The sequence below is a fragment of the Sesamum indicum genome, linkage group LG11 (genome assembly GCF_026168435.1).
Source record: "Sesamum indicum cultivar Baizhima isolate 11 linkage group LG11, ASM2616843v1, whole genome shotgun sequence".
Taxonomy (NCBI): domain Eukaryota; kingdom Viridiplantae; phylum Streptophyta; class Magnoliopsida; order Lamiales; family Pedaliaceae; genus Sesamum; species Sesamum indicum.
In genome coordinates this window covers 8,199,352-8,270,806 of record NC_142667.1, presented here as the reverse complement: position 1 = coordinate 8,270,806, position 71,455 = coordinate 8,199,352, and the positions used below count along the sequence as shown (strand labels likewise).

Below are 71,455 nucleotides of genomic sequence, written 5' to 3'. Positions count from 1 at the left end.
AAAAAAGTCAGACCAGGTAGATGAAAAAATTTAGGGCAAAATGCAGATACCCCCAACGTATGGGATCATTTGCACTTTTGCCCCCCAACCTTTTTATTTTAACACTTCCCCCTCCCACCTTTTGATTTTGTTGCACTTTATATTTTTCAAAAAATAATAATGGAATATTCCATCCGCATGCGTACACGCATCTGAGGGCGATTTTGGGTTCGATAAACTTGGAACGATTAAATGCAGACAGCCCCCCAACGTATGGAATCATTTGCAATTTGCCCCCAAACTTTTCAATAGAAACAAAATAAATAGAAAAAATGGGGAAAAAATCTGAAAAATGGAGAAAAAATTCAATATGTAATTTGCAAATAAATAATTTCACATTACAATATAAAATCAAACAGAAAAAGCATGAACTTTCTGCAATATCAGGTGTGTGAAACTCCTAAATCGAACAAAAAAACTTTAAATTTCAATTAACAAATAAAAAGCTTCAACACAAACACAAATATATAAGCAGAACATTATAAAGATTGAAAAAATCCAGATGAGAAAATAAGAAAACTCACCGACCCAAATGAAGAAATTGAACTTCAACAACCCAAATGCAAAATCCGAAGGAGTGTAACTTTACAACAAAATAAAATACACTACTATTGTACAAAATGAGGAAATATTAAATCAAATAATAAAGGAAAAAATCATGTATTTCTGTCTACGCCACCATCAAACATATGTTTATATTTTTGTCCGTGCCAATATTACATTTGGCTTGTAATTGAAGTAGTTGATCTGCAGATCAAGCATTAAATTTTCTAAAAGTTTTCTCCTTTTTCTCCATTTTTTAGAAATTTTTCTCTAGATTTTTTCTAACTTATTTTGTTTTTGTTTTTTTTTTGTAAAAAAGTTGGGGCCAAAATGCAAATGATCCCATACGTTGGGAGGTTGTTTGTGTTAAACCTTTATAAACTTTCGAATTCAAAATTGCACTCAGGCTCGCGTACACACATGGATGGAATATTCCATCATTATTCTTTGAAAAATACAAAGTGCAATAAAATCAAAAGGTTGGGTAGGAAAGTGTAAAAAAAGAAAATGATTGATGGACAAAGTGCAAATAACCCCATACGTAGGATGGTATTTGCATTTTACCCAAAAATTTAAAGAATTGTTAAAAAAAATATTCATTTAGTATGTAAAAAATTTCATTTTTTCTAAAAAAAAGTAAATTATTAATATTCATATATAGTTCATAAGGGCATTTTGATCAATCTACTATAAAAATAAACGAAAACTTAACAGAAACTAATGAATTTGGCTAATTATTAGATGACTGTTAAAATTAGTGGCTATTAATAATTTTTTAAATAATAAAAAATATTTATAATTTTAAGAGAGTTTGTTATAATTTATATTAGAAATTAAAAATATGGATGGCTAGCAATAGCGGGAATCAAAAAGTTGATAATGATAAATTAATTGTATCTGAATTTGGATAGGATATTTAAATGACAATAGATTACACTCATAAACGATTAAGGGTGTTCCTGATTACAATAGGCCTTCTTAATTAATACGACTGAGACCTCACAATATTAGGAGAAATTTATTATTATTTATAATTTTATTGATTATAGAGTAAAATTATAATAAATAATTATTATTAATTATGATTAAACAAAAATTAATGAAAAAACTTAGATTATTTACTATGAAAACTATTTTTACCACGGCTATGAGCCATGGCAAATGTTTATGTCATGGCTTCTAGTCATGATAAATATTTTAGCCACACCTACAAAAATCAAGACCAACAAGCATAATGTGATGATGGTCAATGATTATTTAATATTAATTATGTCAACAAATCATGATTAGATAATAAATTTCTTCTAGAACAACGAAAAAATTGTAAATTCGAGTTCCACAAATGTGGATGTACGTTTACAAATATATTGCATCTATTTTTAAATTCAAATGTACGAAATGACGTAATGAATCACATGCTATTAAAAAAAATCCCAATTACGATACAAGAAAACTTTAAGTATATATATGAGAACAAACAATTCAATTGGTCCGCTCTTCTACTGTGAGTACCTTTGTAAGTTTTGTCAACCCTGACCTTTCGTAAGGTCTGTTGGAAATTTATGGCCCATGCCCACTAGACCTAATACCCACCTATTACACCCCTCACTTTGATGGCTAAACCCATCTCTATGTCTCAGCCCACTTGCTCACCCGGCCCACATCCATTACCTGACTCGGCCACTTTTAGTTACATATGAATTTTGTCCTAACCCTAATTTCTCCAGCGTCCATTCCCTTCTCTCTTATTTCGCTCTTTTGTCTCCTTGTCTTCTTCCCTCTTCTCAGATTCTTGCTCCCTCATCTCTCTCTCTCACCAACTTAAATATCTTCCTGTTTGTTTAAGGCTGTTGGTTTTTTCTGGCAGAGAGAAGAATAAACAAAACAGAAATTGTCTTCCTCCTTCTTTCTGAACTAAGTTCTTTGTAAAATTTCCTGAGTGGAAATATCTCAGTATTTTTGAGTGATTCTTTGTGGTACTGAGTGAAAAGCCTAGATTGTTTTAGTGGGCCTTTGTGGTCTAGCCTTGGCCACTATGGGTTTTAGCAACTGTGAGAGGTTGCTGGCCAGTGGTGGTGTTTAAGCCTCCTCCTTGCCGGATCTAGCTCCTGAGCCAAATCCTACTAAAATCTACTGCTTTCATATTTTGTATAATTATATCTATTCATTTAAACTTTATTTATTCGCTAATTTGTAATTATATTTGTATAAGGGTTTTCAAACCCATCATCATATATGTAATAATTTGATATGATTTATTTTAGGTTTACTACTTGTGGTCAACACCCAACAGTGGTAATAGAGCCTTCGGGTTCTATCTCCCACGCTAGTAAGATCTTATTATTATTATTATTATTATTATTATTATTATTATTATTATTATTATTATTATTATTATTATTATTATTATTGCTGCGAAATATTTTTCTGTGCGAAGGAAAAATATAGCTTAGTAAAAATATCTGAACATTCTGATATTTGTTGGGCATTGTGAATACTTCTGTTGTGTGCGATCTGTTTAGTTTAAAGCTTATTTTTGAAAATCTGTGATACTTTTTTGAAATTTCTTTTGCAATATATTTTTTTTTTGGAAATCATTTTATTTTAAAATTATTTTCTGAGATATATATTGAATTTTGCTTTGTGCATGAAAACAACTTTGTGCGAGAATTGCTTTGTGCTATAAATCGTTTAGTGAAAAATAACTTAGTATTGGATATTTGATATTTCTGAGTTCTGTAACTTTTTGTTGTGTGCAATAATTTCCTAACAGTGCTTAGTTCATAAATCCACTGCTTAATAAATCTGCTTTACTGCTTTGAGGGTTGAAATTTTCTTGTTTTGGATTTGTTTTGAACTACTTTGTGGTGTTTGAATCCTTTTGCTTAAGTGCTTTTTGATATTAAAAATTAGATTTGCTAAGTGCTTATTCTATTACTAATTTGAGATTATTTCTAAAACCTAGACCAAACCCCTTGCTAAATCCCTCACTTGGTCGAGCCCCAGAGGCTGGCGGAAATCTGGATTGAGGTTTTACAAATTATTGATAAACTGTTATTAGTATACTCTGTTAGTTTCTATTCTAAATCAACTTATTATTCTATGCTCTGTGATTAATATTCTTCTGATAATATGACTAATTATAACTACAACCTTTTGATCAGTAAGTCTGATTTTGCTATATGGCAATAAAATATGAAAAGTATCTTGATTCAACAGAAAGTTTTTAAAGTAATTGATGGTAGATAACCTCAAATGTTTCTGAAGAAAAAAGATTAGAAAATGATGAGTATACTTATTCCTCTATAATCTTAAATCTTTCTGATACAATCTTAAGAAAACTAGGAAAACAAAATGACAAAATTGCAAAACTGGTCCCATAAGTATGAGGGGTGGCAAAAATAGGACCATAACTACAGGACTGGCAATTTTAGTCCTATAAGTATTTATTTTGTGGCAATTTTTGTCCTTCCAGCCAAAGTTGCCAAAAAAGCAGCGGAGAATTTGGGGCTTAAGGTTCCGACGTCCACGTGGGCGAAATTTAAAGACCTAGCAGCTTGCCTGGCTGATGACGTGGAATGGGCGGAAAAAGAGACTAACTGGGCCAAAGTTACACAATCAGCAGCTCATGTGACCTGCAACGTGATGTAAAATGTTGACGTGGCAAGGCGGGTAAAAATCGACCCAGATAAAAAATCCAACTGTAAAAGTGTCTCCCCCAAATCGCAGTAGATTCCCCCAAATCGAAAAAACCCTAAAAAAAATTCTTTAAACTGAAATTCAAAATTGATTGTCGATTGAAGAGGAAGAAACCCGATTGAAGCAATGCCACTTCGGAATCCTAAGTTTAACGATTTTGCTCCACATTCGTACAGTAAGTTTTGTAAAATATACAAATGGGTTTGTGTTTTAGCGTATAAAATAGGATTATTTATGGTCCTTAAAAATGAAATTTGATTTGGGTATGTGGTCTCTTGTGCTTTGTGAGGAAATTATCTCCAACACTGTGGTCCCATTGTATTGTTCTTGTCTGGAAACCAACAATGGCCGATTTTTTTTTTCTATCTGCATATTATTCTATTTGCCTCATATGCGTGTTTTTTTAGTTGTTGTTCTTGTCTGAAAATATGTGTATATTTATTCATTTTGTACATTTTTTTATATGAAATTTTTTTGTGATTGAAATTTTAAATGTTATTCTCTCTCTTTTTTTTTACAGATAATAATGATAGTTTGTTAAAAACTATTACATTACATTTTTTAGGGAATTAAGGTACAAATTTGATTATGAGGATGTGCATGAAATATCTATTTCAAAACTGAATAAAATAGCTAGTGAGGTTGGTTATTTTGGTAATAGAATATATTTCACAAAGCTTGGAGATGTGTATTACAGAGTAAGTAAGGACAAAGGAGGCAGGTGCATTAATTTATGAAACTTTTGTATTACAGGTTGAAAAGGAGTCCGGTGACAAAGACACCCAAACAGACATATTAGAGGGAGACAAATCTAGGGTAAGAAACTTCAGTAACCATTCCATTTTAATTATACATTCACTAATACTTAATGACTTTTTTTTAGGGGATGCAAGAACAAACATCAATTGACACCCTGACTAAAACTGATGCGTTTGAGGGAGACAAATCTAGGGTAAAAAACTTCAGTAACCATTCCATTTATTTTATTTTAATTACACGTCAATAATACTTAATGACTTTTTCTCAAGGAATGCAAGAACAAATTTCAATTGATGCAGTCCATCATACGAGCCAAGAAACTGCAGTTTCATTAAGTAATTTTCAAGTTTTCGAGAATTTTCATAGAGAGTAATTCACCTTTTTGTTTATAAATCACTTATTCGGTTAATTTCATTCTCCTTATAGGTAATACGTGAGAACCCAGCTTCAACAAAACCAGTACCCAAACCTCAAATCACTAAAGTAACACCATTCAAACCACCCCCATTGTAAACAAAAAGTTGCACACAAGCAATCATGAAGGGCATCATACAAGTTTTCCACATCCCAGCAACAAGATGCAGGTCAAACTTTTAGGCCTTCTCCACCAACTCATCTACAGCCACCAGTCCCAAAGGTGAGTATTAGAGCCCCACCAAGATGGACCAGGAGACAGGAGGTTTTTTCAAAACAGCCTTTACATCCAGAGACCAAATCTCTTCTGTTAACATGCACTTTTTTAGAGATGGATAGCAAGAAGTATGTTACATTATCAAGGTTGAACGATGTGTTATCATAATCAAAAGACAAGGGGTGAAGGCAAAGAACAAAGATTGGAGGAATTCACCTTTTGTTTAAGAACTTTTCTATAGGAATAGAAATATTTTTTGTCTGTAATCTCAAGATACTTTAGAAACTTGAGACTTTCAATTTGAGGCTGAAAATTCATTTACAACACAAAACCATATTCATTAACAACTGCATTTTGAGGCTTTCAATTTCATTATTAAAATTCATTAACAAAATTTGTTAACACAAAATTCATTAACAATAAAATATAGAATTCACAAAAGCTGAAAATTTGAGGCTTTCAATTTCATTACCAAAACTACAAAATACCATTACATAATATGCATATCTAACATACACATTCCTCCATCTTATGTTTAAACAACATAAGGTAAGTCCCTACTAATCTAGCAACCTGGAATGGTTCATCCAGAAACCACCATCTGTTTACCCATCCAAAAATCGACCAACACAAACCATGATTCCACCAAGCAAACTTAAAGCCAAAATATCTTCTTCTTCAACATTTTTTCCTTTGATTTTCATTGCTTGAAGCTTGCGAAACAAACCGAGTATGACACATAGAGCTCTAGTACACATAGGGGGGTCATCCTAGGTAAAAAATCGACACCCTCCACTCTGTCAAATTCTTTTTAAATATTATGGAGCTTAATTGACAAATAAAGTTCCAACAAGATTAAAATTGTCATCCTCCTATAATTACAGGTTGAAATTGCAATTTTTCCTATAATAAAATAATTAAGATCTTAATACCTGAGAAAGCCAGTGAAGACTGTAGGATGAATAAGCAAAATGAAGGCTGTTGCTAGGAAACAATCTATGGTAGAAAGATCCAGGCAAGCCATACAAAAAACACCTTCTCTTCTTATTCTTATCAATCGCCTGACCACGAATCAATTTGAAGAGGTTGTTGAAGTCATTGTCTGGAAGATCATTAAGAAACACCTTGAGATGTCTGATCCAATAAACTTTTTCTTACTGCACAATTGTTCAACTGTATTATCACTATACATGTGTCATTAATTGTATATAGTAATAATTTAATGATAATATTTTATTACTAATTCTTACTAATTATAATTTTTACAAAATAATTATTATTATTAAAACTTTAAAACTTATTATTGTGATTAAGTAATAATTTGTCACCAATTATATATATTTAGTGACAGTACTTAAAATTATCACTAATTTTTTTTGTCACTATTTTTATTTTATTTTTTTTGGTAGTTCCTCCGAAATTTATCGGTTACACATGACCCTCTTTTACTAAAATTTTCATAAAAAATATTATTGTTAACAAAAATATACATCAATTTTTAATTTTACCCTTTATCAATATTTAACTATAATATTTATTTTACTTATAAGGAAGTTAATGTAATATATATAAAGTGAAAAGAGTATAATTGTAATAACTGTTGATGTCAAATTAAAGTCATTTGATAAAAATATTATAGGGGAATGTTAAATTAGAGATAAAATTGAAATTTGATGTAAGCTTTTGCTAATATTAGCATTTTTCATCTAAAACTTAATGTTCTTACGAACTATGAATTATAGTTTTATTTATTTTAAAAAAATATTTTTTTATGAACTAAGAGAATAAATCTTTTCATCCACCTTATCTGATTTTTTTATAATTTTTTAATTTCTTTAAGAAATACAAAAATACAACAACAAAGTTCACAATTTCAGACTCTATCAAAGAATTATATAATTTTATTAAACATTAAAGAGATATTTATAATTTTTTTCAAACAACAAGTAGATAATGTTGCAATTTAGCCTTCCATTAATTCGAGGGATAATTACACTCCCCTCTCCTGAGGATGGTGTAATTACACGTAGATCCCCTTTGTCTTGAAAATTACATTTAGTATCCCTGAGGTTTGCTTCGTCTGACAAATAAATTCTCCATTAGTCAAAATTCATAAAATTTGGTGATATTAACAAAAATATCAAAAAAAAAATAGATTTACCCTCGATTAACATATCACTAAATTATTGCAGATCAAATAAATTTTTTTATGATCAAATTACCTCATACGTCTTCACGCGTTAATGCATGTGAAGAGGTATATCTTCATCGTTATAAAGATAGTTTAGTTTTAAAAAAAATGTTTGACCTACAATAAGTTAGTAATAAGTCAATCTATATTAAATATCAATTTTTCTTTCAGTTTTTTTGTTAGTATCAGCAAATTATAATAAAAGAAACCTACGAGAACTAGATGTAATTTTTCAAATCATAGAAGTGTACGTCTAATTTACCAAATCTCATCAAAGCGGAGTGTAATTATCCCTTAATTCAAATGAAAGTATACAGGCACTCAACAATCAAAAGCAGATGACGATAATTATCCAGAACAAGTAACATACACTATCAAAACCTTAGCCCCTCTTCGAAGATAGCTGCAAAAGCGTCCATTCTTGCCTTTGGCAAAGATATGCCAACCTCCAATCCTCCCTCTGAATCCCTTGACTTGCACAAAGACATGGAATGCTTCTCTCCATCAATGGAAACCACTTCCAGCTTTCTTGCCCTTCCCCATCCAAAATCCGCACTGGACAAGTCGAATTTCGGGGATCCAGACACCCCAAATGCTCGTATCGTTTTCATTTTGTTAATCTCTGATAGCCAATTCTCAGCACCTTTCAACACTTCCTCCTTGTTGTTCACCCTATTTTTGATTTGGTCAGCAATAGCCTCTGCAGCAATCACAAACCCTTCTCCCCCCACAAGCTGTTTATGCTCGATTTTCGCCGCCCCGTAACCCAAGCAGTTGCCGAAGTAACTGGCGGGAACTGGCGGATCAATCCGTGCCCGTATATCCGCTGCGAAAATGAAGAATTCCAGCACATCATCATCATCCACTTGCTCCTCGGATTTGACAAAGCAAGTCCAAACATAAGACGCTGTGACGACGAAAGAAGAGACTTGAAGTAGACCTGGTTTCTTCGCCAAGACGAAATCCTTGAGCTTTTCTATATCTGCCTGACGGAGAATATATGTCGCCCGGACCCGGTTGGTGGGTAATGGAAAAGACGATGATTTCAAAGGAACGTCTCTTATTACTTTCCAGAAGATGGTATCAATTCCAAGCGGGTCGTTAATGACAGATCTGTCTAGAATTGGCAAAGATTCAGCGTGTTTGGTCAGAAACTCCTCCTCATCCCCCCCGAGTTTGCTGATTGAAGCCCATGCTTTAATAAAGCCTACAACCGAACTCGCATCGCCAAGACAGTGAAGATTGGCGAACCCAACACATATACCACGACCCGGAAACAATGTCACTTTCAGGGCCACAACAGGGACCCTTTGGTACTCGGATTCATCTGTTACAGGATCTATCTCGGGCACAAACTCATAGAACTGATCAGCATCTCGCGCATGGTTTCCAGTAAGATGGTGGAAATCACTAGCAGACTCGGCGATTGTCAGTGAAACTGCCGACTCCCCGGCCACGTATTGGATTTCAGGCTTTTTCTCCGAGTTGAGAGGGAAGATCAAATCGCCCGCTAGGGGGAGATAGTGCCTGAGAGTGAGGGATAGAGATTCTTTGAGTTTTGGAGCCACGGTCTCCAAGAAATAAGGCTTAGAACAAGGGTAGTCATAAAAGAGAAGGCGACGGATTGGATGGAAATGCAGCCAAGGGATGTCGAAGAAAGTAAGAGGCAGCGATAGGTCAGCGGCGGCGCCTGGTGGAGCTGGAACTCGGCATATTTCGAGTATGGTGGTAGCCATGGCGTTTTTCAATGTATTATCGAAGTTGTGGTGTTTATGCAGTGGTGTGTGTCTGGAGGAGGTGCACAGAAATCGGCTAATTTGCAATAATTCAAGATGGTAGATGGAGATACAGCCAATTTGGTAAAGATTTTAAAATCAGGATCATGATTTTGGAGATGCTGTGATAGATAAAGTTAAGTGATCTTCTCAAACTTAATATGCGATTTCTAGAATAGACAACCGACCGGAATTAAATGAATATAATGAAGAAAGAGATAATTACACTTTCCTAAGTGAGGATTGATGTGATTATCCATAAATTTTATATGATTTGAGAAATTACATTTAATACCTTGATGTTTGTTTTTATTTAACAAATAAGTCCCTTCAATAATTTGCTAATATTTACAAAAGAAATTGAAAAAAATCTATATTTAACCCCCCGATTGACTTATTATTAACTAATTACAGGTCAAATAAATCTTTTTATGACAAAATTACTCTCATAAGTCTTCATGTTTTAATACATGTGAGGATGTATATTTCACCATTTATAAGGGTAGTGTAATTCGAAAAAAATTATTTGACCTATGATAAATCACTAATAAGCCAATCGAGAGTAAATATGAATTTTCATTCAGTTTTTCTATTAATATCGTCAAATTTAGTGAATTTTGACTAACAGGGGACTTATTTGTTAGACAAAAGCAAACCTTATGAGTGTTACATGTAATTTCCCAAACCACAAGGGATCTACGTATGATTACACCAAACTTTAGGGAAGAAAAGTATAATTATACCGAAATGAAAATCGATGTCAATGCGTCGGAAAGGACCAAAACAAATTAAGCTGCACCGTGTTTGTTGATATTAGAATAATTTATGATATATGAGACTGCTCCACCATCTTCAAGCATCCGGAAACAGCTTTGAGCAGCAGCAAACATGTCTCTGATGGTGTCATCTAAAACAGGCATAATTGCTTCTAATATCACACCTTTCTGCAATAAGATAGTAAAATTAGTTGAAAGGTTTCTTCCACCATCTGTTAAAGTTTAATTAATAACCAACCAAGGGAGATTTCCTGCCTTGTTATGCTTAGCAGTCAGCAGCACTGCATTATGTATATAAGGCCTTGTTCCGCAAGGGTATAATGTAAATAAATCCATAGTCCTAATAATAATAACCCTTAACAAGTAGGTACATTGTATGTGAACATGCATGGAATGTTTATTTATACTAAAAAAGTAACTTTATTTTAATAACATTATTATTATATAGGTCTAATATGTTACCTTCCCCAGAAATATTTTATAAATGTCCTTTCGGTGTTTGTCAAATGGCAAAATTCTAATAATAATAATAATAATAGTAATAGTAATATATAACCAACACTATTAGCATATTGCATCACTAAAATATATATTCTACTGCTAACATTGTTTAATTTTATTAGTTCCAGAATCAATTCAGAAGTGCTTCACCTGATATTTGGTATAGTGGAAATGAAATGAAGATGTCAAGTAAGTATAATTTGAAGAGTTCGAGTTCCATTTGGAGTCCCAAGTATTATAATTACTTGCAAGAAGTGATGGGTCTTGTTGCTCTTTCTAAGCCAAATCCAAGAATGAGGTAACTCTCAGATATCATAGACCCACACTTAGGAAACTGAGTAATGTAAATAGGGAAATTGTACAGGTACACAAGTAAAGAATACACCACACTGAGAAACTCGGCATATCAACTGTAACACTTTCTTTCGTTGCACCAAGACTGTAACACTTTGTTTCGTTGCACCCACGTTCACCGCCTTCCCTCTATTCCACCTTTTGCAGAACTATTTGAGGAGAAAATACAAGCTAAATCTCCATTGGTAGCTCACAGTGTCATCAGATGGTCACAAACAGAGAGCAAGATTGCTCTATGACCGGCCAAAAACACCATCCCAACATTAATGATGAAACAGGAAACCGGTCAGTGAAAACCAACATTGAGGTAAAAGAGAGAAGCTCCTCACATTCTGGGAAATTTTACATTCTATGAGTTATTCTCAGAGTGCATTGGAAGACCATTAAAGTGGAGCTCTTCAGTATTTCAGTCATCCAAGAGCACTATTCCTTCCGAGAATAGGAATTTGTTGGTTACCTCAAACAAGTTGGCTAATTTCAAGACAACTGTTTGGCATGTGGAATTCATTGGCGACATGACTTCTGGAAGACAAGGCATGCATTCTGGTTGGAACTCTATCTTGTTAAAAGATGGAGAATATAGCGATAATACTGCTCGATAGAATATAAATCTGCAACGCCAAAAGAAAATATCATCCTTAACATTCATCTAGTACCAAGCGTGAAAGATGGATTTGAAACATTAAACCAGCAGCTAATATCCAGTCTATCCCCATGATATCTCTCAGGGAGGCCAGAAAAAATTACGTAAAAAATGAGATTTTTATTGTTAGGCCAAGATTATTGCAAAGTCAAAACCTAAACTAAGACCTACCTGAAAGGAATCATTAGGTGCTTTCTGTAAAAGCTTCTGACTAGATTACTCAAACTAGTCTAGTAGGTTTCTATAAGCAATTGAAAGGTGTCATAGCATACATCTTTTTAAGACTCCAAAGTTGACACATTATGCAGACTAGAATGGACAATTGTATGAAAACTACTTTTTGTTAGCACAAAAGAATGAATTACCTCAGAAGGAGTCGCCTCAAGAATGGATCAGGTAAAATTTGAGCCCAGACAGGATCAAGATTGTCAGCTGCAGCCAATGATGATCCCAATTTATTTAATGAAGACTGGAGCAGATTCTCAGCTTTACTGTACAGGTCCTGAAAACCAAAGCATACCCTTGAGGTCATACAGATTAATGGAACTGTCAAGTAACCAGCAGCAGCAACTACAACCACACCTTTTCAATATCAGAGCCAGTAAACCCAAGTAAGAGAATGAACGACTGCAGAGGAGCTGTAAGAAAACTGGTGAACAAGCTTCCGCTTGGTAGACGAGAGGATTCTACGGCTGGCAATGTCAATGATGCGGCTGGAGAAAGTAGAAGGGCAACGGGTTCTCCTTTTTCTGCACCACTCATAGCCTGTTTATGTGTCATGCTTTCATTAGTTTGCACTGTGTATTAAAGAAACTGCCACTCAAGCCTTCATAATTCTTACTACTCATAAAAGCATCCTAATGGCTTTAGTAACACAGTTTCAAAAACTGTACCCATTTTACAGGTCACTGGTAGTTTTTGAACTATGATTTGTAAGCATTAACACCAAATATATTGGAAATGCTAAACGATATTTTTTCCGCAATTGAGTGTAGGGTAGATGAAAACTCTGGTGCATAAAATATTTGAAAGTTCAAGTACTTAAACTATTTTTATTGGAAGATTAACAATCCCAATTAGATATGCCACCTAATTAGCACAGGAAGAAATAAAACTAAGTGAAAAATTCCTGGGTCCAAGCTTTTGCTTTTTTGAGCTATCAGTATCAGTTGCATGATACATGTAAAACAAATAAAATCCACTTCTAGGGATTTCCATACTGATCCCACTAGATAGATACCAAAGCATCCAGTACTAATATAATCAACGAAATGAGATATTCAACCACCATCCAGATCCTATACACAATCTAACTACCTAAGGGGAGAACTGAACTTCAAGATGGTAATATCTACTGGGTCTAGGAGAAACTTAAATCCTATAGACATGATGAGTTTTTTTAAGATCCTCATGAGAATATCAATAACTTCAAGACAGTGATAAAAGCAGTAGCCTCCTCTTTTAATTGAAAAGAACATGACATTTATGTGATTTTTACCACATCCCATCCCATCAACTGATAAAAGTAGATATAGAGTTGACAATGCACTCAACCTGACAGGCTGTTGTATGTACAAACTAGTCATTACACAGCAAAAGGCTGCTCTTACCGTCTTAGTAAGACTTACCTTGAATGCTTTACTACTTTCACTGTCGATGACTACAAAAAGGGGCCTTCTTGTAAAGGGCAGTAAATCAGAAGGATATATGCAATTCATACCTGGAATAAAACATAAATAAATAAAACTCAAAAGAACTAACATTAGTATAAAACTTGAAAGAATAAATCATTAATAAATAAAACTCAAAAGAACTAACATTAGTATAAAACTTGAAAGAATAAATCATTAATAAATAAAACTCAAAAGAACTAACATTAGTATAAAACTTGAAAGAATAAATCATAAATAAATAAAACTCAAAAGAAATAACATTAGTATAAAACTTGAAACAACAGTCACTCTTTCTGGATACAATCTGAAGCTTAAGAATAATGAGTTAATGATTTAGGAGGAGAAAAGGATTTTAAATTATTGCTTTAAACAAGAGATAAAATGAATAATGTTTTCATCGTTTTCCAACCTAATCTTGTATTATTATCAGATTAGAAATCGAAGACTTGTGTAGATGGTCAATTAAGAATAGAACAATATGAAATACTTTCAGCATATCTGCATTACATATTTTATTGGAGAACCACTGACACCAATTCCAGGCCAACTTGGCTCTCCCTTCCATAACTTTTTTCAAAGGCACAGCAACAGCCAACGGTTTTGATTTCTTTAGTATCCCAATACCCTCTCCATCCAGGGCTGAAGATCCGGGATGTTGAAGTAAAAGCGTTTAGAGTAACTCTTCAATGTTATAACAGAAAAATAGAGGAAAGAAACTTAGTTTCGCATCATGTACATCAAGAAATTTTACTCATGGAAAGAGAAAAAAAAACTGTTATATAGGGAAGAGGATATTGTTCTTGGGATGTGGACAACCCAAAAAGAGAAACAAGCTAAATTTATCCCACCACAGAGGCAATACTGTAGTTAAGTCCATGCTCTATTCACCCAAGTCACACTAATAACCACATCCAATATTGTCAACATCCAATGCTAACAGGATCGGTGCTCCTGAATCACCCACTTGTTCCATTCCAGATGCATAGTTCTTATATTACACTTAAGGAAGATGAAAACACCATGTAATACACAATTAATAACAATAAGTGCACAACACTATTCATCTAATACCTCAGTCAATAACAGTAAGTACACAATACTATTCATCTAATACCTCCATCTCCATGAGGTCCAATATGTAAGCAATCAGCGGTACAACCAGAATGGTCTGGACTATCATATCCAGTGGTAATGGGATAAGTAGAGCTGGAGTCAGAGTTTATCGAAGGAAACTGAAAGCCCCTGATAATATGTTCAGAGTAACCAATAGAAGTTCCAGTGCGGGATGGAGATGACATAGGATTTGAGCTGTTTCCTGGAACACATACGAAGGTTTTATCATGTTCGATCCAGAGCATTAAAGACTCTGACAAGGAGAAATAACAATAAATCTGGTTAATGTAGTTAGTACCCACAGCCTAGTTAATTTGTGAACATTACCTTGGAAAACCACTTCTTCCTATATAAATAATTCAAGAGTTAAGCAGAGGTTCGATTACCTGAAGCTGAAAGGTATAATAAGAGAATTCCATCAGAAGGAAGCTCCTCACACACTGTGCCTAGGACCTAAAAAGCAAATATCACATTCTAAAACACATCATAATTATATTAACAATGAATAATTCAACCTCTGGCCCTAAAACACTGGCTGGAAGCTTAATATTTGCATTTTTTTTTCATAACAAAGAAAATATCATCATTATATGAGTTCAAATGAATATCAATTTTTTGGTATAACCGTTTTTTTTTTCTTTATTTTAGCAACAAAATATAACCACTTAAGCGCAGAGGGACAAGCAATAAGCATTGCAATTAAATAAGGACTATGGTGAAGTAGGCCACACGTTGCTTCGGCATAATTTGCGCTAAGGGCTGCGGACAATTTGACATGTTAAACAATTTAAACAATTTTATCAGAGTGTTGTGTCCCTATATGTTGTTCAATCATTGATATCCACAAAAGAGAAAAATTAATGTTCCATTCACTTTGTTCCTTCTCCTGGTACAGTTATATGACGGCATGGAAAAGGAACGACTAAGGAGAACTAATTCATGTGGAATACCTACCGCCATGAAATGGGTAACAGATGGACGAAATAAGATGGCTTTCCGCGGGTTAGGTGGCAAAGTTGGATCAGTTATATCCTGATTGACACGACTAGGCCCTGAAGCCCCATTTTGACTAGCACCAGATCCAGTTCCACTTGAGGGAGCCATGCTTGCCTGGTAAAATGAACCACTGGGTTCCCACTCCAGACTTTGTAGCATCCTAAAATTGTCAAGGCTGAGTTCTGAAAACTTGACCTGGTGAGCAATAAAGAGAAATATATGAAATCTGTAGTTTGTAAACTCCAGCACTGACAGTATCATTATTCAATAAGCAACGGAATATTGCAAGGAGAAAATATAAAACTCAAATATTTTTTCTGTGTTAGCACAATAAAGAACAAACAATGCAAACCTCATTAGGATGGTAACTGCACAATAATGCATCTCTTAGTCTTAGCTTTCTCTTTGCATCCATAACATGTGGGAAACAATCTGGGTGAAGTTCCAGGACGACACTATATCTCAAAGGCCTGATATTCATAAAAGCTGTGTCAACTTTCAGGAATTTAACTATTTCCTGAATCACGAGCTTCCATTCTTTAAAGTCAGTTTCCTGGGAACAAGACCATATAAAGGTAATTCAACTATCTGTAATCAAACTACAAGGACAAGCAAATTATCAACACTGATATATGAGTCAAACTGCTTCTATCATCTTGCAATATGCAATGAATATTTCTAACAGACCACATGATATAGCAACAAGTCATTCATCAATCGAAAAAGACACCTTATAACAGCAGCGTAGATACTTCTAAAATTGCCAAACTGAAATATGAAGCAGATTTTTTTATGCACGCATACACAGAAAACTCTAATAAAGATTCCAGCAAGTAGATGGCAGGTATTGTGTGAGGATCAAAGTGAACTTCATATAGAAGAATGATTGATTTCTACAGTAAATTAATCTGCACACTTCCTCCAAATATACCAACCGGCAGATACTAATTCAGCAGCCCGATTCAGAGATCATAAAGTAGATACCTTCAATGCAACAAAATAGACATAGTCTATTCCTGGTATACTCGCCAAAATTTAGAAAAGACAACTCTTCACATTTGCTAGTTGATCCGTCATATGTAACAACAATCATGGTCTGCAATTTTGCTAACAGAATAAAGACACATGTGTGCCCATAATACATGTCTGGAAGATAGGGAAACACATTGTTTGTAGTATATATCCATGTATATGCATCACAATGGCATCAGAGTCTGATGAAATTCTACTCCAAATAGGTGCCCCAACCTAATAACCAAATAAGGACATATAATATTGAATTTAATGATAGAGAAATGACCTGGAAAGTCCTTTTACACTCGTCAAGCAGCATTTTAAGCTGATTGACCAATTGATAGACCATCTCTCGCCGGTTCAACAACAAACAAACCGTAAGAAATCGAGCAAGGAACCTTAACTGCTTGCTGGCAAGATTTACATCCTGATGCAGTCCTTCCTTGAAATACTCCCTTGTCAAGATTGCCTCATAAAATATATAAGATTCAGACAAATAACTGGCCTCACTAGTCCTCATGTACTGTCCGAAATAAAGCTGCCCAATTCGGGAGGCAATCTCCCCGATCTCCCATCTCTTTAGCCCAGCTTCGACCAACTTCTGCCTATTCTCTTGTTGAAATTTCCAAAGCTGAGTATAGACCTTAAAGACTTTGTAGAAGTATGTATCATATCTGAACATCATTAGAATGGTATATTATCAGGTTCACATTTTAACAAAAAGAAGTAATCAATATACAATACTAGACATGGCTGTCAGCACAGAGTACCAAAAGATTATCAATTCGAATATCATGACAACCACTCTTATTTTCCATTCCAGCATCCATCAGTACTTCCCACACCATTAATTCACGGAAATGATACTAGGTAACCACCCATATTCTGTTCTGCAGTCAGTAGCTAATTGTTCGAGCACAGTATTGAAGAATCAGTTCTCCGAAATAAACAAAACGCATAGTCATGCTTCCGTAGAACCTGACAGTAGTTGACTACAAACGAAGAAAAACATACAATTCTAGACAGGAAATAAAACATTACAATCGTGCAAGGAAGTACCGCAAACGGATCATTCACGTGATCAGACACAAACACAGTTTTAGCAGCCATATGTCCTTTATAAAGAAAGAATCATTCGCATACCGGAAGCAAGAGAAACGGCCAACTCCCACAAAATCCTCATTAAACAGAATTCCCCCAAAACCCAATAAAGTAAAGAAGACTACAGAGATGAAAATCGCGACCTCTGGCGGCAATTTTCGAGGTTTACCTAGTGCGTTGATAGTAGGGCAAATCCCGGATCTTAGAGAACTTCTTATCGGCCTTAGCCACCAGAGCCCAGTACACCTCGTTCACCGGAACACCACTACTCCCAGTCTGCAGCTGATTCTGCGACATCTGATTCGTTAGAGTACTATTCTACATAGGCGTTTCGTCCATCACAGCATGACTGTGTGCTCTCTAGTCCAATCTAGACAAACAAGCAGCAGTCGAACCAGGGAGAGAATATGAAATTAGGGGTGGAAATTGAATTTGGAAAAAATAAAGAAATACGAGAGAAAATTACATACACTATGTTTGGTATCATATTTTGACATTTTTCGACGGACAAGATAAAATATACTTAATATTTATTTTTGTATTTTTTACATCTTATCTATGTACTTTTATTTTTCAACTTTCTTTATATATAATATATATATATGCTTATTTGCTGTTTTTTTTATATTTCACTGGTCATAGTGAGAAAACGTATCTGTATTTATGTACTAAATAATTTTTCATATTTTAAAATATATTATAAATAAAAATAAAATATATAAATTAACATATGATATTTCATTAAAGAATAAATAAACAAATAAAAACTAACTTAGGGTATTTCGAAAACTACAAATTACACCACATTTGAAATCCCAAATTATGTTTAATTAAATAATATAAGCCAAATAACATGAAAAATCCCCTGTGTTTTTATAACTCAACTAAAACTTCCTTATATTTTAGAAATAGACTAAAAATTCCCTTTAATTGGGTTAAAAAATCCCCTGTGTTTTTATAACTCAATCTCCCCTCTCTGTTAAATATAACCAACGGCGTTAATTTTTTTCAAATTGGTCGTTATGTACTTGTTTATTGTATATTAGTCATAATTTCATTGACCGTTGGATCTTTTTTTAAATTTATAAAAATTATAGGATCAAATCAATTCATTTTAATCGTTGAATTTTAGAAAATTAAAGATCAAGGTTTAACAAATTTATAAATTTATATTCTATAAATATTATTAATTAGAAAAACTATATTATTATTTATATAAAATAAAAATATTTATAAACTTAATCCCTAACACCCCAGCCCCCCCTCCCTCCACGGCCTACCATCCTCCCGCCCCACCCCCCCCACCCCCCATAGCCCACACCCGCTCCCTGACGCCTACCCACCCCAACCCGCCACCACCACTACCAGGAGAAGGAGACCTCGCCCAGGACAGATTTGACCGATAGCGTCGCCATCGCACAAAGTTGCGACTCTATCGCCCAGGTTTGCTAGCGTCGTTGTTGTCCTTCTCTGAGGGCGGCGGCGACATGTAGCCAACAATTTTTTTTTAAAGTTTTTAACTAATTTAAGTAAATATGATTAAAAGTAAATTAAAAAAAATAAGTTGTAAAAAGTTTTAATAAAAAGCAAAACTATAACGTGATAAGAAAAATTGATTTAAAATTTTAAATTTTAAAAATAATTGTAAAAATTTATATTAGTAATTTAAGTATAATATATGATTTATAGTAAATAATATAATTTATTAAAATATATTTAAAAATATTAACTTAAATTAGTTAAAAATATTATTATTATTGTTCATAATATTTACATTGATAAATATTTAAATTTTGAAAAAATGAACTTGGTATAATATCTTTTGTATTGTGATATTAATTTGATTTTTTAATTATGTTATATATTTATAAAAAAATATATACATTTTTTGTATTTTGATATTTAAATAAATATATTTAAGAATAAAATTATTTATTATTTAGGAGGGATGAAAAATATAAAAAAAAATCATTAAAAACAAGTACATTTGATCATAATAATTTGGGAAAAAGATTTGTTTGATCCTTTAAGTTTTCCTATGTTTAATTTTAGTCCGTTAAGTTGGCGTATTTTTAATTTAGTCAGTAACTTTTAAAATTGCTTAAATTAGGTCCACAGATGGAATTTTCGACAATTTTACCCTTTTCTAGTTTTAAAATGAGCAGTTTAGTCTATTTTCAATTATTTTGCATTTTAATACAAAAGTTTTTCACATGCTCGCCTAAAATGATATCAGAACCTAGATTAATTAGAAAAATATTTGTTTATATTACCTTACGATCTTTCTTCAAAGTTAGGTATTGTGTTGGAAGTCTGCTGACTTTAGTGAGTGGGGATGCATTTGGGCTCAGTTTTCTCCTAGTGTACACTTGAATGTCCTTACTTTTTTGTATAAAAAAAGCAATTCAATTGCTGACTCAGGGTATGGGAAGAGTGATTGGTAGTTCACTTGACTCAAGGATAGGGGAGAGAGATGTTTTAGTTATATCTTTTTTTGTTTGGAGAATATCCAACCAATATGCATTTAGTAGCTCTTGAGTCTAGCTTACCTCTATATTGTGGATGGACGAAGGCGTTCTATTTATGAGGTACGTGGCTGTGAGAATGGCTTCGCCTCGAAATCTTGGGACATCAGTGATGAACAGTAAGGATTAGAAACCTCGAGATGATAACAGTTTTTTGTTTATGGGGTGTTAACACATGAGCTTTGATGGATATATACACAAGGAAGATCACTAATGAGTCATCAGGAAAGGAAGCAAGAAGCCTATAAAATATGAAACTAACTATAATTAAGAAATCACTGACAAAAACCCTAATAATCTGCTATACAATGTTTTCTGAAGCTGATATACATAATTCTACACAAACAAATTCCCTTATTGATTTCAGATTCTATGAGTTATGCCCCTGAAATTAAGCCCTTTCAATTTTATATTTGTTCTGCAACATTTACACCCACTGTTGTCTGGTGATTGGAAAAGGGCATGGATCGCAAGTAATTATTATCTTGATGATTGCCGATAGTTAATTGGTCCATCTATCACTATTTAAACAAGTCAATCGTATGAAATGAAAGGCAGAAATCAAGCAATCTCGTATTGCCAATGAGCATATTACCCCCTATAGAAAAACAAAAGTAGCAATGTACCTTTCTGTATTTTTTAAAATGAAGCAGTTTATCTTCTTTAATTTTTTGAAGCAATTTGCCTCCTTGTTTAGGAAGGTAAATGCTTTATTTTAAAATTATAGAGAGATAAATTGCTCTTTATTTTTTCACATGAGATAATTTACTTATTTGCAATATCACAAGAAGTGAATTGCATAAAACTCTAAAATAAAAGCCCAATTTTGCTTCCTATAATTTCCAAAATAATGACCGAAGCCCCTTATGGATGAGAGTAATTTTGTCTCATTTGGTATAGATCTACAGTTCAAATTTTAATTTTGGTCCACTAAGTTAGTTTATGATATGTACTCTTCCTTAGTTTAGACAGTCAATTAATAGAGACGACTGATTTTGATCATTTTAAAAAAAATATGAGGATTGAAATTGATGAAGTCGGAACATGATGTACCAAGATTTATTTGCCGACTAATTTAAGGGAACAAAACTGAAATGATCCATTTTCGTTTATATGCTCTCAAAGTTTATTTTCTTTTCTGGGCTCTATCTAAGTATCATGCTAGTTCGTCGGTTTGTTGGTTGGAATTTTGAACTTTCGTCGGGAAAAGAAATGAAACTTAAGTATTCAAAAGTGAAATATAAATTAGTGTTTATTACATTTGACTCCTTTTAAAAATAAAAAAATATACTTTCTTTGAAAAAACCAAGTTAAATTACACTAATACAGTTATACCCCATTTAAGAATTTTCCATTCAAGCGGCTCCCTTCCTTTCACAAAGGTCTTTTCATAAAGAACACTGTTAGGATAAAGGAGGAGAATATTTTTGTTCTCTGTTAGATTTTCTTTCAGAGTCATGGAGGAAGATGTATATATAGTGAGACGCTTAATGGCATTGAGTGATTAGGATAGTGGAAGAAGAAAATCAAGGAGGAAGACGGTACAGAGAGGGAGGAGATGGAGAACGAGGAGGCAAGAAAGAGAGAGAGAGGAGGGAAAAATTTAAGGTTACTGCAGCAAATTAGGGAAATAAGAAGCCAAAATGAGCGGGCTGGATAAATGGTATTCAAGATTATACGTGTATATCATACGTATTTAAGACGATATTTTACTTCATTTTTTTTTTTTTGACAAAATTGGGACAAAAGCTTTGCCAAAAAGAGTAATTTTGATCCATATTATATGGGGTTTATAGACAAGGGAACTTTTCACCTTACATTATTTTAGTACAACCACTTTTTAGTAAAGTGCAAGAAGAGAGAATGGTTCATGATTTTAGGACAAGTGGTGATCTCAATCCTCGGAAGGTGCAACAAACTTGAGAAAGAAATCATTGTAACTAATTGTTCTATTATTACAAGTTTGGTTGTGAGTGTTTTCTATTCCATTTCTCTTCTAAACTACCCCAAGTATTCTATGCAAAACCCTAATTTTATTAGTGATAGGTTGCCCACTTGGCGATCATACTTCATCACACTCATGTGTCTTAGGGTCAAGAACCCCACCTATCTTTTTCTCTACTTGATAAAACATTAGCATAATTTGAGGAGAAACCACATGTCAATTGCTCAAAGGTTCTTTTGGTAATTGCCATTTTTGTCCTTTATGATCTCTTCTTGAGGGAAGTTGTCGGCTGGAGTAACCGCAAGAAAATAACTCGATAATTATGAAAATATTTAATATTAATTAAAATCAGTGTTGATTTAATTAATAAGTAAAATTTTTGTTATTAATTTTATATTATTTAATATATATTTTGAATAATTTGTTGCTAAATTTATCTGCAAGTAAATTTTTTTGTTATTAAATAATACAGATTAGCAACGAGAATTTTACTTGCTAATTATTTCGACATTATTTTTTTCGTTGTTATTGAGTCATTTTCTTGTAGGAGTTGGAAATTTTTTTATTTTTTTTAACCCACGCACACACCCACTCACACACACTAGGGACGGATCAAAAGTGAAAATTTAAGGGGTTGAAAAATTAATAAAATAATATTTTTATAATATTTCTATTTATAAATATTCAGTTAGTTCTACATTTTTTTCACATTTAATGTCGGTAGTTAAACAATTTGCAAGGTATTAATCTTCAAATCTTGTTTTGAAATTTATGTTTCACCAACATTAGATAAAAATAGAGTCAATATCATCAATTATCACATTAGAATAATTGGAAGGGTACATATACAAAAATGGTTAATTACATTCGGACACCTTTTTAAAATGTAAAATTACAATATTTTCTATTTTTTTTTAAATTACAGTTGCTCCCGCTTTAAGAATTATATTTATCGCGTTTTAAGTATAAAAATATAAATATATAATTTCTATCAGTAATTAATATGAAATAACGAATAAGGAGTAAAATTAAAAGTTAATGTAAATTTGACGTTGATATTAGTATGTCTAAATTCTAACGGTAATAGTATAGTTGTGAACAGAGAATTGTTGGATGGGGTGTAATTGTAAATCTGAAACTTTTGTTGGAAAAAAGTATTATTTTATACTTTAAAAAGAATCTAAGTGTAATTAACACTATACAAAAATTAAAATTTTATAAATAATAATAGTACATCAACAACCCCCTCCCCCCACCCTAAATCTATCACTTAGACTCTGTTTAAAAATATAAAATAATATTTTCCCCCCAAAAAGTTTTGAAATTGCACTTGTACCCCTCTAAAAATTATCCGTTTACACCTAACCTACTTTCATGCATTAGGATTTGAACAGAAGAAGCCGACACTAGTAAAACAAATTACATAAATTTTAACATTGTTATGTATATTTATGTACTTATAAAGGGATAAATGTAATACAAATATGTCGAGTGAGGTTAACATAATTATATTTTTTCTTATAAGTACAAAATTATTGCATGGGAATCTTCAATGAGGCATAAAATAAAAAATTTATGTAATTTTTTCTTGCTAAAACTCAGTATTTTTCATCCAAATCGTAATGAAATGGGATCAAATATAAACAATAAATTTTCGAACGACTACAAGTACAATTCTAAACTATTCTGAAAGTAAATATAATTTTATAAAAAAATCTAAATATAAATATTCCTACTATATAATATCAAAGTGAGATAGGCCAAAAAATAGAGGTGGTTGGGATGGGGAGTTGTGTTGAAGTGTGGTGCAGAGACTCCATACATCAATGTCAACCAACTAACTTGGACTGTACTTAAAATCAAAACTGATTAAGCATTATTCTTCACAACCCCAACCCACATCATCTCAAACAAGGAAAAGTAGATGATGATGTGCTAGCTTGATGATAGTAGTTTTTAGAGTTTCAATTATTTTGGATAAACTTTTTAACAACTACTCCCTAATATTTATTTTTATTTTTTAAGGGATAATTACATTGCTCTCTCCAGAGATTTGGTGTAATTATATATAATTTTTTTGTGATTTGAAAAATCACATTTAGTACTCCTGAAGTTTGCTTTCGTCTAACAAATATGTCCCTCCATTAGCCAAAATTCTACCGAATTTGATTATATCGACAAAGAAAGGGGATTAGAAGATATATTTACCTCCGATTGACTTCTTACTGATTTTATTGCAGGTTAAATAAATTTCTGTATGACTAAATTATTCTTTTACATCATCACATGTTAATGCATGTGGTGAGGTATATCCTCACCGTTATAAGGGTAGTTCAGTTTACAAAAAGTCAATCGATGGTAAATATCGATTTTTATTCATTTTTTTTATTAATATCTAGGAATTCAGTTAATTTTGACTATTTAAAGGACTTATTAAACGGAAGCAAAATTCTCAGGGTTACTAGATGTAATTACACCAAATTTCAGGAAGGGCTTTGTAATTATTCCTTTTTTTAATTCATTACATCTCGAACATAGTTACAATTACGTCATAGGTGCAATTAGCATTCTAATTTAATTGGTCATTCTCTTTTAATTGTACACCTATCACATGACAAGTACATTACAATTTTTATGTAAATGATTCCGTAATCGATTATATTCTATTTGAACTAAAATTTCTTTATTGAGACATAGCAAAATTAAAAAAAATTTACAAATTATCAATAAAAAAATCACAAAAACCATATAAAAATAAATAAATGACATATGCTTTATGAGAAATCCAAGAAAACTTGTGTCAGAACTTCTTGCAAGAAAAAACAGGGAACAATCAACTTCTACTTTCTCCTTTTCGACTCACTTTTCTTGACTTCTAAGCCCCTTTTGCTTGCTTACACTTCCCTCAACCTCTCAAATCCCCAACCCCTCCAAATCTCTCTTGATCAACATGGAAACCTATGCACACAGATTAAGTACATAATTTCCAGACCATAAGGAGGATTCTTGAACATGGGCTCTGTCGGAAATCCCAATCCTTGGGCACCTTATGACAACTACAAGGACTGTTCACAAGGTATCTGCAGCATATACTGCCCGCAGTTCTGCTACTTCATCTTCCCTCCACCGCAGCCCGACGATGACTCCGCTACCACCCTCTCCCCTCTGATCATCGCCATCATTGGCGTCCTCGCCAGCGCCTTCCTCCTCGTCAGCTACTACACCGTCGTCACGCGTTTCTGCAGACGAAGAAACCAATCCACTGGCCTAGAAAATGATGAGAATCATGAGGGATCAATAGCTCAGGATCAATGGCAGGCCGCCTCGACCGGGCTAGATGAGGCCGTGATCAAGACGATCACCGTCTGCAAGTACCAGAAGGGCGATGGCCTAATCGAAGGAAGCGACTGTGCTGTTTGTCTTAGTGAGTTTCGGGACGATGAGCCGCTCCGGCTCCTCCCCAAGTGCAGCCATGCGTTTCACCTGCCCTGCATCGATACATGGCTGAAGTCTCACTCGAATTGCCCGTTGTGTCGTGCCAACGTCATCGCGTTAGCTCATCCCGTTCAGACCTCCTCGGCGCTTAACCTCGACGCTTATGCGGTGCAACGGCCCGTTGTCGACGCCTTGGTTCTTGAGGTGGACGATGATCGAGAGAGGACGTGCGGGGACGAGGAGGTTGTCGTTAGTATAGTTTGTGATCATGAATTCGATGATAGTGATGCAAAGAGCCCAGTTAGAGTTTGTTTGAACACAGAGGATGTTAAAGTGTTCAGACGATCGATCTCTTTAGGTACGTTTACGTTCCAAGGAAAGATTGTGGGATCTGAGGTTGTCCGAATTGGAGAAGTTGATCAAGATTTGCAAGTGTGGAAAGATGAGACCAGCTTTGGTTCTTCAATGAAGAGATCTTTGTCTACTGGTGAATTAGTACTCAATGTCCGAGAGAAAGGCAAGAATTCTATACTCTTACTCCCTCATTGACTCTACAACTCTTGTGAAGACAATTTCTTTGTAAATGGTTTATGATTTTACTTAGCCTCAGAAAAATAAATCAAATTATTCGATTGGAATCTATCGAAAAAAGTTCGTATGAAAAATTTGTTCGAGAAGCTTTCAAACTCGATCCAATCAATGCAAAAATAATAAGATATATTAAAAGTATCAAATTACTCGAGTCCGAGTCATATTTGATCCAATTAAAGCTCGTTTGAGCTCGATCAAATTTATAATCAAAAGAAATTTAAACGTAATTTTTCAAATTCGGTAATAATTTAAACAAGGTTTGGACATTCCTCACCATTAAGAACTACATAATTATTTTTTATTTAAAAAAATATTTATAAATTTTGAAATAATGAGAAAATATTTATTATTATACCAAACTTATAGAAAAATAACCTTAATTTACCCGTAAGATTATTTCAAGGATAGTTCCTTGTAATTTTTTTGTTCCTATTGGATATGTATATATGTTTCAGTTTGGAATTATTGATATATATATATATATATGTATATAATTAATTAACTAATTTTAATATCTTTTTCTGAGAGCTCACTTTTAAAAAATAAAAAGTGGTTATTTTATTTATTTTTTTATTTGAATATTTTGCAGGTATATAATATTCAAGTTATCATCAGCTAATAAGAAATTCCGATCTTTAATTATTAATTTAGTTCCTTAAGTGACACTCCAATGGTTGAGGATGGATAATTATAGTTTACGTCCTACAAATTAGTTTTTTTTTTTTTGTGATTTTGATCTTATTATTTTTTAATTCATCATATTATATTTTATAATTCCAAGAAATTTGCAAGTTCAGTCCCAAATCTTAATTTCGGTTCCAAAATGTAGGCTGGATTGCAATATTAATTCCATACTTTTTAAAATAGCTAACATTAGTCCTATATTTTAGAAAAACGTTGCAAAGTTAGTCCATGGTTGTAATATTAGTAACAAATTTTAAAAAAATATTGCAAAGTTAATCCCAAATGTTGTAACTTTTTTACGATGAGACTAACTTTCTAGCATTATTCTAAATTTTGGAACTAATATTGATTAATTTAAAAAGCATGAGACTAATATTACAAATCAGCAATTCTATCTTAAATGTTGAGTTCAAAACTCATTGATTCATGTGTGAATAAATGTGTACATGGCTTTAAAAAAAATAAAAAACATTAAACATTTTTCCTTATGAAGGCTTATTTCAATTTCTTTGTTTATTTAAATTAAGAACCATAGTATTAATTGTTTCCATTAATATTACTTTTTTTAAAAAAAATCCATAAAATTCCTGTTCAGGAATTGTTTGATTGTGACGGAATAACACCTTTTGATGCTTTAATTATTTAATACTCATAATCAGTTGAACCATCAACATCAGTTCATATTTTTTACACAGATACCTACAGTAAAGGAAAAAAGGGATTAAATACAATTTTTTAATGTATATTTTGTATTTTTTATATTTTAATTTTATTTTGTTAGCGTAGTAAATAGGTTTTGTAACTTAAAATTTTCGTGATTTTGATCTTTCAGTCATAGGAGTTTGTAAATGTTGTCCGAAAAAAAAGCACGTGCCCCTCATGTGTTGTTTTTAATTTGGGGTTTTTGTCCTTATTTGGTCAATTTAAGGGACCAAAAATGTGAAAAATTAAAAGCTACAGGACTTATTCCTACTCTAGAAAGATAAAGGGCTAGAATGTCAAAATGCAAAAAATACAGGATAAAAAATTTTCTTCCATGCTGGTAGAAATTGATCAAGGGGTGTAAATATAATTATTCCCATTAAAAAAATACATGAGGGGCCATGCTTTTTTCCAGTAATATTTGCAAACTCCGACGTCTGAAGGACCAAAATTGCAAAAATTAAAAAAATTATAGATCTTATTTGCTACCTGAGAAATGGCAAATTTCAACAATGGAGGTGACTCGGTACATTCGAGGGAGACTCTTCCCTCCCTGCTATAGCTACTCCTACTATTCCATCAGCAGATCTGAATGCAACAGTTGCCAATGCTCTTGCTCCAGATCCAACCTTAGGAGCCGCCAACACTCCAACAGGGTTGATCCACACCCGCTGACTTCACAAACAAGGAAGCAGCTGCCCTTCAACCCCCAGGCATCTAGCAATCATTGAAGGAAAAGATGATGGAACTTTGTCAGCAAGTGACGAAAGAGACCTCACCTGTTGAGCATGACATTCCCTTCAGCGAGCACATCATGGAGGAAGAACTCCGTGTTCATTTTCGAGCACCTCCGCACCTACCTGCTTCTGATGGTAATACTGATCCATCTGAGCATATCCGTAAGTTTGAAAGCACAACCCTGCTGCATAGGTATACTGATGGCAGGAGGCTTTCTCGACCATGGAATGCTTATAACCTCAGGAAGATTTATTTATGAAATCCTTACTCTTTATTTACGGGTTGCTATCCTTGTAATCAAGCATTATCTCACATCAATAAATGCAATTCTTGCTTCCCATCTTGTGTTACTCGCAGGATTAGTTTTCAGTTCCTAGCTGACTCCAATAAGCTCCGCCACCAAGTGGCGCATGTTTACATTGTAGCACCCCCTACTCGCTACATCTAATTATTACTATTCCATCTTTTCTTTAATCAGAACTCATTTTATAAGTAATTCTCTTTCAACCCGTAAAATAAATTCTAATTTATCAATATAATATATATATATATATATAAAAATATATATATATACCACAAAAGGTAATAGATACCTCCAAAAGTTTATATTTACCCTCACTAGATGTTCTCATGTACATAACCTCAAGAAAAATCATACGACAACTTAAAACATAAATCCCAATAAAAGACCAGAATATTTAACACCCAACAATCAAAAACTCTGGCTTCAGATGTCACGGCTGACCCACCTAATAAAGACGACGGTACCACTCAAAGTCCAATGTGGCTAATCAGTGTGACCTATATCTTGAAAAAGTACGTGGCAAGGAATGAGCTGCCTACTCAATAAGTATAGCTAATCAGTTTATATATATACACAGCCAACAATTCACGTACATGCAGTCACATTGACTAACAGTCATTAGTCATATAGCAACATCAGATATAAGCAGTAACACATACTCACAACTGTAAATCAATCCACGATATAATATCTGACGTTATCGTTTATTAGTTAAGGGCCCCATTTACTCTAGTTGGAGTACATCAGTCAATGGTTTCGCCGGCCATCATCATATCATATACAACATAGGATACCCGTTGTGTGATATCCTCACACTCTTTTACTTCAGCTGTGTAGCAATATCAGTACGGGACATCACAACAAACATGGTACCCCAATACCACCCCAGTGTGTAGCTAACGGCACAGGATATTCCTCACTGCCCGGAATACCCCGGTACCCTACGCGCCATGGTACCTAGCTTAATTTATATATTTTTCATATCTCAATATCAATCACATTTTCATAAACCATTGACTGTGTTCCCAACTAGGTAAGCATCATCTTTTATTTCAACTCACAATCGTCATTCTATTCTTTATAATAATCACTTTTTCAATAACAACTCCCAATTTGATCTCATCAACAATCAATTATATGATTATCACATAATCATATCCCGCATATCTCTACATTACCATCACATATCACATAGTAACAATTTCACCAATATTATGGTAATCTAACAAATAATCCACAACTAATTATATAAACAATCAATATACAAAAGCCACGCATAATAATATAAAACCAAGTCCACGTTCGCATCCAAGAAACCAATATATATAATATAAACAATACTACACATATAAATATATATATATATATATATATATAAATTCAATTAGCTATACTTACTTTATATCCCAAAATGCTTCAGTTTCACGAGGGACTGCTCAACCCTCTACTTTGTCGTCACGTCCTATAATAGAATATTATACGTATAATCAATATATATACAATATCATAAACTCTAAATAAACTATTATATAATATTCGTACATTTTTCACCAATCTTTTAATATTCTATTTATATTAAAGTCCAACCCCTATTCCATTTCTTTTTGAAATAACTACCTTTTCTAAGCTTCTCAATCATATAATTGATTTATCAATTAATTCATAAGAATTCATTTAATCAAACCCCATATATATTTATAACTATCATTTTTAATAACATTCATAAATTACATTACCACTGAAACCTCATTTTCTCTCTTTCATAACATAATATTTCTAAAATATAACTTCTGAAATATTTCTATGAATTTTATGTCAATTTATCGTTGCTATACAATTTAATTAAGCAATAATTCATAGAATTACATATTTGGTTAATCATTCCGATGGAATTATATAAATTAGCTATAATAATAATTAAATCTAGCAAATCTAATATTTTAATTACCCAACTATATCATTTTTATAGCAAATGTGATATTTAATACGACACTAATTTAAATAGCCAAAATCATAAAGTACTTCGATTAAATACTATATCGCTCAATATAATCAATATTTAATAAACGAACTAATTAAACAATATCATTATATAAATTATTATAATTTTTAAAATATAAATTCTTACCTCTATATTTTTTCCTCTTCGCCGAGAGAATTTCAAATTTTCAAAGTAAATTGTTTGTGTGTGAATTGTGTATGGGTGTGTGTGCACAGTAAAGAGAGGAGAGAGAGAGAGTTGAGGCGCTGGCCACTCATTCTCTCTCTCTCTCTTCACTTATATATATATATATATATATTATATACATAATATTATATTATTATTATGAAATTAATTTTTTTTATAATACCCATTACGTCCTTCTTAATTTTTTAATTAACATGATTTGCTTTAAAATATTATAACAAACTCTTATTTACTCCGTTCAAATTTTATATATTTCAAATTCAATCTATAATTTATTTACTATTTAAATTTCTAATACTTATCAATTAGTCCTCCAATTACGTGAAAAATTCTACGGACGTCACATACATAAATCGTTCCTAGCTGGCGTATGCACTTACGTATGCTGCCACCAACCGACGCACGCTCTTAATAAGTTGCCACCAACTGGGGCATTCTCCTAATAAGTCTCCCCTAGCTAGCGCACACTTCCTATAAGTCACCCTTCGCTGGTGCATGCACTTACATCAGCTGTCACCAACTAATGCACGTAGTAACATAAGCCCCCATTAGCTGGTACACGCATCCAACTCAGGTATCATTAGCTAACACATACATCTTACAAGAAGCTATTAGCTAGCGCACTCACTTCAGTTTGTATCTGCCTTCTGTTGACACATCTATTTTAGCGTAATGCTAATAAAACTTGCTTAAGCTAACTTACTACTTGAGTTCTATCCTTGCTCATTTACTATGAGATATACTCTTTTGTACTAACGAAATCACATCTTCCTCGCTAATGACAAGAGCAACTGGATACGTACGCTTGCATCAGTTGAGCACAACAGGTCAACATTTCTTACCCTATAACAGGTTGCCCAAACCTACAGTCTTATCGCAGTAAAAGTCTAGCTACTTGTATTAAGAATTATCTTATCATACTTAGTATTGTTCTAACACCTGTAGGAAGCATTGTTATGTAGCAAATAAATTAGGTATTCTTCAATCAAGTATTTATACTAACCTACATAAACGACAAAGCATAGTAGAAAGGACTCTCTAGCTAGAGTCTTTCATCTTGTCAGCATTACTCGAGAAGCTCAGCAGGAAAATTCTTCTCTTTTTTGCAGGGCAGTCATCTACTCCAGACATCCAACTCACGATTTGCACTCCTAGAGTGGGAGAATTATGATGCCTTCTAAAATTATTCGGTCAATCCCACAAACAAGGCATACTAACTCAGCTTCCTAAGAGCCCAACTCATCAGCAGGACATATAAGAGCCACTAGCGAGATGGATAAAGCCCACTAGCAGGGGGAATAAACCTCATCAGTAGGGAAGAAATGCCCACATGCTTATTTGCTACTTTACTAAACTGGCAGACCCTAGGAATAGGTTCATTTCAGCCGGACACGTCATCATACAATTGGATGGACACGTTATATAGCATGCCAAGATGTTTGTACACGTCATCCTAAAATATCTCGAGGTGGTTCTAAGTAAATCTGTTGCAAATGAGTTGGAAAATCTACACTAACCAACTCCCCAATTTTTAGACACATTTAGCAGAGTTCAGTCCAGCTCACGTATCTCAGTCAATATTTATCCAAATAACCAACGGTTTGTTGCCGATGACAACCAACTCAAAGAACTTTCTAATGGCTTATGGAACTCAGTAATTGACCACGTATCCAGCTCTATACAAGCTTATAAATAGAGGTCTTGTGCAGGCTTATGGAACATCATTTTTCATTCTCAAACTCTTACTCTCTTGCATTATTCTCTTTCGATTTTTAAGCTATTTCAAGCTTATATTTTGCACTCCATATGAATATATACACTTTAATACCATTTTATACCATTATTCTCACTTTAATTCAATTTTTTTCCCTTTTATTTCTTCATAAATCGTTACTAACTTAAGTATCAGAATGCTAACTTCTGTTTTGTAGGGCTAGTCCTTCGATTATCTTAGGATTTTCTTAAAGATCCTTCGACCCTTGTGGTTTGGTCAAGTTTCTGATAGTATCACTACCCTACAAAGCTAAGAACTAAAATACCAAAATGCAAAGATATAGGATGAAAATTGCATTTAAACCAAGAAAAAAAGTAATAAAATTGTAATTCTAAACCAAGCAAAGTTTATTCAATATCTATCATATGGCTCATACATCATTTACATGATAAATATAATATATTTATTTTCTAATTTTACCACGTGATAAGTTTTTGGATAAATTATAAGGGACTTTCCTAAGATTCCCCTTAATTGTAAATATCCTCTCGTAAATACCCCCTAAATTTACAAATATTCTCCTACAATGAGTTACCAGAAAATGTATTTATAATTTAGAGGGGTATTTATAATTTTTTAAATAATAAGAAAATATTTATAATTATCATAAATTTCAAAGAAGTCCATTATAATTTATTTATTTATGTATTTATTTTGAGAAAATGGTGTTTGGCAAACAGTCCAAATCAAGTGTCGACGGCGTTGGGCAAACGAGTGTATCATGACATATGTGAGGTTATATGTATCTATCAATCATAATGTAATATTAAAATTGAAATAAACAGTAATGCATCAACTATATATAAGAAAACCATTATAAAATTACAAGTTCATATGTTTGGTTACTATAATTTTGTTTAACTTTTGGATATATTAAAATTAGGTATGAATTAATAAAATATTACTCATTTCTAATTTTGCTACATGATATTTCAGACCATTACATGTGATGTGCGTAATTATTTTTTAAATTTGCTTACATTATATCCGTAAACAAAATTCCAAATAGCTAATTAAGATATGTGAATTACAATCTCTATAAGGCAAAAAACGGTAAGATGTACGATTTCATGTAAACTGACATATTTAAAAGAGATCAGATGGTCACTATGAGTCCGTACATATTTGGTTTAGATTGAGTCGGGGTCTAGCTAGTCGGAACAACTTGAATAAAAAGGCGCAGATGTTGGTCTGTTTCGTAATTAATTAAAATATTAGGAGCATTTGGTGTGTTCATGACCTTCATGTGATAACACCTAGCGAAAATAATATTTTTTGTCCCACGAGTTAGGCCTTTTTCACTTTTGATACCATTTAATATGGGATTAACACTTTTAATACATCATTTACAAAAATCAACACTTTTGCTCTTCTTTCACTTTTTTCTTTATAATTAGATGGTGAAGGCCATGTGCCCATCACATGACTGTTAAGTTTCTTTTAGCTGAAGGAAAAATTAACACGTTTTCAGCATGAAATCACTTAGAGGAGGGAATATAACTACTTTGAGGTGAAATAATAAATCTTAAAGGAGATTAGGACAAAAAAAAGGGGAGTTCTCTCTTCTCTCATAAAAAATTAACTCCCACCCTTCCCATATTTGTGTAATTTGAAATCAAATAGAAGCAACACAAAAAATCGACTAAATTGCATATTTGGTCCCACAAAGAAGGTCGGTGCCCTTTTTGGTACTGTGTCCCGAAAGGTTAAAAATAGTTGCAATGTTGGTCCCATTTTCATTTTTTTGTCAATACTTAACGGAAAGGGTCAAAGTGTCATTAGTTGATTGTAGGGGTGTTCAAAGTTCGGTTAAATCGGCAACCGAACTGAATCGAATTTTTTGTTTTTTTTGTTTTAATTTTGGTTTTTTAATCGATTTTTTTGAACGGTGACCAAATCGAATCGAAAATCCGATAGTTTTATATTATATTATTATATATTATATATTCTATTATATTTATATATTAATAAATGATTATAATATAAAATAAAGATAGAGAAGAAAAGAATCTTTCTCACAGAAAAGAGAAAAGAGAAAACACGACAATTATTCTGTTCTCGTTCTCCAGTGCAATCTCCACCACTCTCTCCACGCTCCAGTCGGTGGCAACAACCATTCTCTCCACCAGTCTTCTCCCTCGTCTTCTTCGTTCTCACTTCTCAGGTAATTTTTCTTTCTTACAAAGAAAAAGAAATTCAAAAATTTTGACTTACAAGTTTTACTTTGAAGGTGTTTGATGAAATGCCTAATAGAAAATTTTTATTTTTATTTTTTTTTTTTTATTTGATTGTATGCTTGATCTTGCAAGACCAAGTAAAATTGTTGCTATAATCCGTTTGTAGGCTTGTAGCTTCAAGATTAGAGGTACTTTTTATTAGTTTTTGAGTGTTAAACGAGATTAATAGACTAATAGTTTCCATGTACTCACTAGCCTACTTTGAAACCTAGTTTCAATGCACCGAAACAAACATAAAACTTATCAAACTTTTTAGTTGCATTACCATCTATGCTATCTTGAATTGATATTAGAATTGAGGACCCTAGATTACTTTTCTTTAACTCTTTAGCATAATCTCATAATCGTGAATATTGTTCTTCATCAGACCCCTGAATATGTTTTAAAGCCTTCTCCTTAGTCCTATATGCCTGATGCTTGGAAATTGTCTGTAGCACCCTGTAACGACACTATGACTATATCTCCTCTAAGGCCATACTTAAAATAAACCCTAGTTGTACAAGTGAATAAGCACATAACACAATCCCTACTGTTTATATATATACATGTAATTTCATCGGCACCACTAGCAAATTGATCATATAATACACAAGATTATATGCGTATCTATCAAATACCACAACATGAAACTCTTATAATTAGTTCATAAGTCATTCTCATTTTAGTTCATATTTACACAACTCTAAAAGGTGATTTCTTTCTTTAAAACATCTTACAAGCTTAGCCAAGAGGGTGTTTGGCTAAGTTTTTTTAAAACATGCACAAAGGATGATTTTCGATGCTGCCCCGCCGGCTTTCTAGTATTCTAATTGTAACCAGGATGGTGCGCCTGATGATGGTATAAGGTCCTGTCCTACTGATGTCGGGCCTAGTTCATATTATAGCAGAGCCCCTATGATTATGTGTCTGGCCTGGCAGATCGATTTCACGATGTAGTTCATGCTGCCGAGCAGTTGTTGTGGAATGGTTGCACCCAATCTCAATTGGCATATGCTGCTGAGTTGGTGAATTTCAAACCGAGGATCATATTTTTGGGTGAATATATGATTGAATATCCCAATAGGCTGATCATATATTACCCGCAACCACACCCTACCCCTGAATTATTATAATACGAAGAAGTTGATAAGAGACTTGGATTTACCTGTTGAGAAGATTGATGCGTGCAAGAATGATTGCATGTTGTACTGGAAGGACGACATTAATTTAGATTACTGCAAGTTTTATGGAGAAGCTCGGTACAAGCCGACTAGGGAGCGAAATCCTAACCATAAGAATACCCCATATTCCATTCTTATGTACCTGTCGATTACTCCTTGCCTGCAAAGGTTGTATGCTTTAGAAGCGACTGCCTAACATGTGACGTGGCATGCCAACCATCAAATGGAGGAGGGATCCATGTGCCATCCATCTGATGCAGAGACATATAAGCATTTTGACCGAATATATCCCGATTTTGCAACAGAGCCTCGTAATATTAGACTTGGTTTGTGCACAGATAGGTTCGCACCATACGGGCAGTACGGTCGTACGTATTCATGTTGGCCCATTATACTTAAAGCGTACAATCTCCCACTTTGGAATGTGTATGAGTTCTGAGTATATGTTCCTGAAGATGGTGATCCCTAGCAATTCAAATTTGAAACTTCTCATTGATGTTTACCTGACGCTGCTGATCGAGGAGTTGCAGAAATTGTGGCATGCGGGTGTACTGACGTGCGACAATGCAAAGAATGAGAAATTCACGATGCGCGCCGCTTTGATGTGGAACATGAAAGTCCTGTTTGCTTATGGGATGGCGTCTAGATAGAGTATCGCTGATGTTATAGGGTGTCCAATTTGTCGCTCCCACACGACTACGGTAGCAAGCTCAAGTGGATAAAAAAAACATCTTCTGGGAGCTCGAGTACTAGTTGACGCATCTGATACAAGACAATCTTGACATCATGCACATTGAGAAAAAATATTTGACAATATATTCAATATCGTGATGGATATAAAGGGAAAAACGAAGGACAATTTGAATGTATGGAAGGACCTGAAGATTATATGCAATCGACCGGAGCTTGAGGTTGATGAAAAGAGGTCGAATGTGATGTCCAAAGCCGTATATACTCTGACCAAATAGCAGAAAAGGGTGATATGTGAATGGATTAGTCATCTAAAGTTTTATGATAGTTATGCATCTAATTTGGTCCATGGTGTCGATATGAAGGAGCTGAGGCTTCACGGCATATAGAGTTATGATTGTCACGTATTCATGTAGAAGTTGATTCCGATTGCCTTCTGTAAATTGCTTCCTGAGCCTGCATGGAGTACGTTGATAGAGTTCAACCTTCTATTCCAAATTCTATGTTCGACGACGCTCGATGTAAACAAGGTACAAGAATTGGAAGGTAGTGTCTCTACCATCTTGTGCAACCCCGAGAAAATATTTTCACCAGCTTTCTTTGACTGTAATAGTTAGTGAAAGGTTGTGAACTTACCTTTAAATTTAATAAAGTTGTTATTCAATAGTTTGGTATTTTTGTTGGTAAAGGATATTTGTTTGATTGGTTGTTTAAAATTCGTGTTGAATGCAATAAAATTTCTATTTCTGATTCTATTGTTATGAATATTGAATTATCTAATATGTGACACAGTAGATTAGGTCATTTAAATTTAGGTTCTCTTAAATGAATGATGAATCTTAATTTAATACTTAGTTATAATACAAATTGAGTGCATAAATGTCAAATATGTGTAGAACCCAAATAAGTAAGGTTAAATTGATAAAATGGAATTTAGGAATACTTGATTTAGTTCACCCTAAACTGGTAAGAAACTTAAACGACTAAGATCTGATAGGAGAGGAGAATATGATTCGAGTGCATTTAGTGAATATTACAAAAACTTTGATGTTATTCATGAAGAAACGCTTCCATATTCAGATGTTTTAGTAGCTTATAAGATGTTGGATCTGATTTTAAAAATAAGCTCCTAAAGTGTTTGGATAAAGTATGATGTTAAAACTTGTATATAAGATATGAAAACATATTATAAGATGTTAGAGTGTTTGGCATAATAAGGTATTTTATTCGTAAAATGACTAAAATGCATGATACTATAGCATCAAATAAGTTGTTATTTCTTGACATAGCTTTAAAATTTTTTAAAATACTTTTATAAATAGAACACATTAGCTTAATTCAAAATAAAAATTTAATAGATAATTTTTTACATTAAAAAATAACGAATTATTACCTAAACTTTTGAATAAAAATAGTATATATGTACATTCACGCTAGTCGAATATTGATTTAGATATATACTTTATATTTTTTTAGTTAATGCAATGATTATTTCTAGTTATATAATTTATAATGTCTTGAACTTATATTTTTCAGTAAATATATATCAATAACAATCTTATTTTTATTTAATTATAATATTTATTATTAAATAATTGAGTATTTTTTCTTTTTCGAATGTTAGAAAAAGAATATTTTCGAATGAGAGAGAGAGTGTATGAAGGAATATTTTTGTTTTATGACATATTAATTTTATATAACTTATAAAATCTTATAAAAAAAGTTATTATTTTTTTTTTTTTGTAAAGAGCTTATAAGATTCAAAACATCTTATTTTTGAGATCTTATAAGTTCTTTTAAAAAAAATTAGCCAGATACTTTATTGGAGCTTATAAGCCTCTAACGTATTATAAGATATTTTTAGGAGTTTATAAATTTAGCCAAACACCCTTAATTATAGCTTATAATATTTATTAAGAGGAGACTCATGTAATAAATAACTATCTTAATTGACATAACATGTATAAACTAAAATGTTTTTAAATATATATATATATGTATATATATATATTATAAAAATGGATAATTACACTCTCCTCCCCTGAGGTATGATGTAGCACCCTTGAAGTTTACTTCCATCTAACAAATAATTTTTCCTATTAGTTAAAATTATCTGAATTTGCTTATATTAATAAAAAAATTAAATGAAATTAATATTTATCTTCGATTAATTTATTACAGGTCAAATAATTTTATTTTTGTCTAAACTATCCTTATAAAGTGAGGATATATCTCCTCACATGCATTAACGCGTGGAGACGTACGAGGGTAATTTGATTATAAAAAAGTTCATCTGACCTGCGATAAGTCCGTAATAAGTCAATTGGATGTAACTATAGATTGTTTTTTATTTTTTGTTAATATCAGCAGATTCAGTAAATTTTGACTAATGAAATGCCTTATTTATTAGATATAAGCAAACGGAGTATTAGATGTAATTTTTCAAATTACAGAAAATTTAGGTGTAATTAGATCGTAGCTCTGAGAAAGGAAGTGTGATTATTCCTTATAAAAGCCAATCCTTTGTCTAATTTATTGATTTTATGTTTAAATACATTATAATTAGAAATACCGATAATTAAAAGATTCGTGTTTAAAGTCACAGTGGTGAGTGGTCCACTTGGTACTCAACGCCAACGGCCTATTTCGAAACGAACAGAGCTTTTCTTTGCTACGGTTGTGCTAAGCTCCCTCGAAGCTTATGGCTGCCGGCGAGGCCGCGACGGGCAAGCTGTCAGCGTGTTGCATCTCGCACGAGTTCTACAAAGCCGCTTCTAGGTTCCCCGATAAAATCGCCGTCATACACGCCTCCGGCTTTGCTCGAATAGCCCGGGATTTTGCCGCCGCCCGATATTTAGATGTTCATAGTATCGGATTTGCCTCCTTAGAAGCGGCGCCTTCTTCCGGGCCGACGGTCTATGATGGCGATGAGTGCTTCACTTTCTCTGATATTCTCTCAGCAGTCCAGAATCTCAGTTCTCGCCTCAGGCGCATTTTTGACGGCGCTGATGATCCGTATCTGATTAAAACCCGGCGAGGTAGTATATCGAGAATTATTTTGTCAGTCGGTATTTACTCCTTGGAGGATATACATGTTGGTAGAATTTTATGGCCGTTTTTGTAGTTTACTGGATTAAGTCCCTTTGTAGAAGAAAGAACTATGCAGGATGCCACTGGAAAATTGGATACTTACTTTTCCTTTTATTTTGGGGGAGGGGGTAAGGAATCAATAGTGCCACTTGGGATTGATTTTGGGATAAACATCATTTGCTGCAATACCCTGGTGGAAGTGTTCTCTTTACTCCTTAAATCTTCTGATGTTTATTTTTATTATACATTGTGAATGAAATGAGAGATTTCTAGGCGACTTAAATTCATAGAGTTCTCCATGGTATGCCCTAAATTTTGGAATGCTGACATCTCATGTTGAATTTGTGATGAATATTAGGACGGGACATCTTGTTGTGGAACTAAATGCAAATTAGAAAAGAGATAGTTGCTTTGGAACTACACTTATTATAGAAAACTTTTATGCCCTGGTACTACCTTTAAAGTTGGCACTTAGCTCTATAAACCTGTTTGATAATCCATGCAGACCAAAATATCAATTATCACGATTTTATCCTCTGGCTAAAACAACCAATGGAGTTTTTTACACCCCTGCTTCTTGTTTACCTATAATCTCTATACCTTTTAGCGTACCACCGTAAACAGCTAGTCCATTAATATGTTAAGACTATTAAGCTGATGTGAAATTTGTATCTGTTAATTAATATGTATATTTTTTGTGATTGGTGAAAATAAAAAGTATACAGAATTCTTATTTTACCAGGCTATTTATTCAATTTCTGAAAGCTAGTTTTATTTGGATATGTTGCAGATAACATTTTTAGTGAAAAGACCGTACATATTTCTGAACCTTTGCAATCTTCAAGTCGAAATGGGCAGCAGTGTACAAACCATAGGAACATATCTCCAAAAGTAGTTGGAATTTATATGGAGCCATCTGTTGAGTACATTGTGGCTGTCCTTTCTGTTCTAAGATCTGGTGAAGCATTCATGCCTTTAGATCCCACATGGCCAAAATCAAGAATATTGTCACTCCTGTCCTCTTCAAAAGCTGATCTAGTCATTGGGATTGAATCACCCGTTAAAGGGAATTGTTGTCACAAGCTTGATACATTACAATGGCTTATTGATGAAGTAACTTGTCCTGTTTTACCTGTTTCTATGAAAGAAAACATCAAAGAACAATCTCATCCATTACTGACGGCGTGGCCTTGTGAAAGTGAAAGCTCAAGATCATTCTGTTACTTGATGTACACATCAGGATCTAGCGGAAACCCTAAAGGTGTATGTGGCACTGAAATAGGTGAGCTTTCATGTCAATTTCCTTACCATCAAGCAGAGTTGTATCTTGTAATCCAGACTTCAACCAAAACATGAGCTTATCTGCTCTTTCAGGATAGTTTTTTTTCTAATGTATTTTTTCATTCACAACGGTGTTTTTATGCCGGCATCTCCTTGTTGTAGGTCTTCTAAATCGTTTTTTATGGATGCAAGAAGCATATCCTCTACATGAAGGAGATGTAGTGCTTTTCAAAACAGCAATAAGCTTCATTGATCATATGCAAGAGTTTCTTGGAGCTGTACTTACTACTTGTACGTTGGTGATACCTCCTTTCAATCAGCTAAAAGAAAATATATTTTATGTCATAGATTTTTTACAGGTACATGGCAGAGGATGAGATACAAAATGATTTTAGAAAATTATTTCTGCTTGATATGGCAAAAACTTCAACTATCATTTATTTATTGTTTAATGATGAGATGCTGAATGGACAGATAAATTTATATTTGATCCTTACTGAAAAGTGGTAGCAGTAGCAGTAAATATTTATCTTGTCATTGTAGTGGTACCGTTTGCCTCTCCATGGTTGGACTTTTAGTCTTTATCTGTTTGTTATCTAGATCTAAGCAAATGGACAGAACATGCATCTACTGCTGAAGAGAATATGGAGGAATAAAATCATGTTGGAACATTTTTTGTCTGCTCCAGGAGTTAGATGTCATATAAATTGTTTTTTTAATTTTTATAGCATCAATTTGCATACTGATATTATCAAGGAGATGTCTGATGTATCTAATTTAGCCTGTGAGGTACATACTGAGAATAATTAACTTCTTGATCTCTATCTCTTGTGTGCACATCTCTGTGTACTTGTTTGTATTTATTCATTTGAAAGTAGCTAAAAGTTTCGAGATCTTTATGGTAAAGACGTATGAAATGTAATTGAAGCTCTTGCATGTGAAGGTTTCTTAATGTGTTTGTTGTGCTTGGCATGATTTTTTTATCGAGCATAATGTTTCCTTTTAGTCTTCTGAACAGAACTATGAAGTGTGGAAAATGTGTATCTTTCTATATTTCCAAAACTACCAACCTGAAAATTTTTTCCGGAGGAATGAATATTGAAGTAGTTAGCCTATTTCTTAGTGATAAAAAGATGCTAGAACCGAAAACTTTAGTAATTTATGTGTCATGTGAATATATGGGTTTGGAGTCAGCATTGGGTGGCGGAGATGTTTCAAGTTTATAAGGGATCTACACATAGTGTTTTTATGGTGTTAAATGGACATGTTTTGCATGCTTCTGATGCTGAGGGTTGACCATAGGCTTTCCTGGAGATGGTCCTTTACTCCTTGAGCATTTCATAAACTTAGTCCATCACATTTGATATGATTGTTGGAACTTGATACTGCCAGAATAAGAACCCACTTGAACCGGAGTTGGTAATAATTATGTTTCCAATACAAGTGATTTAATATGATTATGCCTGCACATAATTAAACTTCTTACTCGCACGTGTTAGTTAACTTTCCACTTTCTAGTGTATACTTCCTCGGTCCCAAATCCCAAGTTTAAGACTCCAATTTGACCTGATATGGATATTCTTGGCAAGTGTTGAAAAGTTCAAGTTTTATATGTCTTTACATTATTATCCTCAAAAAGCATGGTTGAGAGTTTGTAGTGTCACATCATTACTTTAGTTAAGAGGGTGGCTTTAACAATGAAACTCAATTTAGTAAATAGATTTTATGGGAGTCATAAATCTGTGATGGATGAGAACAAGATTTTTGCGAGACTAACAATGCTTGATATATTTGAGCTGGAAATTCATAGTGTTACCCTTTACATGCTGCTAGATTTTATAACATGTAACCACTATGCTATGCATTTCTCTTTTAGTAGGAGCCATAGGGGCATTATCTATGTTTTCTAACATCTTTCTTCCAGGGATACTTCATTAACAGGCTTGTAGCTGTGCCCTCTTTGATGAGGGCGATCATTCCATCTTTGCAAAGTCCAAGCTCCGTAGTGATTCAAGATTCTTTGAAATTATTAGTGCTAAGTGGTGAAGTTTTACACCTTTCCTTGTGCAAGATGCTTCTGAAGTTGCTACCCCAGACTTCTATTTTGAATTTGTACGGGAGCACAGAGGTTAGATCTGAAGACTTCTATACTTGTTCAAGCTTTTTCTTGTTTTTAGCAGCAAAATGTCCAATAACATTTGGCATTAGAGTTACTAATAAGGACAAATTGGAGAATTTTACATATCAAACCCCAGGTAATGTAACAAATAAATCTTGTTACATTTCAAAACTCAAGTTTACAAGCTGACTTGTATTCTTTTCACAGCTCCTTTGTTCTTCTCCCCTTTCAGATTTTCTACGTCGCTGCCAGTGTGGCTGCCCCACCCCCCACCCCCTGGCAGTCTTAAGCCACAGTGTATTGCACATCTTTATACTCTAGAAACATGTTGCTTCTTTCTTGTTCTAGTTAATATAGCAGCATTCTGGAGTTTATCTTCTTGTCATTCATTCTTTCTCGAAGTAGAGTATATTAGGAGGCCTGGTCAGATATCTGGGTAATTTATAATATTATTTTATTTCTTTAGCTGGATCTTTTGGTTAGTTGCCTAATATTGCTGATACAGAATGATACGTTTGTCGTACATGATTAATTATTTTAAGCCAATTTGCCTAACGTTGACTACTTGTCTGATACATGTTTGTATTTAGGTGTCTGGTGACTGCACATACTTCGACTGCAAGAGATTGCCACTGATTCTGGAAAAGGAGGTATTAAGCAGTGTTCCAGTTGGCTTGCCTTTGTCAAACTGTGATGTGGTGCTTGTCGGAGAAGATGCACCAAATGAAGGCGAGATATATGTTGGTGGACTATGTGTGGCAGCAGGTTACTTCTGCTATCCCTCTCTTATGCCTTTAGCAGATGAGGATTTGTCTCCCGAGCACGATATTAGGTACCCCAGTAGTGGGTATGGGATTCAACATTACTTCAGAACTGGTGATTTTGCCAGAAAGCTCTCAAATGGTGATTTGGTTTTTCTTGGAAGAAAGGATCGTACATTAAAAGTTAATGGGCAACGCGTTGCTCTTGAGGAGATTGAGAGTGCATTTCGGGATCATCCTGATGTAGTTGATGCTGCAGTATTATCCCGTGAGGTTGAGGGAGAAATCTTACTCCTCGAAGCTCATGTGGTGACAGAGAAAACTCTCGAAAATGATCAACTTCTGAAATCTTCTCTTAGGAATTGGGTAGTGGGGAAGCTTCCAGCAATTATGATACCAAGACGCATCTTCCTCACCAGATTGTTACCATTGACTTCTTCTGGGAAAGTTGATTACTTGTCCTTAGCTGCTTCAACATCTTCTGACCAACAAGCCAGGGTTAACGTTGATGAAATTCCTGAGGATCACCTCCTAGAAGTTATTAAAAAGGTTCTTCATGAACACCATCGAAACCTAAGCATGCTTACTTGGACATACGTACTCTGATATTAGGTCATTTTATTACATGCTTGCTTGAATACGAACATTTTTCAAGTTGAGCAAAGATTGTTACACTTTCTTATACTAAAAAAAGTGTAAAAACTAGACTTAAAAAAAGTTGTATGAGTGTCTATCTCCACATAAAAGGAGTAAGTTTTCTTTTCAAGTGTTTAACCAACCTGTGTATATCACTATTCAGAAAAGGAAAAGAAAAGAAAAACTCTGATCACTATCCGTGGTTACCATCACATTATTGATTAATGTAGCTGCTATTTTCCTTTTTACTTTTTCCAGATGTGATACTTAGTTTTTTGTAATCTTTGTACGCAAAGTAATTGCTATAACTAATACTCTAACTTTGAAGGAACTTCCTATAGTTTGTAGATTCTAATTGCAAGTAGCAAGTTGGCACAACTTTTGGAATAACAATTTTGAGACAGATAGTCATCCTTAAACTGAAATCAGTGCAGAATTGTTGTCGAATTAGCCTTAGAACATAAGATGGTTGTATTTTTCAAGTCTCGTATCTCAGGCATTTATGTAGTTTTCATGTGTGAGGAAAAAAGCACACTAAACGAGTTCTTCTCTTAGAACGTCAAATAAAAAGAGAAACTATATACTCTTACGTCACTTTAGATGCAACTTTTTTGTCAAACTTCGGAGAAATGTCACTCTCTTCTAAATGAAATGATCCAATCTTTGATTTTCGAACTTCCTCTCATTCATAGATTTATCGTATATTTGTCAACCTATTTTCATTCCAAACCACATTAAGTAATATGAATGAATCAACTATATTACTCACTCTATCAGAATTTTGGTAGCATATTCAATTCAATGCCCAGTATAGATGATCATTTCATTCTTTTCCTCAATCTTCAATATATATTATGCTAAAATTTGGATGACAAATTGTGTGGAATGGACAGGATAAAGGCAAACAAATTCACCCTCACATAATATAACATGGTTAGATGCTTAACGCAGCCCGTTTTTCTCCTTGCGAAATTCGCTCTAGTCCAATTTTCTCTCTAATTCAATTCGCAGTAAATTTTCCTTAATGCCTGTGTTATTACCTCTTGCTTACTGGCATTTCTGCAGTTTCGTTGCTTCGGTTTTGGCCAATTAAATTTCCAGTGTTCTTGAAATCATACATCTTTCTGTTGCACGTGTCATAGAGAGTACTACATAATTTTGGTCCACTCCTGATACACATCAAAGACAGTTTCGCTAAAGAAGTCTTCTTTACTTTTTTGTTCAGGTCTTTTCTGATGCACTGATGATTGAGAAAGTTTCTAATGATGATGATTTTTTTGTGATGGGTGGAAATTCTATATCTGCAGCATATGTTTCTTTCAAGTTGGGAATCCATATGAAGTTTCTGTACACTTTTCCCACTCCGCTCAGTCTTCAAATGGCCCTTTCATCTACCAGCTCTTCTATAGGAACTGATGCTCATCTGAGAATGGATTTGAGACGGCCAGAAGAAATGCTTCTCTCAAGGGAATCAAGAATTCCCAATTTTCAGGGAAGCAAGCCTCACAGAAGGTTCTTTCTTGCTGATAGTAACAGGGTCATTTGTAATCCTCCCAAAAAATTGAAGACAGAGTCATATACCTATGAAGGTCCTTTGAAAGAGCAAAGTCCTATGGGTAGTTTATGGAATCCCTCTGCAGTGCATACAGAATGTTCTTTTACTCGGTGTAACAAAAGCATGCATGGAGGGCTATGTGCGGAAAATTATTCATGTGATACAGTCTGGTCGAACATCATACAAAGGGATGGAAAAGGATTTATGCGAGAACTGTGGAAAGTTGAGATGGATTCTTGTGTTGATGCATCACCTCTTTTGGTTTTCAAAGGAAGTGCTCTCTATATGTTCATTGGATCACACTCTCACAAATTTGTTTGTGTAGATGGCAAAAGGTAATGTTTGTTGCTTTAGCCATCCATGGCAGGCACCTAAGTTCTGATACTTCTGTTAACAATTAACAACTCTGAAGGATATATCCTCGTTTGTTCCTCTGCTCCACTGAATTATTGATTGAAGCAGGATCTGCTTTTTTTTTCTTTCCTAATTTAGATATTTTTCAAGCTTATAAAAAACCTGTGGGAAATTTATATATATTTTTCCTAGAATGATTCTTTTTTCATCTATAATATTGGGTTGACTGTCTCAGTTTAGTTTTTGCCTTATTTTTTTGTCCCATGGTTGGTGTTTCTGTACTTGGTTTGCTCAATGTAGAAATTCGGAGACCCCAGTTGATGGGAAGGGAATGGAATTTCAGTGGTTTTCCATTATATCAGCTGCTGCGCAAACAGTATGCCAAACATCTGAAAAACTTACATCTGCGGCTTTTACAGCCAAACATCTGAAAAACTTACATCTGTAGCTTTTTACATTAATTATTTGATCATCATAAAAGATGTTTTCTTTCTGAAAAATCATTCATTGGGTTTGAAAATCAGTATGCCCTTTTAAATTTTGTAGTGGAGTTGTTCAGTGGGAGTCCAAACTAGAAGGACGGGTAGAATGCTCAGCAGCAATTCTTGATGACTTCTCTCAGGTTGCTTCTCATTTTAATTATTCTGAATGACCTGATACCTTCCTCTGCTTTAAAGTTTTTAAAAAATTCACATTAGTGTTTTGTAGATTGTTGTTGGCTGTTACCAGGGAATCATTTATTTCCTCCACTTTTCAAATGGCAGCGTCTGCTGGAGTTTCCAAACTAATGGTGAGGTATGATGACTTTGAAACCTTGCTTGCTTGCTTTATATTGAACAAATATAATAACATTTATGATGCTACCCTGCTTACTTTCTGAAATCACGTGATGATATTAAGTGTATTTAGTGGCAGACTTGCCCCATATTAACTTGGCCAACTTGAGAAGGATTCAACTGAGCTGTCAGCAACCTTGATTCATTACGCAATATGCTTGTTCACTTTCTAACCTTGATTTTGGATTCGGGCTGTAAATTCTGTATATACTGGAAGATGGGTTTTCACCCTAATAGACATGCCAAAAAATTGCAGACAGTAAGAGTGAGGGTATAATGTAGAAACTTTAACTGCTCAAAAGGTTAGAAGGAAGAGGACGAAGCAGGATGTTAGAGTGCCAGCCAGACTTTCTTTTCCTTACCCTTTTCCTTACGCAACCTTTCACATTGTTTACCTACACAAACTTAGATATGAAACATGACATTCATTTCGTTAATGTTAGTTTTGAAACCCGTAGGAAGTGATCAACTGCCCATTTCCTTTATTTCCTATTGCAGTCAATAAAAGAGTTGCTTAAATTTGTGGAATAATTTTATTGATACCCACTTTTTTCTAAACTTTTGAAGGTGAAATCACAACCAGTGGTTGACAAAGGCAGACATTTGGTTTGGTATATTTTCTTTCTTATTTTATTGGTTATAACCTTTTCGTTTCCCCTCTTAATACAGATTTTTCTTTCCTGAAATTATGTCATTTTTTCATGCACTTAAGGCTGGGAGTTAAAGTTTCTTTTATTGCATCATTGTCTCTTTTGGTTTTGTATGCACATCTTGTGATAAATAGATATGCTTCTCTTAATAGGGTATATATGGACCTTCAGCATAACAAGTTAATTATTTTAGCTACATGACACAACAGCCAAATTTGTGAAAATTTGTCTAACAATAATGCTGATATTTCAATGCCCCTTGTATGCTTAAAAGCTTATTTAGGTTTTATTTTAACTAGTATGATGGATGATCTGATGCTACTCACTTGCGCAATAAGAAGCTCAGTTTTTTAGTAGACTTTGTTCTATCATTTATCTGACAAGAAACTGCTATAGACATGTTAACTATCAAGAAGATTCTCCATACCAGTTTAATCTCAAATCTCTCTTGTTTGTTATTTTACACTTTTTTCAGGTGTGGATCTTACGATCAAAATCTATATGCCATTGATTACAAAAGTTACCGCTGTCTTTATAAACTTCCATGCGGTGGCAGCATATTTGGTTCACCTGCTATTGATGAGGTGGGTTTTGCAAAGTCATTGCAATACATATCTATATATTAATGAAGGGATCACGACTCTTGCTTTAGCGTGTCACCCTCCCCTTGTCCAAAACTAAATTATGCTGTAACTTGTGTTTTTATGATTTTTACAGTAAATTGTCTCTTGAATTATAGTTGACGTAAATATGTGACAGCATATATCTTGAATAAGTTTTCAAGTGTAGGACGCTGCTACAACTCTAGTCCCGACATGAAACGCTCATATATTAGAGTGAATTTAGTACAGAGCTTCTTCCAAAAACTGGTGGGCACAACCTTGACACATGATGAGTTACAAACACCAAGGCGCTTTTGTTATGCTGGAATTAAAAGACAATTTCCAACTTTTTCTGTGCATTAGAATGATGCAGGAAAGATCATTCCAAGTAATTTTTCTTCCATAAAAATAATATCTATTCTTGCATCTGAGTAAAGAAAACCTTTGCTAATCATAATACTCTTACGTACTACGTATCTTCCTTCTACAACCAAAGGACTCTACCTCCTGCTCCTTCCTTGCTAACCTCAGTTCTTTTTCACACCAGTTCTCTTCCTTCCAACGGATCAAAGCATCATCAAGTCCGTCTCTCATGTGGCTCCCTGCACCAGGCATAACTATCACTAGACTGTCTTCAACAAACCTTACCACCAAATGTCCATAGTAATCCATTTGCCTTTTAACGCCATCTTTAGCTACTATTATTCTCCACCCGGAAGGTTACCCATCTGTAGAATTTTTGGGTTTTTTGCTTAGGGTTTGTTTCTAGGTTTAGGTATAAAAAGTTAGAGACAGGCTGATAGGCACAAAAGGGTTATTGACAAAGTTGTCCATCTGTAGCTTCCTAAACTTTACCTTTAACTTGTCCAGCAAGATGTGGAGACACTGATAATATCTCATCAAAGTGTTCAGTTCCTAGTTTACATCAACAAGTATTTACGTTTATATATGCCTAACGAATAACGAATGCCTTTAACAAATTCTTAGCATCAATTCTCTATTATTTCTTCTATATTCACTACAGCCTTAGTTTGTTAACCTTCTTTCGGTTTTGCAGATGCAAGAAAAACTTTATGTGGCATCCACCAGTGGTCATGTTACTGCATTGGAAATTAAGGTTTTGACTTTTCCTTCTTCTATCTCAAATTTTACAACACCCATGTTAAATTAAGGTTTAGCTAAGTTTCTTGCTTTAGGCATTGTATTGGCTTGTAACAGCTGATTAAGGTTGATTGAGAATATAAAGGAAATTGGTTATTTTTGTTTGGTTAGTTGGCTATAAGTTATACTGAGAAGTCATAGCTATACTTTCTTCTTATCACTACTTGAAGAGTCTGAATCTTTGTGGCTGCACCTTGCACGTATATGTTATTAATTCATAAAAGAAAGCAATTTAGCATATTTCTGGTTATATATCTACATGAATATTGTATTTTTCGCAAGATGGATGATAAATTTTTCTGTATCCTTTACTCAAGTTGGTCCATGTCTTTCAATACAAGTTGATTAAATGCCGTTTGGAGACCACAAATTTTCTACCAACTCCATTTTCTCTTTCTTTCCCGTAAATTTTGTCTTGTCAGGTCTTTATCTCTGCTATCACGCATCAGCCATGGTAAATGAGTTTGGTCTCTCTTCTGGTGTTTCATTTTGGTGAAAGTGATTTATTATGTGTCTTTTTGGATAAAATAAAAGTTACATAGAAGCCTGACTAAAGTGGATGAGATAAAGGAGAAGATTGTATATGTGCTTCTAGGAAAATATAGAGGGCAATAGTGAGACATGTAAATGTTTCTCCAATTAAGAGCTGCGCTTAAGATTACCCTATGTGTCACCTAGATGGGTTAAACGTGCTCGTTTGTTATTGCTTTGATTGACCATGGGATTATGTTGCATGTTATCTTCCATCCCGAACTCTCATGTGACTCTTCAGAATATTATAATTTTCTTAATTGTTATAACTTGTCTTGATATGCAATTTGCATGTTCATGTAGATTCTACCCTTTAAGAAGTTGTGGGAGCAAGACATGGGAGCACCTATTTTTGGTTCTCTTTCAATCAGTAATCCTGATGGGAATAGTATGTATGCATTTCATTTAACCATTTACCTTATTACTTATCCCTTATTCATATTGAATACTTCTTTTTGTCGCATTTGACAGGCTTTTCTTATTCCAATATAAGCCATGTTTCTGCTCTTTTCTGTTTATGAACTGGAGACAAGATTATTTCTTCATTGGCTGACTTTCGTTGTGTAATATGTTGGAAGCATAAAGTCTTTTCTCTTTCTTTGTCTGTCATCTGATTACGACTTATATTTTCCTTATTATGTGCATATACTATTGTTAGTCAATCTGGCTTTTATAGTTGTGCACTTGTATTGTACATGCTTTGCGTCTGTGGGTGTTTGAGATATCTTTTGGTCTTCATGCTGTTGCAGTCATTTGTTGCTTGGTAGATGGGATTGTACTTGCCCTGAACACCTGTGGTTCTATTGTTTGGAAGGTATGCAATCACTTAACTGCATATTCATGTATTCTGCCATTGTGATTCTTTTTTACACTATGCAATTTAAGTTTGCATATGGTGGTTCACATTGATGTTTAACCTAACTTGATTGTTGAAAACTCTTGGGTTGTTAGTCATCCTTGTCAAAGTCATATAGAGCTCATTTACCACCAATCAGAACAATAAAAAGTATTAACTCTTCTTAGGGCTGCATTGTTTTGAAGTACTGCTTTCTTGTTGTTCTTCCAAGAGTGCTGATATGAACTATTTTTCATTTTCTCCTTTTCAGTTTAAGTTAATGTGCATTTATTTCTTTATCAAATATTTGAGGGGAAGTTTGTAATAGAGTTGTAAGCACTAGAAATTTTGTTAATCATCTGTGTATTTCTTAGTGGCTGAAAACTGCACCACAAAGAAACTTTCTGAAATGAGGAGTTCCAATATATCGACTTGGCACATTTGGGGAGTGATCGTATGGGAATTACCTTACTATATTGTATTATTTCTGCTTCTCTCTTTTTTTTTTTCTAATTTATCTTTCTGTTTTACCTAATAAGCAGTAACTAGTGATTCTAATGCGAGTTAGTCTGTTCTGTGGATGTGATTCCTTTCTCTGGAGATGACATGACCTAATATATGTTCTGAGCATTTGATCCTTTTTCTGTTTATTTATTTATCGATAAAATGACTAAGCTCACTTTGTTAATCCCTTGGAGAAGCTTCACTTACGTATAATCGTCGGGTCGTGGTTGGTTATTATTGTACATGCACACATGAAAAATGGGGAAAAACTATGTTGGTGAAGGTCAAATTCTTGTAAAATTTCAGTTTGCTATCCTCATTAAATCTCTTTTGTTCTTCTTTTCCTCGTTTACGTAACAGGTGAGAACTGGTGGGCCGATTTTTGCCGGACCTTGCACATCTCAAGCATTACCTTCCCAGGTCAGGTTCATTGATTCAGATGCTGATTAAATAAACTATAACTTAAGCTTTCGTATCGACGTATCTAAAGTACTCACATGGCTTACTGTTAGGGAAAAACTCCTTTTTGCTTTTAAAAATATTTTTTGCGGTTCTAAAAGTCTACGTTGAACTTGGGCTCAATCTAAGTCCTATAATTTATTCTGTATAGCCAAATATAGATACCGTTTGACCCTCCTCTATCCTCCCAAATTTCCACCAACCAACCAAAACAAACGAGGGAAAGCTAACTTTCCTCATATTTTTTGTATCCTTCTTTCTTTTTCATACTTTCTATTCATACATACTGTAGTTGCATCCCCGAGGTGATGGGCACACAAGCTTGGCATGATATCCATCATAGCTTTGTCAAAAGTTGTTAACAATTGAATTTCAGAAACAAATTCCTCTCTTATAAAAAGCGCTAATTTTCTTTTGCTGCCACTTAGATACATGCCTCAGACACGCACACACATACATTTGGCTTATTTACTGCTTAAAGGGATTGAGCAATTGGTTGTCTTGAGTTGTTTGGCAGTTGGCATAGACTATAAACAGGTCATCTGTTCTCATGGGAGAGAGAGTATCAAGTGAAAATGAACTCAACTAAATATTAAGAAGTCTAAGGAGTCAACTCAACCTTGACTTCCAAGTTTGGATTGAACTATAGTTGAAGCTCAGCATCAATTGGCCAACTGAGGTCTGATGAAAATGAAATTGAAATTCTTTTAACCAAAACAATGAACATTTTAGTTATGAATGTAAAATATAGAAAGAGAATGGTGATTCACGAAAAAGGTCCAGAGCGCTGAACTCTTCTTTCAGGGATTCATGGTGTCGCGGAATGTGTAAACTAGGAAATTTAATGCTGCATCTATCAACACCACCACGAAAGTATATTGCTAGATAATGGATGTTATGATGTTCACGGCAGAAATGGCTTCTTCAATGGTTGAGATTCTTGGTGTTTGCATTATTTTAATTCGTTTTCCTTCTGATATTTTTGCTGGAACCCACCGCCAAAGCTTTTCTTGCCTTTTAATTGTTTCACCTACTTGACAAGTGTGCTAGATCTGTATAAAGATGAGCAAGAATGCGGAGCTGGTTGCGAAGGGGTTGAAAATTGAGTCAACGGTGAATCTACAAGGAGACTAGATATTCTTAGACGAAACGTAATGAAGGTCATAAGAATCAATTTATTATTAAGTATAAGTTTGCAGATCTGCTACATAAAGAAAATAATGAAAATCATGTAAAGGAGCTTGCAAGCTATTATTCGAGAACCATAAACTCAAGATGTTACGATGTTACCATTACTTGATCCAAATTAAAAGGTTTGCCAACCCTGTGAACTTTATGGGATATCATCAAATTTATACTGGTAAGCACAAACCATCGCTGTTATTAAAGTATACTTCTCAAACTTATAACTTTTCCACCCTTTGTTCTGATTAGTGGAACCCGATTCATGAATATTTGGTTTGTTGATTTGACCAATTTATACCCGAATCACATGACTAATGATTGGCTGTGCTACTTGCAACAAGAGTCTCTCTACACTAATTTCGTAGTTAAATAAATGTATAGTGGCAAATGCCATCTATTTCGCAGTGGACTCTGCCCAGTGAACGTGTGCAAATTGAGCAACTCTATATTTCATGCTGCCATTTTGCATTAGATAATATAACTTTGATTCCAAAGTCAATTGATTCATATCCTATGCAGGTACTCATTTGCTCCAGAGACGGAAGTATCTATTCCTTTGAAATGGTGAGATTGGTTGTCTACACATACTTGTTTTCACTGAACATTTTGTGCATAATGTTCTGTTTGCCAGGTTCTTTGTTAAGTAGAGCCAATTACCTGTTCATATCGCATTACTTATTTGTGCTTGGAAAATCATGTCTTATGAAACTTACACTGTAGCTGGTTCTTAGTCTAAAATCAACTCAAACTGGCCTTTAAGAATAACATCTCAAGTATTGCCATGTCAGTTAACTCTTATGTTACAATTCTATTTAACAATCAGTTCATACTCTTAATTTAACACAATTCGGATTATTGGAAACTGCCATTTAGTTTATCAATCATTCATAATCTAAAAACTAAAGTTCAAGATCTCCTACTACTTCGATTCTCTGCTGATACACTTTGACTTGAATATTCTTAACATTGGCCAAATGTATATGCTCAAAAGAAGTATATGTAGATTAATGATTCTGTTATCTTTAATTCCAGGGAACAGGTAATCTAATCTGGAAGCATGCAATTGGACATCCAATTACTTCATCTGCTTATGTAGATGAGAACACCCAAGTGATGTCTAATGGCTCCATTTTGTCTGACAGGTAATGGTTAAAGCTTAGCATATTAAGTTGGCTTATACTGATTAATTTTCCTGACAGTTCTTACTCATCCTTTTTAGGTTAATCTGCGTCTGTGACAGTTCTGGTGGTATTCATGTGCTTACAGTTGACTCGAATTCTATTGGAGGTTCAAAGCAAAATATGAAAGACATAGTACAGGAATTTGCTCGATTGGACTTGGAAGGGAACATCTTCTCTTCACCAGTGATGATTGGTGGCAGGATTTTTGTTGGTTGTAGGGATGATCACGTGTATTGTATTAAGCTTGATGTTGAGTAGCTTAAACCTGAGGTCCAACTCGATAAATCTTCACTTCTATAATCTTGTGGTGTCCGATGCTGGATCCAGAAAAAGGCAGCTTTGCCCGTGAGAAAGAAGTCGAGCGTTTTAATTGGAAATGGTGAAACTGAATGAAGGAAAAGTTAGACAGACCGCAATATCACCTTATGTTTTAGATGGGGTAAATGATTTTCGGCACCATATGGCTCTCTCCAAAGCAGATGTCTGAATGGAATGCTATGTAGATCAGACAATGACTATATTTATCTAGTTATTCAAATACAGCGTCATAGGATGTCTCAAGGAATAATACTATGCTTCTCAGTGGGTATGTTCTGTTGGGAGATGCTGCTTAAGTTAAAATCTGGTGCCAAATATTCTACTATTGAGAACTGCTCTGGAGATTCTGCGGGCAATGCAACGGGTAGACAAATTTCTTCATCAATTTAAGCATGTTTCGCATATTCGCGTTTTTCCTATTGAATTCTAGCAAGTATATGGAAGGGTACAGATCGGGCCGAGTTTTCTACAACACACTCCACGCCTTGAGCTTGAAATCAGCAGAGTCGAGCTTTGCCTTTAGGAACTGCACGATAATTCCTTCTATATATATATTTGTTGTACATTGCATGTATATGTGAAATCAGTAGGCTGTATATAAAACACATGCCAAACTGAAAACCAGAGATATCCTGAATACTGTTTGCAATGTTTTGTGACTACATAAAACCAGTCTGTTCTTGCTTTTCTATTTGTATATAAAGAAAGCAAGCAGTTGCCTCAGCATTACAGCAGGTTTGGTTTTTCTGTTGTGTGTCTCTCTACCCAACCAAACAATCCATATCCCACTCATGTTCTTGTGTTGGTTTTAGATAAAAAACTATGGTGGCAAGGCAACTATTTAGGTGTGGTCGGTTGTCGCTTAGTTTGCATTGGGGCCCCCTACCCTCATGGAATACAGGTGAGTACATACATATATTCCTATTCCACTTGCACAAACCTCCCACTTTCATGCACTTTTTATTGAATTATAATAATAAGAATAATACCAACGAGTTGTTGGCCCAATAGTAAGTGAATTGGATGTAAGACGAATTTCTGTTAATAAGCAAGAATTTGAAATTTTAAAGTTATACTTGTATGGATAAGTTTAAATTTTTAGCTCCCATCTTGAAAAAATTGAAGGGTTGCGTTCGAAATTTTAAAATCACACTTATTAAAAAAAGGTTTAATTTTTTGACTCTCATTTTGAATACGGAGACGGATTCTTGTCAATAAGCAAGGGTTCGAAATTTTAAATGTCACACTTATTGAAAAAAAAAATATTTTTTTGGCTCCTATCTTGAATAAGATGACGATTCTTATGAATAAGATAAAATTCGAAATTTTTTATATATTCTTAGGAAGGAAGTGGTTGATTTGGTAGGACCCACAGACAGACCAATTCTGATTGGACCGAACCCCATTTCTTTTTCTTTCCTTTATATATATATACATATTTATTTAAATCACTCCTCACTCTTCTCCACTAAACATTCTTAAATTTTGTTAAAATAATCAATAGTCAGAGGACTGATTGATCGTCTAAATTAATAAAGATGTCGTTTTGGAGGAAAAGAATGGGTATATTGAATTTAATTTTGATGAAAACGCTTCCGAATACACGGAGTTATATTAAGGCAACATTTAAAAAAAAAAAATTGTAATCAATCACGGAAAATTGTAATTTTAGTCATGTAACTTAAGAGAATGACATATTTAGTACTATACGAATTAATTTTTACAATTTAATCCTGTAATATTGTAATTTTGATAATTTTAGTCCTTTTTCGGCCAACTTGCAGAAAATTGTAATTTTAGTCCTGCAAATAAATTTATGTGGGACTAAAATGCCAATGCCCCCTATGTTGCGAAAATAAAATTACAATTTAATTGAGATATGTGCAAATTACATGTAATTATTCGATCAAATTAGCCAAAAAATGATGAAAATTGCTAAATTATTAAAATTACAGGACTAAATTGCAAATGTCAATTCGTACAGAATAAAAAAATGCCATCCCCCATAAGTTACAAAACTAAAATTGCATTTTTCTTAGTCACATAATAAGTCCAACAATATTTATTATGCGATTAATCGCTTATTTAAATTGTACATTAATCACAAAATAAATATAATTCAAATCAAAACCATACTTATATAAATATTGAGTCCAATTCTTTTTCATATTCAATCTTATATTGTTGAGATGTATATATACACATAAATTCACAACATCTTGAGAACAGGTGAAATGAAATTTGCTACTGGGGAGTTATTTGGATAATTTTAGTCCCAATTAATTGTTTTTGTTAAAAAAAAAAAAAGCTAGGTTGCTTAGAGATCATGTAAGTGTTCATTAAACAAGAATAAATTATGAAAAAAGCAATAAGGGGGGTGTCTGCAAAAATTAAATTTAAGTACTTTTAACTTTTGTTAAAAATAAGAATAAATTACAAGTATCTCCTCTTATATTTGATATAATTATAAATATTCCTTCGTTATTTAAAAATTATAAATACCCCTCAAATAAAAAATAGTTATATAGCTTCTCGACAGTAAAATGGACATTACTACTTTACCTTTACTGATTTTTTTTAAAAATTAGAAAAATATTTGAAATAATATAAAAAATTCGATGGTGGGTAAAAATTCTTTTATAGGGTATATTAGTATATAAAAATATTTTAAAAATTATAAAATATATATATAATTATAATTTATAATTCAATAGGACATTTTGATTTAGTTTGAAGGCTAACTGAATGGGCTCGTTGTTAGATGTACGTTAAGATTAGGAGGTATTTCTAATTTTTCAAATAACGAGGAGATACTTGTAATTATGTCAAACTTCAGAAGGGGTGATTGTAATTTACCCTAAAAATAAATTGAATGAACGTAGTTGATTTATAGTTTATAGTTTGAAATTGCTTAAATTGAGTTCATTTAAATTAAAAAGTTATAAAAATTATCCCCACCAACTCGTAGTTTATAAACTTGGACTAACAAACGGATTGATTTATTATTTTAAATCATATGTCATCTTCTATTCCATATAACATATACATATCATATATATAAAATCTTTTTCTAAGTTAAATACATGATATCATCTTTATACATATAGCGTGTACGTATTATACGAATCTATACTAATATAGAAAGTAAAATATACTTTTTACTCATAAACGACGGTTTATAATATCACTGCACCAATATTTTTGTTGTGCATGATACTACCTTTAAATTAATTTTATTTTCTTTTTTGTTAAATATAATATATTGGATTATATATTTTATTTTTATTTATAATATATTTTAAAATATAATAAATTATTTATATAAAATAAAAAATACAACATAATTTAAAATTAAAAAAAATTCAATATAAACAAAACTAGACGTTGCTTCTTTCCCGTTACTATGTTCTTTTTCTTCTTGTTCTTGTTTTCTTCCACTTGTTATTTCCAGTATGTGTTTTGTGTGTAAACAAGACCTAATCAAACAATGACACGTATATAATAATAATAATAATAATAATAATAATAATAATAATAATAATAATAATCTTGATATATATACATATATATATATATATTTCCATGATCATCATTAGTTAAAATATTTGGTGAAGACGGCGGACAAAAGCAACTTCCGGCCCCCACCAATCATATATGTCTGCATTTTGCCACATAAATTCAACAACGAACATAAATACTATGATTCATATAAAATTCAAGAAATGATGAGAGTTTCTTGCTGGACTGCCTAATTTAATATTACATTCTAGTTCTAAATCAAGAGTTTAAATTATTAAAAAAGATATTATTAGTTGACTAAGCTTGGATTCGAACCCCATCAATATATAAAATATTATTTTATTTTAATAATATATATTGATTAGATATATTTATCTGATATTGATGATTAATATATAATTAGTATTGTTGTTGGTAGTTGTCGGATATTGATATTTGATATTGATTATTGTAATTGGCTTAATAAAAAGATGAATAGTTGTTCATTGCTTTCACTTAAAAAAAAAATTCTTGATCATTTAATATCAACATCTTAACATGTTATTACATACAAAAGCTGCACGCAGAACATTTCTTTTTATGAATAGGTGGCAATAAAATTCGAGCTCGAAACATCTTATTCGACCTGACTCGGTTGGAACCATATTAAACGATCATCTCATAATCTAAAAGTTTAAACTGTTAGAGTTTAACAACGGCCCTAATAAGCAATTGATCTATTGTAATTCGCTCGAGATTATTGTTAGTAGAAAATCGATCTTGAACAATGACGGATCCAAGATAATTTTCCGACCACGTGGATCTTGTAATACATTCTTTTCATATTATTTTTTTTACACATTTAAAATCTAACTAAATTCAATTCCTTGACATTGCTTGCCCTTCAATTATTCTAAGAGAATCATAGTGAAGTATGTGTGTATATATATATATATATATATATATATATAGGGAAGGGATAAATGATGGAAAGATTGATGATTTTGAGTATCTTTGCTTGTGAGTTTTATTTATGGCTGAATTGTAGTTGTTGAGTTGGTATAACCACTTACACATTATTTCTTTTATTTTGTGACAACAAAACATCAGTAGGCAAGTTGTTGTGCTTGCAATTAAATACAGAGAGCATACTGTATTTATATATGTATATATATATATATATATATATTTCATTTTATCGGTATTGTCTTAACCTAGTAGTTAAAATTAGTATTGCATGAACAAGTTTGAAATTATGGGTTCGAGTCCACTGGATGTGTGGGTATTCGTTTCACTTTATATAAGTTTTTGTCCCATTTTATGTGAGTTATTGTAAGTTGTTTGTACTTAGTTACTTGTTGAATCGATACAATTTGTCTACAGATTCTAGTCATATTGATGTGTTATTCAAATATAATATATATATATATATATATATACATTTATATTATACGTATACTATAGATATAGCTGTAAATGATTTGAGTTGAGTCTAACACATCATTGCTCAAACTCGTTATAAACTTTTACTGAGCTTCAAACATTGCTTTTGAATTTTGTTTGACTATTGATCTAATCGAATTCAAACGAGTTTTAATTGAATGGAACACGAGTCGAGATTAGTAATTTGATATTTTTAGGTACATTTTATTAATTTCACACTAATTGAATCGAACTCTAGTGGAGCTCGAATTTTTTTTACCGAACAAAACATTTTGTTCAAGTTTGATTTGTTAAAATTAACAAATCGAGTCCAAACGAAGTTTTTTTTATTGATCGATCTCAGTCGAGTATCGAATAGTTTAATATATATTTCCGACCCTAATTTACTGCCGTATATATTTGGTCCGATTAATTTAAGTTTATTAATTGTGTTATTTGCTCTTCTGAATACATTAAATATGATTTTATTTCATGAATCCGATTTTTTTTCCTTTATAAAAGTTTCTTTAAGTAATAATATATATACATTAAAAAAGAAATTATTTTGTGTACTATCTATAATAATAAAAAATTTAAAAATTATGATAAATAAATATTACCTATCATGGTTACACACAAAGCTACTATGAAAATTTAAATTTTGACCAAATTTAATTGATGTTACGGTCAAAACATCTGTCATGATTTTTAGCTATTGCCAATATTTTGGACCTTTCAGCATCAACTGCAAAAATAATGGCTAATACCCATTCCGTCATGCCAATGAGGCCTTGCTCAGTGGACGAAATTGAGGTCATGGGTTTGAATCCCACTATTGCGTGCAATGTTTTTCTACTGCATAATAGGTATTGTCTACTGTAATAGTATGTATTATTTAGATTTTATTTATTTAATATTGTTAATCAGAGTATATAATTGTTGTTCTTGTTTTTGTTAGGTATTGATATTTACATGAATGATTGTAATTGAGTTATTTCAATTAATAGTAATTCATCGCTTCAAATTAAAAAAAAAAAAAAAAAAACCCATTGCGTCTTGCGACTAATTAGTATTCACCATAATTTTTTATTCTTTTTATTATGATAAATAACCACTGCAAAAAATCATATGTTTTATAGTAATTATATTACTAATCTTCACCACAGTTAAAAGTTATAAGAATTACTTTTTCTGTAATTCTATCTGAATCACATGCTAAGGTGAAAGTAATTCAAAACCTTATTATTTGCTTGAGTAATTTTATATTATTTCTGTTTGTGAAAAGTATTATTTTAGTCCGTTAAATATGGCTAATTTTAATTTTAGTCTGATAACTATGTTTATTTTTGTTTAGGTCCAATAACTTACGAAATTGCTTACTTGTAGTCCTCTGGCAGATTTTCGGACAATTTTACCCCTATGAGTGCATATGAACTAAAACTGTCTTTCAAAAGTTGCATAGGAGTAAAATTATCCGAAAATCTGCCAGAGGACTAAAAGTAAGCAATTTCGTAAGTTATTGGACCTAAACAAATATGGGCGTAGTTATCGGAGTAAAATTAAAATTAGGCATAATTAACGGACTAAAATGATACTTTTCCCTTTCTGTTTTGTTTCAACTGTTTTTGTAGTAAAAAGTACACTCTTTTTTCAAAAGTAAAATTTTATAAATACACACTACAAAAATGACTTGATAACAATGAAAAAGTATTAGCGCCGAGCTAATTAGCAAGTAAAATTTTCGTTACTAATATACATTATTTAATACAAGATTTTACTTGCTAATTAATGAATTTAGCAAAAAAATTAACTTGCTGAAGAATTCAACAACGAATTATTTAAAATTTATATTAAATTAACAATGTAGATTATCAATGAAAATTTTACTTATTAATTAATTCGGTGCTGATTTTAACATTAAATTTTATCGTAGCTATTGAGTCCGTTTCTTGTAATGAAACTCATTAGGTAAGTTGCATTGAGACCCCCTTAGGAAATATATTTACAATTTTATAAAAGACGAAACCTATTTATGTAATTAGATATAATTTCAATGCACATGGATATGATTTATCCTAAAATTATACAAAATCTGATTGTATGTATATAAGTAATTGAGTAAATTACATTTTTTATCCCATAAGTGGATCTCTTTTTAATTTTGGTCCCGTACTCTGGTTAATTTTGGCTCCAATTTCCTTAAATAGTAGGAAGAAGGTGTAATAGTTTTTCCCACCAAGTTGTTGTATTTTCCCTCTACACTTACCAGCCACTGATGGAAATAGCAGCTGCCATTAGGAAATTGACGAAAAATCCTCTTGTGTCCTCAAATTGAAAAAGAAAAGTACATATGGGACTCAATGTGCGAATTAATCAGAGTAAGAGACCAAAATTAAAAAAAAATTTACTTATGGGACCAAAAATATAATTTAGCCTAAGTAATTCATAAAAACAAAGAAATTAAACATCAATATCATGGCAACTCAATCCAAATTAGCATGACAACTGTCCTTGAGTAAATTATAAATAAATTACCTAATTATTAATACATTATTTTTTTAATAAAAATAAAAAAAGAAATTATTCCTCTTGTCAGCAGCAAGCCAGAATCAGCATTTTAATTAGGTCAAACCTAGAAAAGGGATTTCCCCAAATTAAATGTAATAAAAATTGTGGCAAGTTGCATGCAGTGGTAGTGTAGGCACATGGACAGATGGTTTTGCTCATAATTAATTAATTAATTAATTATGATCACAACCCTATAATTAATTAATTGTTCTTCAATAAGTCAGCATGATTAAATTTTTAACATACACAAATTAATTAATTAAACCATAATCACACTAGTAATTAATCATCAATTTGAATAAATAATATTGGCCAAAACTTATTATTCAATATAAGGTGGGGGAGTTTTCAAATATTTACTCAATAATATATAATTAAGGTTGAGATTCAAATAATATATTTATTCTCTATGGGATAGCCAAGTGGTGTCGAGCTCAGAATTTTCTACTGAATATCTTAAATTTGAATTCTGAATGGTTGCATGAGTAGTAATCATGATAAAAAAATATATATATTTTTTTTCACATTATAAATTACAGAAATTTAAAAATTATAAAAAATCAATGATATCTAATCATAGTCAAATAAAATTAATACGAAAACTTAAGTTATGATCACGATTAATTAATATTATCTATAGTTTTACCTAGGTAAAGATACAATTTAGTTTTCTAACTTATGGCAGGTGAAATTTTTTATCCTGCACGAATTAATTTTCTTGTTTTGGTCTTGTAATTTTAAAAGTTTGGTAATTTTTAATCATTTTTGATCAATTTGATCGAAAATTGCATCTAACTTACACATGATCAAATTAAATTGTGATTTTACACAACAAGAAAATGACCTAATAACTATAGAAAAATTTGATGCTAAAATCAGTGCTAAACTAATTAATAAGATTTTTGTTGCTAATCTATATATTTAATATATATTTTATATAATTTGTTGCTAAACTCGTAGCAAGAAAATTTTTGTAGCTAAATTCATTACCAAGTAAATTTCTTGTATTTAAATAATATAGATTAATTAGCAGCAAAAATTTTACTTTCTAATTAGCTCAATGCTAATTATTTTATTTGCTATTAAGTCATTTTCTTGTAGTGTTCAGTCCTATAACTTAGAAGGAATTGACATTTTTCGTCCTGTATGAATCAATTTATAGGACTAAAATCGTAATTTAATTGGAAAAAAAAATCACATTTTGAGTCCCATAAATTAGGCTCTTTTTTAATTTAGTCCCATTTACTACGATTTTCTTATATTACATTTCATAAGTTAGAAATTTTTTATTTTTAGTCCTCAGATGACTTTTATGTTCAATAAGAATTTCCCGTTACTTATTAGATGTGTTTGAACTAACGGCCCAGTGACTTTTTCATTAATTATTGAATGAAAAAATTCTATGGGAACTAAAAATGATAACATTTTAAATTTATGGGATGCAATTTAATAAAATCATAATAAATGGGACTAAATTGTAAAAGACCCTAATCTATATATATACATATATATATGGGACAAAAAATGCGATTTTTTCTTAATTAGGTCATGTACAAATTACATTCAATTTTCTGATCAAATTGGTTGGAAAATAACTGAAATCGCCAAAATTTTAAAATTACAAAATTAAATTGCAAAAATCAATTTGTACAAGACCAAAAATATCAATCCTCTAAATTATATGATTAAAATTATATTTTTTCCTTTTATCTGTCGCCAAACTATTTATTATAATTTTTAGATATAACTAATATTTTAATTTTTCTTATAAAAACAACTTCTAATAATCATTACACAATTTTAATTAATTAACATTGTTGGTGATTTTTTTTTATTTTTAATTATGATAATCATCCATTACCATATATTCAGAAAAAAAATAAAACAAAATACCAATTTGAAAAATCATATTGTGGGGTGGGGGGAATTATTAGGTGGAATTTCTTAGGATTGGGTTTCCAAATTTTCAACGATCGATCGATTGATGTTTAAAGTTTAAACTCATAATCACAAATTATTGCTTTCTGGTCCTTCTCCTTTTGTCCAATCTGAGAACCACATTCTTTAGACCTAACCATAGAGCTCATATATTATTTTATTTATTTATTGTAATTATTAATTAATGATCAATATTAATTCATGTTTGATTGATATAAATATACAAAAAAATTTAATTTATTTTTTGAAAGGTTATGGATTAATGATGTAATGAATCGTACTAAAATCAAATTAACATAAAATAATTAAAAATTATGTAGTATCTTGAATAGAACATCCTTAATCAACACCAAACAACGCCAAGGAGAGGAGCCATCCAATGATAAAAACGCGTATATTTTTCTTAGTTTGTACGTTATATATATATATATAGGTCCACGCGGCGCTCTTTTTTGTTAGGTTTGTTATTCTTTAGTTTCCATCTTTATGTGCGAAACTTTTTAGGACAGAATAATTTGATCCAAATTTATTTTTCGTATCAAATTCAATTAATTATATAATAAATATAATTATATTTAACTTTGTTTGATTATTCTCATTAAAGAATCAACAATCCATAACAAGTATATATATATATATATAAATAAATTTATTTTTGATTAGTTTCAACCAAATCCAAATTAATTAAAATTTTCCGACCAAAGAAAGTAGGTAAATTATAATTACAATTAATTATTACTAGGAAATATGGTACACTCAATTTATATGGAAAATAGGGACGAAAATTAATAAAATCCTAAGTGAAAAATAATGGAAAGGTAGAATAAAAAAATGAGATATTCTAAGAACTCCACATTTGCTGTACCAAATTAGGGTTAGTAAATTTTTAGGGATTGGTGAGGTAAATTTTAAAAAGGTTAAAGATACTTTTGGAATTCCATATTTTTGATACACCAAATTAGTTATTTTTGGGGGGCTTATGATTAATTTAATAGTATAAATGATAACTTTATCTTTTCATAATTTCCATAAATGCCCCCACCTAAATGAACTTTTCCTTATGTCCACATATTTAGACACTCTTTCTCTCTCTCTCTCTCTCTCCCTCTCTCTCTCACACACATACACACTCTCTGTCTCATATACATATATATATATATATATATATATATATATATACTTCACATTACACTACATATATATATAGTACATAAGAGCGATGAGAAAACAAGAATAGTTGCAACTAAGTAGCTTTAATTATGTATATGCTTAGAAGTTGTCTGCTAATATTTCTACTTCTCCATGTACTATGTGCTGCTGCCGCCTTCATCAACATATCCGCCACCCCTTTCACCAAAGGCTTCAGCCCTCTCTTTGGTGAATCAAACGTCTTCCCCTCCGCCGACGGCCGTTCTGTGCAACTTCATCTCAACCAATATACAGGCATGCATCTTCAACTACACACACACACACACACACATACATATATATGTATGTGTGTGTGTGTGTGTATAGTTACATCTCTTTTAGCAGAAACTGTATTTTATTGATTGATTCTTGAAGGATTTTGGCCCTTCTTCCCCATCTTGATCTGTTTTCATATGTTTCTTGGGGTGATGATGATTATGATCATGCATATATATATATACACACATGTGTGTGTGTGTGTGTATACGTGCACACATCGATCTCTTTTAGCAAAAACCCTGTTTCTATTGATCTTGAAGTTCTACCCCACCCTTCTTATCCAACTGTGATCAGTTTTAAGTTTATAGAGGTGATTATGATTGTGATCGTGTGTTTATACAGACACTCACACATACACACACATGCGTGTGTGTGTATTCATCCCTTTTAGCAGAAACTGGTGGTTTTTAAATATTGATTCTTGAAGTTTTCTTGCCCTTCTTATCGATCTTCAATTTTCTGGGGGTGATTATGACTATATATATATATATGATCATCCATACACACACAAACACGTGTGTGTGTGTGTACGCATCCCTTTTTATCAGAAACTGCTAGCTTTTTATCGATTCTTGAAGGTTTTTCTTGCCATTCCAACTTGTAACAGTTTTCATTGAGTATCTTCATAATCTCTATACAGGCTCAGGGTTCAAATCCTCAGACCTATACAGCCATGGCTTCTTCAGTGCCAAAATCAAGCTACCTTCCAACTACACAGCCGGCATCGTGGTCGCCTTTTACGTATGTATCTATATCTACATCTATCTATCTATCTATCTATATATATATATATATATATCACACTCAAATTCGAGGTCCCTTCTTCCCAAATAATAATCATAATTCAAATAATAAACTTTTAGTTAGTACTTTTATTTGCTGCGATATATATAATCTTTAATTATGTGTGTGTGTATATATATATGCAGACAACAAACGGAGACATGTTTCGGAAGACACATGATGAACTAGATTTCGAGTTCTTGGGGAACATAAGAGGGAAGGCTTGGAGGTTTCAGACAAATATGTATGGGAATGGAAGCACAAGCAGAGGCAGAGAAGAGAGATATTACCTTTGGTTTGATCCCTCCAAACACTTCCATCGTTACACCATACTATGGACCACCAACAATATTATGTAAGTATTTTCCTTTTTTCCCTATTGTTCTTGCTATGAACAAATATTGGTTCGAGTCCGATTTTTTAAATTATCAGTGTAATATAATTATCATGTGATTGATATATAAATTTAATTAAAAGAGCGATCAGTCATAATTATATGTGCAGTAATTAATGCTGCAATGTATATGTAATGCAACAAGAGTCCCTTTTTCCTGCATTCCGCGTTATTGGAATTACTATTCCAACTAATTGTTTTTCAGTAAATAAATGAATTAAAGGGTAAATACGGATATTTAAAAATTAGTATGATAAAATATTTTTTTATTATTTATTATAGTAGAGATATTAATCGTATAAAATATTTTAGAAATGCATAAGTAATAGTAGATTTTAAACATTTGGCATGAGTACATAACTTAATATTAATTTAGAGAAACACACATGTATTTTTTGTCCAATAATTAGGGTGGGGTGTCATTTTTGGTCCACTCCAATTTTAATTTTGCCATTAAGCACAATAATTTTTAAAAGAATAACACCTTTCATTCAATTTTTGTTAAAAAATACCACTTTGCAGAAGAAAAAACAAAGGCACGTGCTTGATACATGACAACACCATTTTTCTGGCAAAAATAGCATTTTCTGGTAGAAATTGAACAAAAAATATGCTATTTTTTTTCAAATTATCGACCTCAATTGTAAAATATAAGTTGAAGTGGATTGAAAGTGTCACCTCCTGAGTATTATAGGATGAAAATGCATTTATTATTACAAAATAGAAAGTATATTAATTAATTGTGTGTTCTAGCCATGTATTGTTTTCAACATTCACATGTGTGGAAAATTAAAAAAAAATAAAAAAAAGTAGGGTAGGTATTTTGAAAAAATATTGAGAATGAGTCACATGCAAAGGGCACAAGTTGATTGTAAAGTTGGATGAATCATAGAAAAGTCTTTTGGTTTAATGAATGTTTTGGTTGTGTATTTGTGTGAACAAGAAGAAAAATGTTGTCCTTGTCAACTTTAGCATAATTAGGTGATGAAGTCATATGATGGAACCATGGCAATACCATGCTTTGTTATTGGAGCATACAAATAAATTTAATTAAAACTATTATTACATTGTTTAATATTTATGACCAATATGCTTTGACTTTAAGGAATTCATTTTGAAATGGTAATTATGATCATTTTTGTTCAAAATTTGACTATATGGAACTAAATTATTGAATTAGTGATAGGAAATTATATATGATTATCGCTCGATATGGTAGTGAAATAAATACTTAATATAAAAGTTATTTTTCAGTTATCAATGATTAGTTTTTTAATCAAGATTTTTTATTGTATGTTTTTTAATTATCTGCAGATTCTACATCGACGATGTTCCGATTCGGGAGATAGTACGGAACGATGCAATGGGAGCTGACTTCCCATCGAAACCGATGGCATTATATGCCACCATCTGGGATGCCTCGGATTGGGCTACTTCTGGCGGCAAATATAGGGCAAATTACAAATATGCCCCTTTCGTGGCGGAGTTTACTGATCTCGTCCTCCACGGATGTCCTACCGACCCACTGGAGGAGGTGGTAGCCGCCAGTTGTTCCGATAGAGACGATGAACTCACTAGTTCTGAGTTTGCTAGCATAACCCCTAAACAAAGGCTAGCTATGAAAGAGTTCAGGGGGAAGCATATTTATTACTCGTATTGTTATGATAGGTTAAGATATCCAGTGCCACCACCAGAGTGTGTTATTGATCCGACGGAACTGCAACAATTTAAGAACACTGGACGGTTAAAATTTGATGAGAAACACCATCAGCGGAGGTTCAAGAAAAGAAAAGGCGAAGTTTTAGGAGATAAGAGTTATGGAAATCAAGAGGATGTGTGATTAATTATACCCTAGCTCATGTATAGATACAACAATATTTTATTTCATTTTTTTCTTTAATATTTAAGTTAGGTATATAGTTCTTTGTGGGGAGATTTGTAGTAATGAGTTTAATAGATTTACTAGCTAGCATTATTCTTTAGATTGTCTGTCTAGTTAGATACAAAAGTGGTGTGCCATGATTTTATTCAAGGAATAAAATTATAATGAAGTTTAAAGAATTTTGAAAATAATGGAAAATGTGATATTTTATAATGTTGTTCTTTGAATTTATTTAGGGATCTCAAACGCCCTTGAATCTAATTTAACGTCCCAAGTTTATAAATGAATTTTTATTTTACAAAGTCGATCAGGGTTTGAAGTGGATCTTGTTCAAAATCCACTCTCGACCCTCGACCTGCACAATATTTGTAAATATATTGAATTTATTTTTTAATTTCTATAAATATATATATATATATTTATAAAATAGTTTCTTTAAATGCTAGTATCTTATTAAAAATTTATTAACAACAATCTTATTTTCTTTTTAATAATATATGATTAATTGAAGGAAAAGAAAATCTTAATCGATGTCTTTGGAACGAATTTGAGGCAACATGGGGAGGGCTGGGCTAGGACAGGGAGGAGCGGGTTTCGGCCAATTTCTACTAAACGGGAGCTATCGTGAGTAGGGGTGGCAACGAGTCAAGCTCGAACTCGATTCTGTAATTTCGAGCTCGAGCTCGAGCTCAAGCTGATTTTTATTTTTTTGTGTTTTGTTTTTATTATTATTATTACTATTATTATATTAAATTATGGAAATCACCAATTTTTACATGAATGTATAAGTATTAAAATAGATTATATAATATATGCGATATTATTATTATTGTTAGATTAAATAATGGGAATCACCAATTTTTTACATAAATTTATAAGTAATAAAATAGATTGTATAATGCATACGGTATTATAAATATACCAAAATATAGTATGAATTTCTAATTAATTATATACATATAAACTATTGATTAGTCTAGTAGTAATATAAATAGTAAAATGCAAAAAAAAAAAAAAATCATACTGAACAGTTTAAAGTTATAGAAAAGTATCAATTATATGAAATAATGTAATTGAAATATATAAAAATAATTTATAGTTGAAATTAATATATATTCACAATCTACAGTAAATTTATATATTTATAAATATTAGTATTACATTGATGTAACTATAATCTTATATTGTTGAACAACATGGGTTAATCGGACCATCAAAATTCGGATCAGACCGTTAGATATGATCAAACTTATAGAAAAATACACTTGGTAAAGTTTTAGACTTATTGGATATACGAATGTCAAGATATCGTATTCGAAACATAAGAATAATCATTGAAGTTGGTGTATCGTAGAATCAGACCATGTGATCTTAAATCAAACCGTCCAATATTTGATCTAATAGACACGGTCTTATATATATTTAAATTTGGTGTGAATCGAGTACCCAAATTTTAAGATATCGTAATTATTAATTAAATTTTTTAATCTCATTATATATATAATAAAATAATAATTAAAGTAATTAAATTTGTTCAACCATCACTATTATTATTATTATCATTATTTTTAGATTAATTCATAAAAATCACTAAGTTTTGACATAAATTTTTAAATAATAAAATAGATTGCATAATGCAAAGTATGTCTTATGATATAAATATAAAACTCAAAAATAGATAAAAAATCATAAGTGTATTACTTGTCAATTTAAAAAAAGTATAACGTAATACAAATATATATTACAATATAACATAAAGTTTATATATGTCATATTAAATAATTACAAAAAAATATTATAATTTACTAAATTGTTGATTAAATTTAGTTTTGCATAAAGATTAAATGTATAAATAAAAGTACTATAATTTATTATTATCCAAAATAAAATATATAATAATGCTTAATAATTATAGTATATGGTTAATTTTGATTATAAAATTGATCAAATATTAAATATATAAAAAAAATCAAAATTAAAAATATATAAAAAAATACACAAAAAATAAGACCAGTTCGCGAGCTAGTAAACAGACACAATTGAGCTCGAGCCGAGCTTGAATTTTTCGAGCTCGAGTCGAGCTCAAAATTGATCCGGCTCGCGAGATCCTGAGTACACCTGAATCTGCTTGAGACCCGTCCTATTGTCATTCCTATTTAGAGATGTAAATTGGGGTTATGATGGATTGGGCCATTCTTCGTTAGTGGGCCGGTCTACGAAGAACATTTGGGCCACCCAAAGTCCAACAAAATAATATAGATAGAGATTTTACAAATTTGATAATAAGTTACTGTAATTTTCGGAGTTTCCAAAATCACTGCACTGTGGTAAAGACAACTTCCGATCACCATACCACCGCCGCTGATAACCCAGCTCCGCTCGTCACATGGCGGAATTCCTTGACCTGGAGTCGCAAGACTCTGTCCGCATGCCGTGGAACGTCCTCCCTGGGACGAAAGCCGACGCCGCGAACTGCGTCATCCCGATCTCCGCTGTCTACACCCCCTTAAAACCCCTCCCCGCTGCCACCCCACTTCTCCCTTATTCCCCGCTTCGGTGCCGCAACTGCCGATCGGTGATCAGTCCGTTCTCGATCGTCGATTTCTCCTCCATCAACAAGATTTGGATCTGCAGCTTCTGCCTCCAACGTAACCACTTCCCGCC

At 32.6% G+C, this 71,455-nt stretch overlaps 6 protein-coding genes and 1 long non-coding RNA gene across 10 annotated transcripts in view; 5 read left to right on the top strand and 2 right to left on the bottom strand.

The window, feature by feature from the left end:
* Positions 1 to 8,119: 8,119 nt before the first annotated feature.
* LOC105173409 (malonyl-coenzyme:anthocyanin 5-O-glucoside-6'''-O-malonyltransferase-like) lies at positions 8,120 to 9,816 on the bottom strand. The gene has a single exon (XM_011095133.3). The coding sequence runs from the start codon at positions 9,596 to 9,598 to the stop codon at positions 8,237 to 8,239; it is 1,362 nt and encodes a 453-aa protein (XP_011093435.1). The 5' UTR covers positions 9,599 to 9,816; the 3' UTR covers positions 8,120 to 8,236.
* Positions 9,817 to 11,086: 1,270 nt separating this feature from the next.
* Positions 11,087 to 18,256, bottom strand: LOC105173408 (signal transducer, putative (DUF3550/UPF0682)). Its single transcript, XM_011095132.3, has 10 exons — positions 17,978 to 18,256; positions 16,994 to 17,381; positions 16,046 to 16,246; positions 15,652 to 15,888; positions 15,084 to 15,150; positions 14,699 to 14,899; positions 13,540 to 13,631; positions 12,494 to 12,676; positions 12,277 to 12,413; positions 11,087 to 11,879 (listed from the first exon to the last, which is right to left on the bottom strand). The coding sequence occupies exons 1-10, from the start codon at positions 18,103 to 18,105 to the stop codon at positions 11,675 to 11,677; spliced, it is 1,839 nt and encodes a 612-aa protein (XP_011093434.1). The 5' UTR covers positions 18,106 to 18,256; the 3' UTR covers positions 11,087 to 11,674.
* Positions 18,257 to 25,073: 6,817 nt separating this feature from the next.
* LOC105173407 (RING-H2 finger protein ATL52) lies at positions 25,074 to 28,765 on the top strand. 2 transcript variants are annotated; one of them, XM_011095129.3, is made up of 2 exons: positions 25,074 to 26,230; positions 28,313 to 28,765. In XM_011095129.3, exons 1-2 carry the CDS (start codon positions 25,291 to 25,293, stop codon positions 28,363 to 28,365), a joined length of 993 nt encoding a protein of 330 aa, XP_011093431.1. In that variant the 5' UTR covers positions 25,074 to 25,290; the 3' UTR covers positions 28,366 to 28,765. The 2 variants fall into 2 exon arrangements, with proteins under 2 accessions (XP_011093431.1, XP_011093432.1); XM_011095130.3 differs by lacking the exon at positions 28,313 to 28,765 and adding an exon at positions 26,894 to 27,100 and having other exon boundaries at positions 25,076 to 26,230.
* Positions 28,766 to 34,698: 5,933 nt separating this feature from the next.
* On the top strand, positions 34,699 to 37,534 carry LOC148785075 (uncharacterized). The gene is made up of 2 exons (XR_016062780.1): positions 34,699 to 34,858; positions 35,656 to 37,534. It is a non-coding gene; the product is annotated as an uncharacterized LOC148785075 (long non-coding RNA).
* Positions 37,535 to 39,375: 1,841 nt separating this feature from the next.
* LOC105173406 (AMP-dependent synthetase and ligase family protein) lies at positions 39,376 to 55,565 on the top strand. Of its 2 annotated transcripts, none has more exons than XR_002288066.2 (17): positions 39,376 to 39,819; positions 40,662 to 41,153; positions 41,315 to 41,511; positions 43,077 to 43,280; positions 43,862 to 44,581; positions 45,894 to 46,558; positions 47,124 to 47,199; positions 47,286 to 47,372; positions 47,981 to 48,024; positions 48,539 to 48,647; positions 49,723 to 49,782; positions 50,661 to 50,749; positions 51,107 to 51,171; positions 52,057 to 52,116; positions 53,860 to 53,904; positions 54,373 to 54,482; positions 54,560 to 54,589. XR_002288066.2 is itself a non-coding variant. In XM_011095128.3 (17 exons), exons 1-17 carry the CDS (start codon positions 39,483 to 39,485, stop codon positions 54,777 to 54,779), a joined length of 3,576 nt encoding a protein of 1,191 aa, XP_011093430.2. In that variant the 5' UTR covers positions 39,380 to 39,482; the 3' UTR covers positions 54,780 to 55,565. The 2 variants fall into 2 exon arrangements, 1 of the variants encoding a protein (XP_011093430.2); XM_011095128.3 differs by having other exon boundaries at positions 39,380 to 39,819; positions 50,661 to 50,745; positions 54,560 to 55,565.
* A 9,831-nt stretch (positions 55,566 to 65,396) lies between these two features.
* LOC105173405 (putative xyloglucan endotransglucosylase/hydrolase protein 30) lies at positions 65,397 to 68,891 on the top strand. Its single transcript, XM_011095127.3, has 4 exons — positions 65,397 to 65,708; positions 66,373 to 66,473; positions 66,662 to 66,870; positions 68,224 to 68,891. Exons 1-4 carry the CDS (start codon positions 65,525 to 65,527, stop codon positions 68,747 to 68,749), a joined length of 1,020 nt encoding a protein of 339 aa, XP_011093429.1. The 5' UTR covers positions 65,397 to 65,524; the 3' UTR covers positions 68,750 to 68,891.
* Positions 68,892 to 71,070: 2,179 nt separating this feature from the next.
* LOC105173403 (protein transport protein SEC23 C) overlaps positions 71,071 to 71,455 on the top strand; it is a 9,877-nt gene continuing 9,492 nt past the window's right edge. Inside the window, exon 1 of one of the 2 annotated variants that reach the window (XM_011095126.3) lies at positions 71,071 to 71,455. This exon is cut by the window's right edge and continues 187 nt beyond it. In XM_011095126.3, coding sequence (XP_011093428.1) covers positions 71,178 to 71,455 — 278 coding nt within the window. In that variant the 5' untranslated portion in view covers positions 71,071 to 71,177. The other variant, XM_011095123.3, reaches the window with a different exon arrangement.

Excerpts from the sequence above, each read along its gene's own strand:
- LOC105173409 (XM_011095133.3), bottom strand. The coding sequence starts at position 9,598 with ATGGCTACCACCATACTCGAAATATGCCGAGTTCCAGCTCCACCAGGC.
- LOC105173408 (XM_011095132.3), bottom strand. The coding sequence starts at position 18,105 with ATGTCGCAGAATCAGCTGCAGACTGGGAGTAGTGGTGTTCCGGTGAAC. Across the intron at positions 13,632-14,698 it reads TGGACCTCATGGAGATGGAG|GTATGAATTGCATATATCCT; the intron begins GTATTAGATGAA and ends GTTTTATTCCAG. Across the intron at positions 12,677-13,539 it reads AAAGTAGTAAAGCATTCAAG|GCTATGAGTGGTGCAGAAAA; the intron begins GTAAGTCTTACT and ends ACACATAAACAG.
- LOC105173407 (XM_011095129.3), top strand. The coding sequence starts at position 25,291 with ATGGGCTCTGTCGGAAATCCCAATCCTTGGGCACCTTATGACAACTAC. Across the intron at positions 26,231-28,312 it reads ACTCAATGTCCGAGAGAAAG|ATCCAACCTTAGGAGCCGCC; the intron begins GCAAGAATTCTA and ends CTCTTGCTCCAG.
- LOC105173406 (XM_011095128.3), top strand. The coding sequence starts at position 39,483 with ATGGCTGCCGGCGAGGCCGCGACGGGCAAGCTGTCAGCGTGTTGCATC. Across the intron at positions 44,582-45,893 it reads TCCTAGAAGTTATTAAAAAG|GTCTTTTCTGATGCACTGAT; the intron begins GTTCTTCATGAA and ends TTTTTTGTTCAG. Across the intron at positions 47,200-47,285 it reads TTCTTGATGACTTCTCTCAG|ATTGTTGTTGGCTGTTACCA; the intron begins GTTGCTTCTCAT and ends AGTGTTTTGTAG.
- LOC105173405 (XM_011095127.3), top strand. The coding sequence starts at position 65,525 with ATGTATATGCTTAGAAGTTGTCTGCTAATATTTCTACTTCTCCATGTA. Across the intron at positions 65,709-66,372 it reads TCATCTCAACCAATATACAG|GCTCAGGGTTCAAATCCTCA; the intron begins GCATGCATCTTC and ends ATCTCTATACAG. Across the intron at positions 66,474-66,661 it reads GCATCGTGGTCGCCTTTTAC|ACAACAAACGGAGACATGTT; the intron begins GTATGTATCTAT and ends ATATATATGCAG.